The following is a 72089-nucleotide window of genomic DNA, read 5'->3' on the forward strand; positions in this document are numbered from 1 at the left end:
AAGTATCAAATATAGTAATAATCATCTTGCAGAAAGAGACCCCTGGGATTGTTAAATGATGACATTTTATATTGTTTGACTATTGTTCTGGATGCATTGATGTGTAACATTTAACATTGCAGGTAGTGAAGGTGAAGCACATTTGAACTTTTTTCTATAATGTTTGGTAGTTTAATCTCTAGCAATGCATCATATTTTGACCTCTTTTGTTTGTAAAAATCTTAATTTGCAGAAGTAGCTAAGTGTCAAATGAATGAAAAAAACAAAATATTTGTCTCTGATATGTAGTGTAGTAGGCCTGCACGATTCGAGGAAAAATATGAATCGCGATTTTTCACACAGTATCACAGGATGTAGCAGGGTATAACAGGGCATCATAGGATGTAGCAGGACGTAGCAGGGCACTGCAGAGCGTAGCAGGTGTAACAGGGCATAGCAGGGCGTGCAGCAGGACCACGGCCAAGGAAACATGCTGGACAAAAAAGAATACATATGGACTCCGGGGAATAAGCTCCCCAGATCAGGTTAGTAACAAGCATTTCTGGAACATGTGTCAAAGGAATTCCCCCGCAGTCTAAAACTATAACAGCAACAATTAAGAGAGACAGGTTAAGGAGAGGAGCCTGGTCAGGCTAGAACTCTCCCCAACCGATTTGGGCTGTACTGGCCTGTCTCCCTCTACTTTGATTGTATCGGACGCTGCAACTCCTCACTCCCTAACTATAAGCTTTGTCAAAGAGGAGAGTTTTAAGTTTACTCTTAAATGTGGTGACGCTGTCTGCCCCCCGGACCCAGACTGGGTGCTGGTTCCACAGGAGAGGAACCTGATAGCTAAAGGCTCTGGCTCCCATTCTACTTTTAGAGACTCTAGGAACCACAAGTAACTCTGCATTCTGGGAGCGCAGTTCTTCAGTGGGGCAAACAGACAGCAGCCTAAACGCCGCAGCAACCCCAGGTACAGCAAAGGAAGGACAGTCACAGCTAAAATCTTGTGTTAACCAGACAGTGCCTCTCCCAGCCGTTCTCTCTGCAAATGAGTCTCCCTACAGTGGGAGCGGAGCAACCGAATGGCCGGCTGCTGCTCGTTAGCTAACGTTAGCTTTCTAAATTTTCTAAAGAGCGTGTGAATTCAACATTAAGTTGTTTACATTTAATATTTTAGAGGCTGTGGACGTTGTTTACTTCATTAATGTGTTTACTGTGGTTAATGGACTGAGGATGGGAGTAGGATTCGGCATTCGGTTTCGGATTCGGCAGAATCTTAACCAGTGGATTCGGTATTCGGCCGAACCCCAAAAATCTGGATTTGGTTACATCCCTAAGTAGTACATGTACTTGGCTGCATTCAGTTCACTTGGAAGTCTACCTACGTTACTTTACAATTTGGGGGACAATATGTAGGCTCCAACATTTTATTTGCAATAGAATAAACTGCACACATTTATAAATAGTATTGAACTCTGCTGAGACACCATGGAGACCTCTAATGTGCTGAAAAGATTAAGGCGCCACATAAAAAAGTCTCTCTGAGAGCTTCCTCTTCTCTGTCCCACACTGTGGCATTGCACCCTTTTCAGTCATAAATATCTTTGAATATACAGTAAGGAATGCCTTTTTATAAATTAGTATGCGTTTGTATGCAGTTTTTGTGTGCGCACTAAGGACAAAAGTCAAGACGTTAACTTTAAGATTGGTAGCAACAATATGAATTATTTGTATTAAAATGATGATGACCGTACATTATGTTGAAAGCAATGCTTGATATGATGCAAGCATGTTCTGTTAAGAGAAATTCGTAAATGTTTGGACAAATATGGAACTTGCGGTAAATATCATTGGCTCAGAACAGAGTATTGCTATAATTAATTAGAATTTAAATAAGTATATAAAAAAGAAAAATGCCGATAAAGCACACCATCAAGCTTCTGCTTCAGAAATATGAAAATAGAGCAATGGTTAGTGATTTGAAAACTTTGAGGCCAGGTTGATAAAACAGCTTAGAGATACATTACATGCAGGAATAAGCAGAACAACAGGAGTCTATAATGTGACATTGCTGTTAAAGCAGGCTAAACAGCTGACTTTAGCTTTTTAGCAAAAACATATTGACTTCATGAAATATGCTTCCAAATGCTACATTCTTATATCTTTCCATGAATTGACAGATGCCTTTTGAACATAGAGCCTTGGCTGGGAGCTTCACCAAATTACTCATCTGGCCGATGCCATTGCAGTGAATTAAAATCAGGATCAGTCAGACACTTGAAGAGGGCCCAAGAGTTTGAGCCTTGTCATTGTTTTCCATTTCTGCTGATGCACCCCCTGTCATATTTCCCTCTAGTGACTGCGTGGTCTAGTCCCGCTGACACTTTCCTTTAGTGTAATCTTTCCCTAACCAGTAAGTAGTCGCTCATATTTTCCCTTTTGGGGGAAAATGAAGAAAGGTGAGTGTATTTCTCAGATGTAATCCCCACGTGTATTTGACTCTAGACAAAGAGAGAAACTATTTTCATTTTCACCCTTAACAGCCCATATTCCTTCAGGACAACAGTGAGTTATGCAGTGGTATTGCGGCGAGTGGAAAGCCCATCCAGTGCAATTTATGTATAAGATCTTTTACAAGGAAGGTGTAGTTGTCACACCACTTAGAGCCTGAAGCAAATGTTATTTTTTTATTTCTCTTTTGTTTCCGAAAACAGACGTGCCTACAAGCGCACATGCAAAACGAAAGAGAAAGCACCCTAAAGGTTGCAGAAGTGAACTTATGACTGAAGGGTTGCTCGGTCAATCCTTGGACAGGCAGAATAAATTAGACTGGGGAAGAGAAACCCCCTCTAGGATGCCCGTAAGCAAGGCACGTAACCCCCACTTGCTCCGATGGGGTCACTCAGTGGATAAAACTTTGTTGTACTGGGCAGCTTCCAGCAGGTAGATGTGTGAACCGGTGTTAGTGTGGAGCAGGATATTCCTGGAAACCAGCATTTGTATTCAGCAAATCTAACCTGTATCCATTAAAAAAACTCATACCAAGAGTCATGGATCTTTATGCTGCTCTTCTATGTTCTCTTTTGACAGAGGATTGGAATTGAACTGCTACTTCTCAGATACATATGCTATTTACATACACTCCTCTTAAGACTTCGTAGTTGGTTCCACATGGGTTCTTAAAGGAAGCACATTAGACTAAGAATAAAACAAATATGATTTTATGGGGATTTTGAAGGATTTCCATTTAAAGCACATCGTAATGAATAACATGGAAATAAAAGGGAAATTTCAACATACAGAATGTAAGACATTGTAGTCTTTATGAGCGTGCCAGCTAATAATGTTTGTGACCATATATGATATCATACGGTGGCGCCTTTTCAGATTTGTTCTATTGCCAGTAAATTGGAGACCTCGTAAACCTCAAAATAAAACCTATTCTGCACAGAAACTGTTGGGCAAACATTTGTTTTGGTAACAAAGCAACTCCAGGAGGTATTTTGTTCAACTGTAGATCCAAGCTTTAGTTTAGTCGGGTTATAAACCTAGGTTTGAGAGGTTCGATCTTTCTGATTGAACTGTAGCAGATCATATAGTTATGTATAAATTATTTCCCATGGTGAACTGGATGAAGAACATCGATTAATTGGTGTTAAGACTAATTATATGTTTCCTTAAATATGTACTACATCACTAATAGATTACCTTCACGACAACAAAGAGCAACAATACTTGGCGTGGATGGCATATGACTTTCTCTGGCAGATAGTACAATGACAGAGATAAGTGAATTAGTGGACGTATAATGCTCTTCAGGGAGCTAATTAGATAAGAAGTTGTGATGTATGGCTGCTGGAAGGATGCGTGTCAACCCACTCATGTTCAATGTATAGACTGCAGATTTGTATTGATCGTATGCTTTGTCTTGTGCCTCAGGCATCAGCACGCTACAGTGTAAGCTGTGAGCCTTGACTTTGTCTAGTGAGTTGAGAAGATAAGGGTTGTGATAAATCTGCCCGAGAATAAGCTGTCACAGAGGTGGGAACATGGGAATATTTAACGCAAACATAAAATATGGCTTGTCTGTTGTTTTATCGTCGAGGGTATAAGAAATGGCAGGGTTTTAAAATACTCTCACCTCCTTATTTTTGCACTTTTCTATCTCTGCAGCCCTGGCATGCACAGAAGCTTACAGCCCTGCTCATCTTTGTTAGGGCCACGGAGTGGACAAAAAGAAGGGAAAAGAAGAGATGCTTTGCACGGAATGGTGAACCAGCACCTTATCGCCACTCAGTAATATGCAGAGGTGTAAAACATTTGGCTAGCTTATTTAGATGAAATGATTTAGTCCTGGCTGTGCAGAGTTAGCGAGGGCTGAATCAAGTAGTGTGTTGGGGATGAGGAGGAAGGAGGTGAAAATTGGTTTCCCCTATCTTACGGCGCACATAGAGGCCCAGCCTGAATTCCTCTCTCTCAACAGACTCCCCTCTGACGATAACTTGCCCTGATAATGGATATATGCACCCAGATTTATTTTCTATTTCTTACCACAACTGCTTTTCTAGGAAACGTTTTTTTAATGCATGAGCTTTATGGCTGCTTTCAGCTGTGACATTCAGAAAGAAGAGCTCCAGTGCCACAGCAAGGCGGGGAACATTTGCCATGCAAAATATAGAGGAGGAGGATGCTCTTTTGGTGGCTGTAACTTTTACTGTAACTTACAAGAAGGCTCTAATGCAAGCTCAGATACATAGGAAGGAAAACTTTATCCACTCTGTTGATTTGTTTGCCTCAGTTGTCTGCCCACTGAGATATTATCCCACATAGGGAACATTATATGAAAGTCATATAAAACACAAGAGTCTCTCTGTTGTTAAAGTGGATTTTGTCAATCTTTTATTAAAGTTGTTGTGGAATTAAAATTCATCTATATAAAACTTCAAGTCTGAGGAAGCATGTGAGAAAGTACAGTAAGTGACTCATAGGAATGTCTATAACACCACAACCCCTCATTTGACCCTATCTCCCCCTTCCCCTCTAATCTTTAAAAAGCTGTGGCTCCATCTGTCATATGACATGTGACCCCGCTACATGCGTGGTAGGGTGTTTCAGTGTCCCAGAAACCAGCCCAGCCTCTGTCCGGGGAACAATGAGGTTCCTTCACTGCCTCCGACTCAGGACTGTGGTGGCCCCAGGCTATACATCACATGGAATCCCTCATGAATGGTGCATGTGTGTGTCTGAGTGTGTTTGTGTGTATGCATATGTGCGTGTTGGTGTGGTGATGATGGGACTGTATATTCCCCCAATTATTCAACACTGCTCTAAGCTGTTCACCCCATAGAGATCAGTGGCTGCCTGGTTCCGGTCCATATCTTCACAGTAGGAAGCGTGTGTGTGTGTGTGTGTGTGTGTGTGTGTCTGTCTGTGTGTGTGTCTGTGTGTGTGTGTCTGTGTCCAGTTATTAATAGGCCAGCCTCTGGGATGATATTCATAACCAGAGCAGGGCAGAGGGGATTTAAATGAACACACTGGGTAGATTGGACTGATTAATATCTTAGAGGAGCATGTCCTTTGATCTTGTGTTTACTTTGTGATTAGGAACACAGCCATGGAGCCATGTCTGTCCTATAGACAAAGAAGGACATTATTAATTAGTATTGGTCATGAGTAATGCATCTATTGTTCTGTCATGATGCTAGCTATATTTTTGTAGAGTACTCTTTTCACTGTAAAAAAATAGGTTTCCAGTATTTTCATAAGACAAGACAAATCACCAGTCACACATATATATATATATAAATCTATTTTATATTTCTGGAATCAAGATTAATTATCTTGCTGGCATCACACTGATCTTAAAACAACAGACACAGCTGTTGTTTCAGGATAGAGACACAAATATGTATTGTGAAACAAAAGGGATCTGTACTGTAATTAACTCACCATATTGGCAAAACAGTTTTTTTTTTATTTTATGAAATATCATAAAGGTATATAGAGTGTTGACAGCTCAGCGTGAAACCAAACGAGTTGTTAAGACAGGTGTCTTTTGCAGTGCAAGCGAGGGTCAGTTTGTCACTTGCCGTTTTATACATGAGCGCACACACACCATTCCATTATTAATGTATCTTTTCTACAGTCTTAACTTGGCCTCCTACTATTATCAAACAGGCTCTTGTACTCTGGTTAGCCTATTCTATGTGCCAGTTGCGTATTAGCTATATCTCTAAAGTGCATGTGACCCTGAGCTGACCTGATTTTGAATGTAAAGACTAACCGTGAAGTCACTAACCCAGACAGCGAATATCTTTCGGCTGCCATTCATACTATTGTGTCTAAATCTCCGTATGACCTCCTACTGACACATTGTGATCACTTCATTGTACACTGTATTTTAGCATAAGACTGTCCCAATATAGTATCATCAAAATACCAGTATTTCCAATACAGCATATTTGACTCATCATATGGGAAACAGTATATCAGATATGATCAAATCACACAATGTAGGAACATGGACGTGTTGCATATAAAAAAAAGTCACTGGCCATGTATGAAATTATGATTTGGTAATATTAAATATTACAATTTTTTTTTATTGGTTTACACATATACAAATATGACATATAATATACACATAATCAATAAAAGAGGTGATGGAGAGATGCAAAAAACCCTCAGAGGGGCTTAATCTGGGCACTCTCCAGTGCATAGTTTGCATTATCTATATAAAAATAGAAAGAAAAACTAAAATCTTCGAATTGGTGATCCCATGACCTTTCCACTGGCGCTACCAGCAGGTTGACACGTTTTGGCTTTTAGTTATATATATCAACAGCTATTGGATGGATTGCCATGAAATGTGTTACAAATATCCATATAGTGCCCAGAGGATGAATCTGAGTTTGATGATCCTGTGACTTTTCTTCTAGTGCCACCATGAAGTTGCCATTTGTCGTTCAGTAGTAGTTTAAGTAAAATGTCTCAACAGTATTGAATGGATTGCCATGAAATTTAGCACAGACATTCATGTTCCGCTCAGGATGAATTAAAATCACTTTGGTGACTTTTATATATGTGTGTAGAATATATTTCTAAAACAGCCATATTATCCTCTTAGTAATCAAATGTTGGTTTGTTTTCTTAAAACTGTATATTTGACTCATTTAGACTTTGTCACTTTAAAACGAAAAAACAAAAAAAAACAATTTCATGTCAGAGCTTTCTATTCTGCACCTGGGTGTCTGCATCAGGGCTTCACAAGAAGGAATCCTTTCTTCTTCGTGTGTGTGTGTGTGTGTGTGTGTGTGTGTGTGTGTGTGTGTGTGTGTGTGTGTGTGGGGGTGTGGAGGGGGTGTGGAGAGGGTGTGGAGAGGTCACTGCCTAAATTGAATAATTCACAGGAAGAACTCTATCTTGCCAGAAAACATAGAGACATAAAGAAAAAAATTGGAAGTCACTGACTTGGAAAACCAGTCAAATTGTCAACGAACCCTGAAGCTAAAAAGAAAGGCCAACAAGTATTTGCTAATTAGATGAAGGCTTTCTCCATCATTCTTCATGGTGTGAATGATAACAACGCACAGGTTTGTATTTAGATTTTCAATTCCTTAGGCTTTTCCAAATGCCATCCCTAATTTTTGACGAGGATCTGGCCTTGAAGGCCCTGGTAATATGAAGCACAAACAATCAATTCCGGCCAATCTCTTGAGGCTTTAATGGACTTGGAAAGAATATTAAGAGGTTTTGTCTGCAGAGAAGCTTTCTGCCACAGCAGTCGTCCCTCAGCTAATTTGTGTTTGTGTGCCAAGGGAGGCCACACACTGGGACTCCTGTAACAGGCTCTCAGTCCTACTTTCTTAGGAGCTGCTGCCAGGCCAACACACACACACACACACACACACACACACACACACACACACACACACACACACACACACACACACACATGCAAATATGTGCTTACACACAGACACAGAAAGACTAAACAGGCTTCATTCTGCAGTAAATCAATCCGTTTTCAGTCAATCACATACATTTTAACAACATAAATTTGACTTTGAATGCCTTTCTGTTTTGGTATTAATGTTGGGCATCTGTGACAAGCACAAGCTTGTCAATAATGCTTATTATCTGCTGTGTGAGGTTGCATGTGTTTGTGCAAGTGAGACAGAGAGAGAAAATGACAGGGTGGCATTTTGGGATGCCAGACTGAATTTGGGGTAACCATGAGAATGTGGGACCAGTGCCCAATCCCTGTGTGGCGGTCCAGTTGTAAATCTGCCTGTTGTTGCCACACATTGCTAATGAACCTAAACACCACCCTAAGTGTCACCACATCTTAGCTTTACCTCGCTGTTTTGCATAAGAAAAATCAGCACTAAGAAATCTAATTAAAATAGGCTATTGTGGACCCCCTATTGTAGTTATTAGGTTTTCTGGAGAGCGCCTGTCTTTGTTGTGTGAGATGAGAGGGTAGGCTTAAGATTCTGACTTAATACTAGCCTGACATTTGTGTTTTTGTTTTTTTCCTTCTTCCCCTGTTCTTCTCTCTCTGTCAGTATTAATTTTCCCTCTCAGCTTGAGTGCAGGGACGAGACCACAGGCTACCTCAGAGAGAAGCTTTTCTCCCCATATATGTATTTTTTTGCCATATAATGACAAAGAATAAGCCCTTTTGCCATTATTTTATTTTACATTTTTCTCCTTGCCCTTGTATCCTGTACCTCTATTCGGCTTTCTCTTTCTTGATTTCCAATTTTCACAGCTGCATTTTCTTCTCCATTTTTTCCCTGCTGCTCACTCATTCCATTCTCCTTTTGCGTTCCTCAATCTTCTTCTTTCTTACGCCTGCATTTCATTCCCTCCTAATGTATTTCTCATTTTGTTCTCAATTCTCATCATTCACCATCTGCCTGTCAATTTGCGTTCACCTCACCCCTGTCTCCATCCCTTTGTTGAAAGGCAACGTTTCAGCGTTCCAATTTAGCAGTATTCCAGATTTTATTCTCTTCTGTTTTCAATATGCACTCACCCAAAGTGTATAACACAGTATATAACTATTTGATTTTACCCACCTGAACCTTCCTCTCTAAGTGGCTGCTTAGCTGACTGCCAATTTAGAGTTTAACCTCAGGAGAGGAGGGCTTGTGCCAGAGAGGCAGATGGTCAGAGGCGAAGGCAAAAGATGCTGGGAAATTCATCCTTTAACCTCTATTGCCCACTCTGTCATTCTGTCTGTCCTCTCTCTTTATTTCTGCGGTTGAATGAGTGAATGAGAGTGACTGACAAAGAGAAAGAGAGAGGGGAGTGTGGATGATATGTGGGTGTGTTTGCAGGGTGGCAGCAGCAGCCCGTGTGCTCACAGCCTACTTCACAACCTACCTGCATATTTCAAAGCCCTCATGCAATATTGGTTCTCAGTCTTCTGCCGTTGTCTGTTGCCGCTCTCACCAATTTTCTGCCTCATTGTCATTCATGTGCAATCTGTTTGTTTGGCCAATCTCCTCATATTCACACCATCTCTGCCGAGCAACTTCATGTCCGTGTGTCACTGAGTGTATTTCATCCTATCTTTTGTATAATCCGCATTGCCTTGGTGATTCACTAGTCTATCAGAAATTCTTTATGACGCATTTACAAGCTCAAGGCTTTCACAGCTTCTTGAGGTGTAAAACTGTACAATACTGGAACAATGAAACCTTACAAGAGGTCTTACAGTTGCACAATTGCTTTCTTTGCTTTGCCCCAGTTGAATGATGCCTTTATGAAAGTATTTAATTTGGTGAAAATCACCTGTACTCTTGCTTCATGGAAATATTTAGTGAGGTGATCTTTACCAAAACCTAAACAACTGATTTACAGTATTTTTGCTATTTCGATTGCATATGACCCAGCAGGAAACCTATTTATTGTACACCAAGCGTATGCTGCCATACTGTTTCTATTTAGCATATGCAATATGAATTTATCTCTCTAAGCTTATTGCCCTGTTTTGTTTTTTTTGCTTAACAGCAGCAGGTATTTTAAAGTAATATATGTGAACCTTTAAATGTTTGTGTTTTTTTTTTAAAGTTGGGCGATACATAAGACTTTAAAATGGCACTGAACAAATATTAAGCTAATGTACAGTATAGCACAAAGAACAAATTGGTTTGCAACCGGTTCCTGATATTCTTAATGTAGCTTATGTGTGAAAGTGGTACACTTTCATAATGAAAAACAAGCACAGGAACATTTTTTTCTTATTTAGAGTCTGAGTGCAAAATGGCTAATTCGTAGATATTATTTAGTTTTTTCTAATACAATGAAAAAATACCATATTTAAAGGTCCAGAAGGGATTTGTCATACTTCTTTTCAAATAAAAGTGAGACACAATATCACCCTTCTGGTAAGCATACTATTAAATATCTGGATCTTCATACTATACTTATTTACTGCTTATTTTAAATGCTGCAGTAGTTCTGCCATGCTTTGATGCTTACGTCAGAGTTTGTATGGTTTCCAATGGTAACCGGGCAGGATAAGAGGATGAAAGGCTCATTATAACCCCACTGAGTGAAAATTAGCCCCTCTCTCTCAATAGTGCACTGGCCTCTTCTTTAGTAGACATTACAGTTGTCATGATAATAGACCTCTTCTCTGCGAGTGGAGAGGACATTTTCAGCTCTATAGGTCTTATTCAGGCTAAGACTGCTCATTGTGCAGTGTGCATGTGTGTGTTTGTCTAGTTCATGTCACTGCATGTGTGTATCTGGGTGGGAGTAACTGCTTCTTTAATGATAAAGCGTGAATCGCATATACTTGTAATTAAAATGCGAAGCTAACTCTGACTCGGGAATTATGAATTGATCCCTCATCTCCTGCATGGGCTGTTTTCATCATAACCCTGACCTCTTCAAACAGAACATCTGTTGTGATGGTTTGTGTTGTGTACGATCAGGCTATATTGTGTTCTACTCTGGAAAATGAAAGAGTACATTATATGTTGGATTCTGTGGCTCACAAACAGTCGTCAGAACCAACCTTTCCATCTCAGTTGGGGTTGGAACATCCAAATCAATCACATGTTGATCATAATATGATTTTTTTTTCTGGACAGGGGCAAAAATATACTCATAATGTTCAATAGCTACCCATTCACACTCACTCTAAATCACTCTCATTACTGTGAATAATTATGGTGTGAACACTGAATCATTTTCTGCCCAAAAATCCCACTTAAGAACAGACTATTGCTCAGTATAGTGTTTAATTATTTTCATTATTAGAATCCTAGAATCCTGTAAATTAATGCTATGCAAATCCGACAAAATAAGCCCCTGCAAAATATTACCTCAAACTAATAATTTATGGTTTGCAAATATAAATGTTTTGAGACATTGTGAAAGAATTCAGGCCTGCTCGGGACTGAGAGTCATTCATTGGCCACGGCCTGGAATGGAAGAAAATGTTCACTTTCCGAGGCAAGTTAAATTCCTTTATCATTCAGGCGGAGAGTCATTCTGGCTGTCTTCTGGTAAGTTGATAAGTAAAACATTGAATGTCAGTTTTTGCAAGAAACATCCATCTTTAAACAGCTTTTATTATTGTTCAATGCTTGTTTCTTGCCGTCCTTGTACTCCACACTGATCCTTTTTGTCCGTCAATTCGTACTGATAGGCTAACTGTTTTTTGTTCACTGTCTTTTTTTTTAAGTCAGAAATCTACGGCTGCAACTATTATACATAACGATTATTTTCATAGTCGATTAATCTGTTGATTATTTTCTCGATTATTCGATTAGTTGTTTGATCTATAAAAAATGTTCATCAGTGTTTCCCAAAAAGCCCAAGATGACGTCCTCAAATGTCTTGTTTTGTCCACAACTCAAAGATATTCAGATTACTGTCATAGAGGAGAGAATAAACTAGAAATTATTCACATTTAAGAAGCTGGAATCAAAGAATTTTGACTTTTGTCTTTAAAAAATTACTCAAACCGACCAATCGATTATCAAAATAGTTGGCAATTAATTTAAGAGATGACAACTAATCGATTAATCGATTAATCTTTGCAGCTCTACAGAAATCATAGTTAACCCAACTATAGCACCTGTATGACATGCTCCATATGTAACCAAACAGCTGCTTCCGACTGTCCAACTGCAGTGAATTGTCCCCTTATTTAGCAGGAGTACATTACGAAGTGAATTCCTTATTGTTATTGTAGTTTTTTATTTATTATATTTTTGAAAAAGTAGCTCACATGATAAGATAGGCTGACCCTGCAGTAATTTATGGATTATAAATCTTTAGAAAATGCCCAAATCTTCCAAAATAGCAGAAACGCATATATTATAGGCAATGATCTATTAACAAAGAGTACAGGGAATACACACTTGAATGAGCATCAGTCATTTTAAGAAATAGATGTTTCAAAACACTGCACCCAGGCACCGCAGATTTAGCTTTTAGAGGATCACCAATCCATTTAAGTAATCATACATTTTGAATTTTAATCAAATATTACAATCTTGCTCTGGGATGTTTGAGCTTTTGAACTAAACCACCATAGAAAAGTCTTAATTGCATTAATCTTTAATTGCTGTTTGAAGTAAAAAAAACTACAGTTAAACATTAAAGCAATCAAAATCACATTGTTATTGCTATATCATTAAATAAACAAACATGCTATACTTATGGTTGCTTGAGTTACTTTATAGTGTATATATATATATATATATATATTATTAACATTATTATTGCACATCCAATCTCAACACCATCAAGAGCCTGACACACAAACCCGATTATCGGCCGTCGGACAGTCTGGCGAGATCAGTGACTCGAGGCTGTTCGGTGTGTTCCGTGACATCGTCAGTCAGAGGAGGCGTCGGCCTTCATTTGGCCAATGACCAATCTGATTGGTGGAGTGCTAACCCGGAAATGACGAGCGGGATGAGCATGACTAGAGTCTTTCAAAATCTGACGAAAATCTTTTAAACTGACCTTTGTCGATCTGAAATGATATCTCGCTTAAAATGTTTTCAGAAGCACATTTCGGTGAATTAATTTTGTAAAATATGAAATCGTATTCTGAACGAACTGCCATGATGTCTGGCTTTGAAATTCCGGAGAAGCCAGACCCACGTGACGCGTTTCGTCCAATCAGCTGCCGGTTTTCATTTTTTGGGCGACAATACAGATTAGCGCCACCTGCTGTTACGGAGATGTATTCAATTCTCTTGACTGGCTTTTCTGCTGAAGGTCGGTCGTCGGGTTGGTGTGTCAGAGCCTTTACATCTCATTGGGTCTAATACTGTGTCTCTATTTTAATGGTGCAGTCACTGAGACCAGTGCAAAGTGCAAGGCCACGTGAACAAGGTCAATGAGTCTATTTTCGCTCAAATAGGCCGTTGCACGACATGGTGGGGTTGTAGAGTGTAAGTTGGAGGGGTGTGGTCATTAATCATTGTGTCCTCACCCATTTACATGACTGGCTGTGATGCGGTTATATTTGTAGAGGTGTGAGAGTGCAACAAAAAGTGCATTCTTTTTAGTGTTACATCAAATAGACACTTTTTGCCAAAATACCAACATCTACAATGGGCACCAAAATACCAAATAGTCAGACAGTGTGCATTTTCAAGGGCAGGAACACAAACTTTAACCAACTTAATGCAGCTTTGACTTTTCTTTGCACTGCCACAGAAATAGACACCATAGACTCCACCAGCACTAAAAAAACTTACTTTGGCTGACTTTGTCTTTGCAGGTTTGGAGTTTCTGTGCTTGTGCTTGTTTGTGTGCCATTTCTATAACTGTAAATAACTTGCAATTACTGTACAGTATTTTGTTTTTCTACATACCTCTTGTTGCAGCTATGTACTGTAAGTGCAGACCAAAGTGTGACAGTTGTTGACAGATAGTTGCAATTAGAATTCCTGTTACACAAATCCTAAGAACCTCCATTGGTTTGGTTAGGGGCATGGCCAAAACAGCAACTGGTACAGAGGAAATTAAGGGATGTCTGTTTGTGTTGTTATGCAGTAGCTCATCTATAGTATCAGGTCAGTCTGTTAGGTTCACTTGTATGCTGCACTACACAGAGTCAGGCAAATGCTTGGCAAGGACACTGCATAAAATTTAGATTTTGCTTTATTATTGTACTGTAATAAACACATAAACAAGTTGATACATAGACCAAGAGATACACATTCATGCATCAAGTCTCAAGAAACACAACATAATTTCCATCATGCACCATTCTACTTTCTAAATTGCAGTGAATCTGAGCTCTTTGCAGACTTTTCTTTACATTGTTGTTTACCATTCTTTTGTGTTTTTGACCAGCTGCGATTGAGCTTTTCTTTTAAGCAATTTAAAACGTACAGCTTGTTTGCTAGGAACATTATTCATATTACAGTCAGTCCAACTGAATTGACTTCAGAAAATCCCACCACAATTATACTTAATTCATAATTAATGCGGAGCAGACTGGGGACCTAATTTACACTTGCACATTGTCAGTTTCCCTGCATGTGCTTGTCATTCTGCATAACAGTAAACATGGCTTGCTTTGGAAAGAGGGTGGCATCTCACCATTACCTAGGCTCTGGGGAGCTGTGCACTGTGGCACACAATTGTGCCATTAGATGATAAAAACAAAGGAAATGATCTGACTTTCCAGTCGCTCCAAACAAGAGCAGGTGTGCGCAGCTGTGTTAACAACAGGGAGTAACCTCTTATTGTGTTGTAGGCAGCATTGTTTATTATTGAACACCCTCAGAAATATGACTGACACCTTCTCTTTGAGTTGATGGAAGTGAAAACAAAGACTGTTCTTCTGCAAGTCAGATCCTTGGAGCTTGTAATTATAACAAGACCTGAATACATCCATACATGTGTATACATGTATGCGAGTTTGTGTTTATGAGCAGACATCTGTTCACACATGAATGGGATCTCACGTTGTGTATCTATGTTTTTGAGAGAGAGGGAGAATGGGCGTCTTTGACAGTCTTTAGGAGTGTCATACTGAGATAGAATGGCTTGTGATCTTTGTTGTTTGTGCTGTGGTGCTGAATTGCGTTGAGCTGCTGTATATAGTGGTATTTCTGATAGGGTTTGACATGCTGCAGCCGATGTGCACAGACAGAGGCTGCTTTTGAAAACCAAAGAGTATTAGTCCAATCACAGCACTGCCAGTCAGACTGACATCCTGCATGTGTTATTCTCCTTTAATCAAGTTTGAACATTCACTCATATCCTGTCCATGAACCATCTCTGTTGGATCAGACTGATCTGCGTGTCCCCTCTCACAGGTTATGTACAGTATGTGTGCTCCATAACTCAGGTGCGGTCATAGTAGAGTTAGGAATGAACTACTGGTATTGAATTGCAGTATGTTCCAAAGTTATAAGAAATGGAGATTTATAAAGAAAAAGTGCTTTTCAACTTCAGGTATTATTTTCTCACAACAAAGTTCTGATCTACCCTGCTTCCATCTCAGACTATGCATTAGTCAATACATGTGCACAGTGTTTGCAATATGGCATACTGGAACTGGCACTTACAAGTGTAACTTAGCTTTACAAACAGCATCGTTATAAAGTATAATACTCATTGTGGGAGAATAATTTCATGGTTTGAAATCTAAAGGCCTTTAGACCATCATAAACGACAAGACATTTACTGGAGCATAGTACAGTATATAAACAATGTTTTTATAGTCATAATGCTAAATCAAGTAAAAACAAGTATACAGCAAACAACAGAATAGAGAATATTTATATAGTTTTCTTTATTTGACATTTTAAGCAAAATAGCCAATCATATATGATCATGCCAAAGTATTGAAAAAGTCAACAGTGACTTCAAGCACGTGACAATGAGAACACACGAGTGCGGATCGGGCCGCATTTTTCTGTCCATGCCCGGCCCGCGACCGACAGAGCAGTAGCCGAACCTGGCCCAAGCCCGACAGGCATTAAGATATATATATATATATATGTTCGGGTATCCATCCTCTAACACACACACACACACACACACACACACACACACACACACACACACACACACACACACACACACTCCGGTTTCAAGGTATACCTAACATTTTCTGTCATACCATTCCTAAGGTATGAGCTGTTTTTTATGAGTCTTAAAGGACAGAAAGTGCAGTTTAGAAATTCCTTTCCCTGCCAGTGTGCAGTGTGTGCTGAAGGTTATCATACCGTCAAAATCTTATACTGGCGCACGCACGCACGCACGCACGCATGCACGCACGCACGCACGCACGCACGCACGCACACAGAGGCATTCACACCCCTACCCTACACACTACGTGAACTGCAGTGTTTTTTTTCACACGGAAAGTTTTAAATTTCTATTTGTAACAGTCTGTTTGGTTCTAATCAGAGGTTAGAGGCAGAGTCGTTTTAATTTCATTACCACTCGTGGTTATTTTTAGCTCAGAACGCTTGTGATCCTTCTTGTGCATTGTAAGAGATTGACAAGTCCTATTATTCACACAGCCGCTCATCCTCTGAGCCTGTACTTTTCAAAGCAACCTTTCCTGCTACTCATCACACACATTTTTAAGGCTGCATATAAAGGTATCCAGTTGTTAGGATTTTACAAGCGAGTCTGTCTTCTGTGATTTTATTTAGAGGATGATCTCACCCAGAAGCAAATTAAAAAAGAGAGTGCGTAATTAAAGCAGATTACATTTCGGTTTTATTCATTAATTAACTATGGCTTAATTATAGGCTATGTTATCAGCTACATACATTTTTTGTGGATAAATGATCCTCTAATGATCTAAGTATTTTTTTTATTAATGCTTTAAAAGAACTTTGTTCTTGGACTTAATATCTGTATAGCAATATCTATATTAATAATATTATCAATATGTAATTTTTAATGCTAGCTTTATAGTATATTGATTTTGAATACCAACAATATTCTCACTCTATTTCTCAACATCACAGAAGTCTTGCCAAAGCATCTCTGTGAAAATGTTGGCATAGAACTCGTGAGAATAAGACAATTGAACAACCACAGTAATGCCGGCGCTCTGTAAACATTTAAATGTGTCCTGAGTGATTCCAGTTGATATGGCAAATTACAAGCACTAATGTAAACATGAAAACCCGGCTTTCGAATTTATTAGATTCCCAAGCAAATTGACTTTCTTTGGTATGTGTGTATGAGTGTGGTTCTGTCTGTGTAAGTCCCATGTTTGCGCTTTTGTTAATTAATTTTGTCTCCATGCAGGACCACCAAGTACAGACACGAGGGAGTCACAAGTTGGAACACACATGCGAAGGGAAGACGCGTTAGCGGAAGAGATCAGTGAGAAGGAGGGGGGCTGGGACAAGAGGTGACCAGGGTGTCATCGATTGCTACAGGGATGGAGAGATGTGGCCCTCGCTGTGAGGCGAGTCAAGACGAGGCAAAGCTGCGTGCCGCAGGCCCTTTTTGTGCCTGATGACTCGCAGCTGATGTCTTATCTTGGCCAGTCAACACTGAGGATTGAGTGTGTGCACAGGGAAAAAAGAGAGGTGGGGAAAGGGAGGGGTGACAAAATATAAAAAAATAAATCAGTTATCTGGCTTGTGATACAACAGATGCTACAGATTTGCAGCAGAGCTTCAATTTCACCTCCGGTATTTCTCAACATTAAAATTTAAGTTTATAAAGAGAGCGTGGCATGAAATGTTTGAGAGCACTTAAATGCTTTTAATTTGTCAGCATTTGTAGTTGGATCAAGTGTAAGATTCTAACATATGTTCACCACACCAGCTAGTCACAACTTAGGTTGTTGGTATGTATAAATAAATATGGATCTTAGTTAATATTTTGTGTAGCAGCTGATGGGGCCATTTTTTTCATTCTCATTAACTTATTTGTTGCTAATTCATCATCTTACCAACAATCGCGGGTGAAGTCCTAAAGAATTCACAGCCTCTGATCTATTCAATCTTTATTATTCCACCACATTTTCTGTCATTCAAGTCCTTTCACATTTTTTGACGTAAAAACTCAATTAGGAAATTGCTATTACTTTTACCATTCATGAATACATATTCCAAATTCAATGTAATGGATGGAATGTTCAGAATTCTCATACTTTTTCCATGCATTTTTGACTGCATTCAAACTTTATGATGTTCCACATCTTTCATACACTCATTTTCAACTTTTAAATCCCATTAAAACTTTTTTTTACGTTTTTCAACATTCTTTGAAGCTTAGTAAAAATGACTTTCGATTTTTACATCAGTATATTTGGGACGAAATGTCTGACCAACTGAACCAGTCCTATCTAGTAAAGGCCTACATCCTTACCACTACTGTTTCCACAAGTCTGTCCATGGTTGGAAGGTAAGTAGATGGCCAGTTTCCATTGTAGTGCTATAAAAGAGCCTATATTATGTATACTTACCAAAGCATACTTGAAAAACTCAGTGAAAACTGATTCCAACTTCTGAAATGTGTATAAGGACATAAACAAGTCCTTAATTACAGTAACTGTAGTTAATCATGTCCCGCCGTGGACAAAAGCTGTCGAGAGAAGTAGCCTATACTCCCACACCAGTTAAAGGTAACGGGCATTGGCACTAACTGCCTTGACACTTATTAACAAGTAAGAGGAAAAAGTTGCCTCAGGAGCTCAATAATGAGTGAGCAGTCATTTCCATTCTGACCTTTTCCTGCTAGACTGTCATGGTGGTTATTTGCTTGCACGCTGGCAGAGTAACATTTTTGCATTATCTTTAATGTCATTGGTTTTAATGTCAAACCATCATTCTGAGGAACGTGCCAAAGATGGGATTGATGACATCAGTCTGAATTATTGATGATTTCTTGACAATATTGTAATGAACCTAAAACATGAACTAGAACGATTTAAAATATGTGCTTTTAAAATAAATTTGCTGAAGAAATATAACGTGTGTTATACCAAATATATGTTAAAAAGTAGCCTTATGTCTATTCTAAAGTAATTTTTTTACAGCTAATGTGTTCTTATTGAGAGAGTCTCGTGAATGTAGCATACTAGGAAACTGGCCATCCCTATGACTTAAGAGGCAGCTTTTATCTTGGTAAACTGTCAACCTTTAAGATCGATATGAGCCACTCACTATCTCTACTTACAGAGCATTGTGGTAGAAGAAGATAAAGGAGTAGGAAGTAGTCCTCAAAATTTAAGTCTTCTTGAAATACTGTAAGAGTGGCTTTGTAGATGATGGATGATGCCCAGCTAACCGTAACAACTGAGGAATGGTCCTATAGTTCTGGCGCAGTCATTGTTTAATGTTTGAGTTTTGTTTCAACAAAAGGAGATAGATCATCTTTTGTGGCATTGGGCTCTGGGTTTATTATTCTTTGATTATCATCAAAGCCCTTATGCTATTGATAAGGAAATTGGGGCCAACATGAGGACCAACAGAGGACTTCTTGAGGTGGTTTATCTGGTGGACAACTCATGTCTGTAAAACTTGCGAAATGTCTTGGCCCTGTACTAACAACTGCCCCATGTGACTCTACACCTGGCCATGTATGCGACAACACAATACACAGAATTGGCACCTCTTTAACTCTCCTGCATTGTCCTTATTTTGCAAAGCGCTCATAAAAAACAAGATCAAATTACAGTAAGCTGGCATATGCAGATACCAAGTACTATAGGTAAATGCAAGGGCATGATCAGATTGTTCATTGTCTGTATTGCATATCCAGATTACACTTTTATAGTAGGTGTATATAAAGTCATAATCCATTCAGCCCCTAGGTCAGAAATACAGTCAGTCAACGCTAGTGCATGCTGAGCGTGTAAGCATGAGCACTGAAGCAAACAATGCCAGGGACACATGGATATTTTTTGTTTTGTCATAATGTAACGGTAGGTTGACCAACAAGCTAATCTCCCAAAACTCAGTGTAGTCCATTAAGCAAAGCCTTTTATCCATGGCTGGCAAGACTCTCCAAATAAAAATACATGAACATACATACACAGGTAGTGACTGGTTTGTTTTTATTTGATTGGTTGCATATAAGACGTGTGCACATGTATTCAAAATGTAACAACAATTTATAAGGAATGCATGCATGAATGGATCCAATATATTGCGGCATACCATTCTTGATTCACTGGGACTAAAACACAATTTTAAAAGTTTGCTACATTTCCCTATTTTTGTCTTTTTTTTACATAATTTGCATGTGTCACTGACAGTTCTAAAAAATGTTAACCATAGAATGACAACAACCAATGATCTAATTTAAGGACATGAGGTGGTTTCTCGTTACCACATCTTTCTTTGCAGCTGTAAAACCAGAAAAAAAATAGCTTGACAGTTAAGTTAAAAGGAATCATTCCGTAGTATAACATAGTGTCTGGTGGTGATCATAACAGATAGGGACGGAATTTACCTAAACATCATACTTCTGGACTTTGCCAAAACATATGAATAAAGGTAATGAGTGATTTTTGTGACATGACAGAAGGGGATTGGATGTATTTTTACTGATTTGCTTTTTTCTTTTCAATTCTGTACTCAAATCTATTTCCATGTGATGTTTATTATATTTCTATACACAAAACATACATCTGGATGAGTACTTGGTACTATTTCTGTCATCAAATGCCTTTGAAGAGGTTCACTACATGGACCTGGACATAACAGGATATAAGAAAAAGATGACCCAGGCAAATTAGAATAATCTTTTAAATCTTAGAGAGGCTTCAGTCTGTTATCATTTATATTGGACATGGTGTGAATCCTTTGATTTGTCTACTTAAGGAGGTAAATTGATTCCTCCCTCCTCCCTCCCCCCCATTGTAGAGAGATTATTTTTGAACAATGGTTCATCTTAATTCCAGTCCGTTTGCAGATATCTTCTGGATATAATGTGCAGTGATTGGTTCAAAGCGACAAATGTGAGACTGTTTGCTTTTGGCACATTTGGGCCTCCGCTGAACCAGTTTCTTAAAGGGCGGCGCATAAAGGCATTATAAAAGCATCCAAAACAAATAAAGATGGAAAAAATAAATGAGATTAAGCAAGCGGAAACAATGCTGTGCATGAGTGATTGTGTATGGGAGCAGAATTTTCACAGACACAGTGTATTTTACTGCAGTAAATATGACACAAAACAACTAATATTCAATTTTACATAAAAAGTATTCTTGACCATGTCATTGTTTTTCCAAAACATAAACCATGAATGGATTATCTTCATCTTGTCTCTTAGCTTTACTTCATGTGCAGCATGAATAATTAATTTAATAAGTAATGCATGATAAGACTAGACAAAAAACATGAAAATTAATATAACTGCAAATACAATCCATTTTACATAATATAACAATGGTTCCTTGGTAACCTGGAGGTGTCATTTCAGCCAGTAATAATGAAATATTAAACAATATTAGAAAGTAGAAACTGGTTGGATCAGTATTTTGGGATGTAGGTTGCAATGCTGACAAGGAAATTACATCTGTGGCTCTTTTGGCAGCAGCGCCATCACAACAGCTCTCTGGCTTGCATATTGTGGTATTTCCATTTGATTGACGGGCGTGTCATAACCAGAGACGTACTGGGCAGACCCCCAACTGCCATTGCTTCTCCTGTCAGTGTGGTTGGTTTGAAGCTGTCTACATGGATTGTCTGGCCAACATGGAGAACATGGTGAATTAGAGAAGTTGACATGGTAAATCAGTGGAGTTGGCTCTGCAATGCACTGCTGTGTGCCATGCGTTTTATCCCACAGTGGCTGGTTTACAGGCTATGAGTCGTGCTTATCAACCAGCAGATGCCACTGAAGGTATGTGCATGTGTGCATATTGGTGTTTTAGGATTTGAAGTTCCCTGTTTAGTGTTCACAAAGATCAAAAGCAAGTATTGGGCAAATAATTATGAATTAAAAGCCAAAACAAAGCTAGGTCCTCATTCACCTGCCATCATTCTAAATGTATATTTAATGTTACAGTATTTTACAGTGTGTGACCTGAATTTTGGCTATAATGCATGAAAAAAAACATGGAGAGTTACATTAAGTTGTACTTCTTGCTACACATTTTGTCATTTCTCGTTGTAATTTTGTCAAATTTCTCATTTTTAGAATCTTATATCGTGACACATATTAACAACATAAATCTCCAACCATATTCATTGCTGCATTGTGCAGTGGTGCAAGATGTTTTCAGATATATATTACTTACTAGGTAAAATAGGAAACTAGCACAAAAAGTCCTGCTTTCAAATTCTCTCTTAGGTACATAAATATTTCCCACAGAAAATACATCAAGTATCAGAAGTAAAAGTATTCTTTCGGCACTAGAATGACCCCTTTCATTGTGATATTATAATATTATTACTGATGCATTACTGTGTATGCCACATTTTATGTTGTAAATGACAGAAGTAAAACTCATTTTGATTTACTTAATATACTGTTTGGTAGTTTAATCTATAACAAAGCATCATATGTTATGCACAATGGGTTGAACATACCCTATTTCCTTCTGAAATGTGGAGTATAAAGTAACATAGCATGGGAATAGTCAAGTAAAGTACAAGTACCTCAAAACAAAGTACTTGAGTAAATGTACTTAGTTCTGTTACACAGGCTGTGACAGTTAATGTTTAGAAATTCTTCTGGCTACAATTATAATACAAATTTGAGATCCCATTTAGCTGTCGTAGATCTGTTTCCCTGAGGGTATGACTGACATAGACCACATTATGATGTGCACAACATAAAAAAGATGAAAGGAAATTGGGGGAAATTCAACCTCAGTACAATTTGCTGGAGGTAATGCATTCTCAAAAACTTGTTCATACTGCAAAAGGGTTGAAATAGCACATGTATGGTTGATTAAAAATAAAAGATATTTGGGAATGTTTTTCCTTTTTTTTGAAATTCCTATCAACTATTGCACAAGATAAGCTGTGAAAAAAGGCAGACAAGTGAACATCATTTAAATTGCTTCAGTCACCTGTAGTTCAGTCCCCTCGAGATACGTTTTGGGTACCATGGATACTGTGTGAATTGCCATAATGCTATTAGCAAGAAACAGAGATATACAGTACTGTGTGTGTATGTGTGTGTGTGTGTGTTTTATCAGACAGGGAAAAAGATAGTAACGCACATTCTCAGAGATAGCAAGGTGCAGTGACACAGCAGACAGAGAGTTATCAAGGCAGAGAGAAAACTGTAACATTTTGATTAAGCCCATCACATTGGGCTCAGACCACGCAGACTACAGACATCCGTGCTTGGCCGTCTGTCAGTGGTCAGAGTTGCTCACTCCCTCCCTGACCTCCTTATAGCCAGGAGCTCTAATCACTGTAAAACCGATTCATTAAAATCTGCTGTTAGTGAGAGGACACACACGCGGGTGAGTAAATGGACCATAGCCAATTATGTGATTCCCTGCCAGTTAGAAAGAGATTTAGTCATTAAGTATCTCTGAGGAGGGTGACAGTGATCACTACAGCAGATCTGGACATTATTATAGGGTTTGGAAGTGTGTGTGTGTGTGTGTGTGTGTGTGTGTGTGTGTGTGTGTGTGTGTGTGTGTGTGTGTGTCCTCCCCTTGTAAGTACGTGGTTGACTCTGTATGGCTTGCGCACACTCAGCCGGAGTGATAAAACCTGAAAACTTGCAGAGAAATCACTGAAAAATGAAATGTAAGTATAAAGAATCAAATTTTCAACAGCATAAAAGGCTCCAAGCTGAAACAAATGTGAACACAAAGTTCTCTACATTAGGTGGAGATATTTTTCAAATGGTAGCCTAACTCTGAAGAATAGAGTTGTGATACAAACAGTAATCACAACTGACACGTTATCTTAAAATTCTGAATGTAGTTTAAGGCAGCAAGTGGCTTCTGTTTGTGTTACTGCTAAATGAGCATCCCTATGGAAATGCTTTCTATTTGCTGTGTTTGATTCTGCAATATGATAAGACAGGCAAAGGACTAAATTAGAGGCATGTGGGCAGATTCAACCCCCTTGAGAAACCAAGGAGAAAATTCAATCGGGACTTGGTTTGGCTCACCGGATGTACAGTGCCAGTACAAAGCCTGATGCGCCAGATGTCATTCTTCCGCTATCTCCCCTATTTATTTTGCAAGGGCAACATCGCTGCATCCTTAAGCCTAAAATGATAGTGATTGGCTTAAAGAAATGCAAACAACCCAGAGCATTTTCTTCCCCTGTAGCAGAATCCTAAGTAGCCAGACCTTACTCAAGCGCTGACACGGAGCAATGAGAGACTACATGTTTATTAGCTTGCAGTCATCTTCTTCCCGGTCTTTGTGGACTCATTGCAGCATATGTTGGCATTACATTACCACCACCTGTGAACAGTGGAAAAGTGTGACATCTTTGGTAGGACTGTGTAGTGTTGCACGTGAAAATGACAATTAAAACAGGGACCCATTCGTAGAAAAATAGCTTCATTGCGCTATTAGCAGTTCCTTAGGGAACCTTTAATGAAGGTGCAATGCATAATCGCTGCATTGGAGTGTGGCTCCAACATTTTAGTGATTACTTTTATTTAGAGTATTGTGGCCAAGGGGCAGATGAGCCCAGAAATTTGCCAACCCTAGTGAATTTAGAGATAGTTTTTTTTTTTTATGAATCATTGTGCTCTCTTTTCTGCACACTGCTATTATGCACTGTGACAAACTGTTACAAGATACAAACTGTATTCTCTCCTGGAGTCACAATGGATGTTTTAAGTGTAAGAACCAATTCATTTTTTTGTAGGAAAATACATTTTCCTAACTACTTAACTGGTTCAGAAATGGATAAGGTAGCAGATACAAGTGTTCTATGGAGAATTAAAGCACATCAGAGGCAACACTTTGGCAAATAAGTAAGTGTAAACCACTTTGCCAACCTTGTGTGCATTCCCATTTCCTTTAGGGCCCGTTGCTGTGATGTTAATCCAGGTTTAGCCTATTTTTTATTTTCTGTTGGGCAGGTAGGCCTAATCTCAGTTAGGGTAAGTGGAATCATTTTTAGGTTATGTACAATTTTTTATGTGTCTTAAAATGATATATTGTCTCCGGATTCTACCTATTATTTTCCTCTGCATTATTATGGAACATAATTTAAGTTTTTGAGTGTTCAAAGGTGCGTCATGTTCCATGTTCCATGTCACATTACTGACATGTTTTTAAAGGTTTATGAAATAGTAGTACAATTAGATGATTGGCAGCCTCTTTCAGCTTTCTGCGTCGCATTTCACATCCCTGCGCTCCAGGGTTGGATTTCATGGATAATATGCCGTACACACAAAGAAAACTGCTTTATGGCATAGAACAGAAGGAGAGCCAGAGACCTGCAGCTTTTAGAATTTATTGCAAAAGCAGATTGTGGAACAAGTGAATGGTTGATGGCAAAATCACATCCAACCTTCCATCTAACAGCCCCTTTTAAAGTCCAACTGAACTTAATTTCTTCCCAAAGGCCTGGAAAACTTGGATCTGTGATTTCTTTCACTTTTATTTTTGTTGTTACCTTAAGGGCATACACAATTTGTCTAAAGTGTGAAGTAGAATCAATACTGCAATATCAAGTGAACCTCTGTTAAACATCCAACTGTATTTTCCCCGACCAGCAATTCTGGGTGTTCACTGTGTGGAGCTGAAAAGAGATCAAGCTTTTGAAAGATGTTGTGGATCACATTCAAACTATAAGCAAGTTATGATGAACAAAGTATGTTTCTAAAGTACTGTTTTCTTTTCTACTAAGACTACTTCAGAAAGCTGCATGATATCTCTGCGCCAAAGTAGCAGTGCTTTGACTGTGCTTCCACCCAATATAGTCCCAAATCAATATCTACCTAGGAAATTGTCTAGTCTTAATCGGCATTGCTATTTGTACTCGTTGTGAATACACAATCACAAGAAGTAATTAGGTTGGTTTCTTTTGTTGTTAGCTCACTTTTACTCACGACATGCTAACCGGCAACAAAGGATTCCATACTACGCTAAGCTAAGCTAGTGGAGGCGCTACCGGACTAAGACAGTGCATGCACTGAGACAAAAATGTGTTTGCCCACCTATATAAATACAGAGGAGATGGTGAATAACCCTATTTCAACAAACGGTGGCGTATTCCTTTAATACATGTTTTACCATTATTAGAATCGTTTACCCTAACAGTGGTAATCCTGTGCTCAATGCAGTCATCTACAGGACTGCTGACCTACTAAATCTCTAACTTTGATTTTCCCCTTGTATACCCCTGGATCCTCAAAAGCCTGCACATTTAGTTGCAAACCTTGGTGACACTAACAGGAACCATTGAGTTAGCTGAACAAACCCCATCAGCCTGGAGGTAATCTATCTGGACCATTAGCTTTGTTGTCACACTTGACTTCATCTAATTCCCTGACATCAGAGATTGACCAGAGCAGATAACATCGGAAGTCTTTGTGTTATTAATTGTGGATTACCTTATATGGCCATACTATTGACTCATTTGAATCCACTCTAATATTATTTCTTATCACATTGTGATTTATTACTGGGTGGTTTTGGCCCTCGGCTTTAAGTAGATTTTTTTTTAGGTTCACGGTTGATTTACATATTCATGAGGAGAAGGTTCACTGCAACCCACAGATGAAGCTGTCAGATGCTCCCTTTGATACAATAAAGTGTTTTAATTACAGTAAATTAGGTATTTTTTGACATTCAAACCTTGGAGGATGGTGAACAAGATACTTACCCATGGTATATAACATCCTTCAACATCAAAGTAGCTTCAAAGGTTAGAAAATGACTTTGCATCATATACTAGTTCCCCCTTATATCCTCTTCTGCTTCATCATTGTCGTCGTTGTTGAATTCCAGCTCTGCCTTTCTGTTAATATGGCATTTGTTTATGTTACTGTACTCTATTTTGCATTAAAATAAGATATAGTGGATATAGAATGAAGTATATACTTAGAGCTGTTATATAGCATGTGTTAGGATCTTGCACCTGCAATACAATTACTAAAATAGTTCAAATTTAACCATCTATTTTTTAGTAAACTTTAACAAATACCATGCTAAAAGTCTCTAGTCTTTAGTAAAAATGTTGTCATGCATTGCCAGGCCTATTTCCACAGCACTGTGAAGTAAGTTATGACTACACCACAAATGTATTCTGTTAAAGGAGGAAAAACGCTCTGGGTTGCCTCTCTGGTGCCATGTAATACGATAGAAACAGTCCGTTTTGCATTTTGCGGCACTGATTCATGGTTGTTACACAGAAACTACCAGAAGCATTTCCATGTAATCTCTACACCTCTGTTATTCTAATATCAACATGTAATACAATAGAAACGGGCAGTTTTGCATTTTGCAGCACTGATTCATGGTTATTACACAGAAACTATGTGTTTCCAGGTAAGAAGTCACAAGATTAAACATATAATTTGGAAAGTATTACCTTGAAACAAAAATCTTTGGAACATAAAGGGTGGATGAATTTCAGCATTATAATATGGTAATTACCAATTTTAAATTCCAAGAAGTTTTATCTAATTTGCAAGGTATTACGCAGATAGTAGCCTATAATACAGTGAAAACATCAACATATATTACCCCATTATTATCATGTTATTACAATATTAATGTAACTATATTACCATTACCCAGATATACATATGGTTATCGAACCCTTTCCTACTTATTACATTGGTAATTGCATGTTATTACATCTGTTACCTTCTTATCACCTTATTACCCCAGTATTACATCTTATTACTGTGATGTGTTACCTAGTTATTACTTTGGTAATTACATGTTATTACCTATATAATTACCTCTTTATTATCACACTGTTACCCCACTATTACCATCTTATTACCGAGCCGTAATTTGAAGTGCTACCAACATAAGTTTCATCCATAGCAATCTCGCCAATCAGTCTCGAAACGTCACAGTGTTATCCTGGCAATGTACCTCCATTGATCCAGACTAGTAAAAATCAGTCCATAACCTTAAGCTACAGTTGGCGTTCAGAGGTTTCCTGTTCCAGTTATTTCTATTTAAATATGCACGCAAACCACCTTTAAATTTGATATTAAGGGTCTTTCACAATGTGCATTCTACATTAAAGGTGCAACAGAACAACTTCATAGATGTTTACCCAACAACTTGAGATGCAGTGGATATTTACATTGTGGATGTTGAGCTAAAGAAAAGGGACGGTTTTCCTCCTCAAATGATTTACTGTAACTATTACACCTTCAGATGCAGGTGCAGTCTTTAGAGAGTTTACATCACATCACCAAGGATAATGAATTCCTGAGTGTCTCATTTGAGTACACAAACTCAAGCACAAAGTCCATCTCAAATTGTAAGAATGCTTTTCTGTGTGTGTGTTGACTTTGTTTAGAAGTTGTATCCAAGACATCTTGGCAAGACCATTCAGAGCAATGTAAATTGGTTCAGTCTGCAATTCAAAATGCAGCTTGGAAAAACGCTACATCACCTCGATATTCTTCTAACTTTACCTTGATGTCCACACAGAAAACATATTGCATACAAACCCAAAATGACAATAATGTTTCCAATCTTAGTTACTACTTTTGCGAAACTTTCTCAAGGCACGGAAAGTAATAAGACAGACTTACAGGTAGATTAATCAGAAAAATACAGACAATATATTTTATGAAGACTAACCAACATAAAAATAAAGCTATAAACGATCAATTGATTTTACCAAAGTGGTGGGGCTCTTTTTCAATTCAAGATATTAAGGAAGAATAAATACTATCATCTGCACAGATAAACATCATTTTACCTGACACTAGGCAAGACAAGAACTGCATGAATGGGTTTTTTGTTATAATTGTTGTACCTACTGAAAAGGGTTTTTACAGCTTGATGATGAACTCTTGACAACTCCTGTTTAGTTGATATACTTAGCTTGTGGACTCTTTTACAAAAGAAGAACATGTTTATTTTGTCTACAGAATGTACAGAAAACTACGTAATCTACAGAAATGTGATGTTTTGATCAGAGTGTGAAATTAAACTACTTCACTCTGTTCCCCACCAGACCCACTCCAACTCATGCATCCACCTTAACAAAAAGAAAAATGTATATTCAGGAACTATGTAAAGGAAAATATTTAGTGTTTATATTACTACCATAGGGATTCTCATTTTCTCAACAAAAAAAAAACATTCCACATGTGAACATCAGGACTTCTAGGTTGCTCTGTTGTTAAATCTACTACCTGCGTCAACAAATAAAAGAAGGCCTCCATCTTTTACGCCCAACATACAAGTTCCACAATTTTTAAAAAGTGCTGACAAATTTGGGAATTTTCTCACTCCGTCAGCTGTAACACTCACCAACATTTAAACATAAACATTCTCAAACAGCATTCAACATGCTGACAAACACACATCTATATATCTTTCCAACCAATTGATGAAATTTTAATCGACTACTGTATCAGTGTCTTATCGTGAGGCTTTTGTTTGAGCCATGTGGGTACCCGCCTTACATTTGGCACTCAAATGTGACTACTAGTGTCTGATAAGAAAAAACCACAGAACAAAACAACTGCTTTCAGGAGCCAATTTCACAGTTATATTATTACTATTTCATGATTTGATAAAGTTATTCTTTGAGAGGAAGGCAGAGGAAAACATTAACAGTGGCACGTTTTGGCAGAGAGTCAGAGGTTTCAGTTTTTGGGAACAAATAAGTGGACATTCAAATGAGTTCAGGGACTGCAGTAATGGCTACTTCTGTTTATTTAGGCTAGAGGACTGTAAAGGACATGTGGAACATTTTATCCATCCAATAATACACACATTACATTATATCACAGGGGCAATCACAAGCACAGCTGGCCACTGTGCATGTCCGATTAGCTGTTAACGCGACAGAACAACTTGCAGAACATTGTGGAACAATATGGTTCCTAGGCAGATTACAGTCTATTCCAGGTGTACTTAAAATGTTCTCTGAAGCTTGTCATTATAAAATCAGTAATAAATAAGTACAGGCAATATTATGTAAAGACATTTTCAAGAAGTTGCATGCAACTATCAATGGAGTCGTTTATGTTTTATCAGTTTAGCTTTTTATTTAAAAGCCTGTTGTAGCTGCACATACAGTTAAGGCTGTGCTGGCCCTTACTTCCAACTGGATTAAAGTGGTTTGAACCGACAATGCCATCCTTGGCGCCCTGCACTCTTGCTAGTGTTGCTAAAAATGTCCAAAAGTTGGCACAGAAAAAGAGAAGTTGCCATTCAGTTTACATCTGTGTCCTACCTTAAGGCTGTACAGGATTCAATCTTGTGAGTCAGTATTTTCCAAGAATGTAAGAATCCCCATCTTTAAGAAAGTAATGTAATGCACCCAGTGCAAGTGGTTAGATTATAATGTCTCTCATTCTATATAGTTTATACGGTTGCTTTGTCACCCATGTACTCAAAAATTGGATACCATGGACGTAGGCTGCTTTAAATTCTTCCAACTATCCCACCATTCATTGTCCAGTGTTAGATTGTATAGGATGAGGAAGAGTGGGTGAAGGTGGACTTATGCCTTGTAAATTGGACATATATGAGTGAAAGCATTGCTCGGCCTCAAGGGGTACTGCTCAGTTGACTTAAACGCAGCACTTTTACTGCAACAGCTTCTTCAATTTGCTGAGCTCTTTTGAAGCGGAGCAGTACTTTCAGAATGAACAAAGAACATTTGACTAGATGGGAAACAAAGACAGAAGCAGACAGATCGAGACATACAGGAGGAGACGGGCAGAAAATGTCTGTGTTGTGTAAGGATAGTCGTGGAGCTGTATAAAAAAGCTGTCACACGCTTCTCTGACAATGAAACAGTGTTATGTTTCTATCAATCACACACTGAGTGAATTTTATAAGATCACCTTTTTGTTTATATTGAACTTTAGCTATTTGATTTTTAAAGGATGTAGTAGGTTTGGTTTTCAATAAATGTACATATTTTTGTTTAAAAAAATAAAGAGAAGGTTTGAGCTGTTTTTTTTAACACTGACAATGACTGTTAGTGCCCCAAAAGAGCAGATACTATTTGAAATGTTTATTTAGCCAATAATAAATAAATGATTTCCATAGACAGAAACCCAGCAAATAAAGAGAACTTAAAGTTAATTACTCAATGTTTTTGCACTTAAAACGTTTCTTTGCATGTGGTAGGAAATACCAGTCAAAGGAGTAAAAAAGGAATAATTTAAAAACACATAGGCAATATAAGGCCATAAAACAGTTTAAACAACACCTAGAGAGTGTATCTATTCAAGAAGATACTGTTCTCTCAAGAGGAACGAGCAAGAACTACTGTCTGCAAAAGTAAATAATGGTCAGAAAAGAGCACAACAGACTGACCACTAGAAACCCAACTGATCTCGGGGAAAAGTCCTGCTCTGCAACAACTTTCTTCTCCTTTTGTACATGGCTCCTTTGGGAGAACTCCCTTGGTAACACTATTCTGAGGCCAGAAGCCCAGCCAAGACCCCCAGTTAGGTGAAGTTCTACGCTTGAGAGATGAAAGGCGCACTTACAGAATAGATGAAGGGCGAAGAATAAAAATAAGAAAGAAAAACTTTTCTCATCGAACTTGAATGTTACATATTATTTTTGGTTGTTAATAGGTGAAAAACAGCTTTTAAAACATAAAGTGTTTGTTCAGTCAGGTTACAATTATTATCTCATTTCAGCATCTTAGAACAGAAGTTCCAGCTGTGCAGAAATAGCAGAGAGTTGCTTTGTTAATGCATTCGCTGCGTTCTCTGGACGACCTGCAGCATTCTGCCTTCTCGTCCTAGCACTCCCAATTTATAAAATCTGCTCATTAGAATTCCACCTCAAGTCCTGCTGAATTCCTTGAAGCCATTAGCAGTTGTTGAGAATGGTTTGGGCTGGCCTCAGCATCGACTGTAATGATGAGGACAGGGTGCCAGGGAGAATCAATGCTTCTCCGTGGCTCAAGAGTGAAACTGTAACAGCAAGACTGGGCCCATTGAGTGCCGGACGGCCGTTTTTTTCAACCACTTAATTGATCAAGGTTTTATTTATCTTGTCACAAGACTTTAACCTAATTTGTTTTCCATTCGCTCACAAAGCACCTTCATTGAATAACCATGTTAACAATCCACAGTATTACATTTCTTTTTTCCCCCTCTCTGAACACACTTTAGACATTGTCTCTGTGTTCATTTACATGTAACAGGGGCACTTTTAAACTCATGTAGTTAATTATCATATCAAACATAATTTCTTTATTAATGTTTGTGGGCACACACACATTCACCGAGTCGGCTTTTCATTAGAGAATATTCTTTTTGTATGTGTTTTAATGCAGCAGAGGGAGTGGATGGCGGAGGGCTGAGATTAATTCCTCTCCCTTTGTTCTTTCTGAACAAGGCAGAGGTGCATCATGCACACCCTCTTAACTCTGCAACTGTGCAAAGATGTCCTTGTAATTGGGTGATATTTTTTACTGAAATACCCGCCGCATGCACTCCATTACATTTCTGTCATAAAATACCCTCCTCACTGTCATTAACTTAAATGGAATGTCAATACTTAGTGTGTGGAATGGGAAGCGTGGAAATGAGCTTAACACTGCAACCCATAAACATAAAGTTTAATGCCGCCACCAAAGGAAGGGCCAATCACAGCATAGCTTTGCAAATCAAAGAATAATAATCACAGATTTTCTCGCCCAGCCATCTCAACAGCTTAATATAAATAAGTTAGTAGCACCCTCTTGTGAGCTTTCATTTTCTAATCCTCACCAATTTCCTTTCCTCCATTCCATTTTGCTTTGCACACTTTGCCTTTCCTTGCATCCAAACTACACAATCCTCCACCCCCACCCCTGTTGTGCATTCCTTTCAATTTGTTTTAGGCCAAAATGTAAAAAAAAACAAAAAAAAACTAAACAACTAAATCTAATTATTTGGTATAAAGTAGGGATTGGATTGAGGCATAAGAGACAATGCTGCTCAGCTGATCTCCATCTGATGTCACGAGGAAGATTCCCCACACAGGACCACTTTATGGGCCCATTTTGTATTACCCTATGACTGTAAGTCAGCAGGCTGCTTAAAAGGAGACAGCCGTGCCAGCACAGTGCGATTATTGCCTTCATATATTAACCCATATTGGGCAATTTCAAGAGACAAGTCAGATGATGCTGTGATAGATTTTACTGTGCTGTAAGTGTTAACTATTAACACTATTATAAGTGTAATATGGTCAATGTTGTATATCATCTGTTCAGACGACTGCACTCAGTTTGTTCTCCATGCAACCGTTATAATTGCCATCCTCCCATCCATTTCATGAGAAAAAAAAGTGTTTTTAGTAATTAAAATGAAATAATCATGTTAATATAGTGATGTGATGAGTTAAACAAATAAATGGCTAAGTAAATAGATAATGATCAAAGAGCTGAGATGAGTCATTCACATAACACACCATGTATTGTTTTTCCCTCTGGAGTCTTACCACTAGTCACGAGATAAACATCATGTTCTTTTCTTAGCAGTACACACACACACACACACACACACACACACACACACACACACACACACACAAAGACACACACACACACACACACACACACACACACACACACACACACACACACACACACACACACACACACTCACACACTAGTTGAGAAACAAATGTCTTGTGATGTAAATGAAGAGTGCATACACTGGTATCTCTAAGGTAATTAAACAGAAGTAAAGGTCTACTGTGACTGGGAGGGCTTGTCAGGGGTGGACTAATGGTAAAGCTGATTAAAGTGTGTTTTATCCCCCTAATTAAACTCATCTTCTCAGCCCACAGTATACAGACACGTTCAACAGAGTAGGTTTACAGGCCCGCTGAGACTTGCATCAGTATGTTGTTGTTCTTACCTTTACGTGTTGGTCATAAAAGTTCATTTTCTTCACGGTTACCAATGTGATCCAAAGCAACGTTCACTGTTTGTAATACAGATGCAGTTTTTAACTGAACAGCTGTTGTACAATATGCTTTTTCTCCAAAGCAACTTAGCAGTGAGCGCATTCTCATCAACAATTGTAAGTGCATCCCTCCCGAACACACAGCTAACAACAGTCAATCCAGTGCTACAGTAGAAATGCTTAGAGTTTTGAGAAGATACAGTACTCATCGGACACAGAGGTGATATAAGTCAATTTGCCATGAACAACCAGGGCTTTAACTTCATGATGACACATGCCACATGCTTATGAAGTGTTTTCCTACTCGTGCTTATTTGGTATTTTTGTGACTCACTATGAACTTGACTGTGTTCTATCTCAAAGGTAGGTGCAGTACGGAGGACGGTGGCTCAGTTTTTAGAACTGCAATTTCACAGCAAAGGGGTTCTGGGTTTGAACCACTGTGCATTTCATGTGTTCCTCTTTCCTACTGCATTCCAATGGCTAGAAGTTACGCTAAACTGCAAACTCTAAATTGCCCATGGACTGAATAACATTGTCTGTTGATGTGTGCTAGCCCTGTAACATAATGGTATTTGAGCTTGTATTGTTCAGCTAATCACACCTATACTTGTAACAGTTAACCAAAAATGTAAGATGTCTTTTTAGTGTATTAATATGTGTTTGTGGCATTGTGAATGACTGTCATCCAGTAAAAATTGTGCATAAGGATGTGTGAAATGAGAACAGTCCATGCAAGTGTCAGCGCCCTCTGAAGATGTCAGGGAATGCCCCCTCCTATCCCTGCTGTCCACCATGGTCCTGAGTGGCTCTTTTTCTAATAATGTTCTTGAATTGAACAATGGTTTCTCTGGGAAATGAACAACACAGTAGGCAAATGTGCTACTGTATATCCTCCCACACAAATGTAAGGTGCCATATACTCATCTCATGAAGCTGCATCTCCTACAGAAGAAAATCAGTTTCTTTTTGGGTGCTCTTATGTCCAGACTGTTGTAATGTAACTGGTCATGACGGATGCCAGTCCCACCCACACCATCTGAAAATGTATTCATCAAACACCTATTCCACTGCAGCATAGATTTGAAACATGCCTCTAGCCACACAATTACCAAAAGTCAGTGGCCACAGGCTGTTCTGGGACTTCATTATGATGTTGCTGATTTAATTTCAGTCTCTTTTTGTTCTCCATTTGTAATGCAACTGTCCCCTCAACGGCACTGTACATTTCTGGAGTACTTTTAATGTAGGACTCTCCGTCAGTCATGCCACCCTCAGCAGTGCCTTCATCCTCTACTGCTTCAATTAAATTGGAAACCAAATCAATTTTACCCCCAAAAGACCATTTAGCAGTTTGTCTTGGACAGAGATTTGTTTTATTACACTTGGTTGCTTATTAATTCAAAATAAGACCAAATATCAATTTGAATATTAAAAAGTAGAAACCTTTCTTTGCGCTATCATAACTTTAATTATCTGTTTCTCTTTCGCTGCAACCTTTCGTTCCAAAATGTTCTACATTTGCCATTTCAGCTAATGGAAAGTGTACTAAGACATCATGTCACTGCCAGCACTCAATCAATCTCAATCACCTGTTTTATGCATGCACCTTATTTTTGTTGTCAGCCTTGACAGGATCAAACACTGCAACCAAGGATTTACCAGGATAACTCTGACATTGTGGACAGAAAAATTATCAATTATAATGTCGCCAACTCTTACTTCCCCTCTCTCTGGCTAGGTACTAATAAATAATCTCACATTCTGAGCAGTTTTTGGAGGACTGCCATTAATTAGATTGACAGACAAGTGGAATATATTAAGAAGATGCATACTGAGATAGAGTGTTGCTCTACCCCTCTTTCACCTATTTTCCTCAGCTTTTGCCAATAATTGGTATAGTTTGTGAGAGAAACTGTTGTCTTAACACATATTAGGGATATAATGTTAGAATTGTAACACTTACAGTTAAAGTAACAACAGCAATGAATCAACACAACTTTTACCAGTGTAATTAACAGCAACCTGAATAGGACACAAGGCTTAAAAATATAGTCACAAATTTTTATCATGGCATTACAATTATATCTTCGAAATCTAAAAAGGTTCGCGAGTTGGTTGTTTCTAACCAAAAATCTTAACAAAACTAACTGCTATTCTATAATTTTCATAACCAAAAAAGTATGGTATAGTTCTACAGTAGACGGCATTTTCAGTTTTACCATGCTTGCCATCACACACATAATAAACTGTATAAATATTGCACTAATGGCCATTGTCGCATTAACACACTACTCCTACTCTTCATCGATGTTTGCCGATGACAATGTTCCAACCAAGCATGATAAAAAGAAATGTTTATTATTTAGTATAATATTTTTTTGTGAAGATTATACTATTGTATATGGCTGTATAGTATGTTACCATCCATTCATTTCTGTATGGTCCATTTCTCCTATACGCAACAGTTAACTGAGCCTGTATGTACATAGACAAATTAAATAATCTTCTTCATATTGTAAAATGTGTAAGTGTTGTGATGGGTTGGTATCTGATTATTTCTTTAAGTTTGTGTGTGTGAGTCAGACGATGGAAACAGTTTCATGCCAATGACAGCAGACAGTCTGACAGACTGACTGGCATGTTGCCATTCAACATAGCTGAGCCTAACAGAGCATCAGTAAAAGTCTCCACCTGTGCTGCATAGCTAAATAAAGCTGCAAGCAGTTAATATATTGGTAGCCAAGTTGAGTATTTTTAGGAGACAGAAAACTATCTTAAGTAAGCAAGTTTGGCAAAAAATATGGCCTTTGCTGATAAGAAGCACACGTCGGATGCTATACAGTGCTGCCGCCTAGATAACCCATTCCCTCCTTTCTCTCTGCTTTTAGTCTGTGTTGTTGTTGGTCATCTGGAAATCAGTTAAAGACAGTGATTTATGCATGGGTCTTCATGCAGCATAGCCTCATTACACACAGCCATTTTGAGAATCAGCAGATAATTACAGTATACATCATAGACCTCATGGGGCACAGCAGATTCAGTCTATTCCACTGGCCTGTCATTTAGGCCAAAGGGCCTCAGGAAAAGAAAACTGGATTCTAACCTCATTTGGAATATGATTTGCTCTTTATTTTACAGGAAATCTCATTGGAAATTTGTTGTGAAATGTTGAATTGGCAATTTTTTAATTACTCTACTGTGACTAGTCATCATAGAAAATGGATTAACTGCTAATGGTATATTTTCATTAAATGAAAAGACAGTAAAAACAGTACATAGTCAATCTCATTTGAGGGCAGTCAAATAGGTCTAATAAAAATGATGACTAAATGAATGAAGTCTTCGCCCACAACTATTTGTTGCTAAGCTAAACAACTAATTCTAACAGACTTTTTTTTTTTTCAATTTTCCATGAAGGGAACATTAACTCGTGCCCGAACTGAACTGAACCCTGAATATCTGGACCTCCGTCCGCGAGCTGAGCTGAACCCTGAATATTGGACCCCTTGCACCCCTTTAGTGAGTACTGATGGTCCCATTTCTCACTAAACGATCACCATAGATTCACAAGAACACAAGTCATTACTTATAATATACTCAAAATATGTTGTACAGTAATTTTACTTCACCATCCCATGCAATGGCATGCTAAGCTCAGTTATGATTTATTAGATGCAGTATCATTTTCTCATCCATGACTTCATCTGATTCTGTATGAGACACTGCGCTAAAACAGACTCTGCTTTCTTCATATCTTTTCCTTCTTCTCTACAATGTTTAAGTATATTTAGCTTCTTAGTTACTGTGACATATTGCACTTACAACATCATTAAATTCAGGGCCTAATGTGATGCTAATATCCATGCCATTTTTACTTGAGTAATACATATTTGTCTCATTACCTCAATGCTTAGAAAACACAGTGCTTGATAGTCATCTGGGGGTTGGAGGAGGTTTGCTTGTGTTGCTTTGCTTACACACTGGTGAATCTTAATGATGTCAGTTTTTCTTACTCTCTGGTAGTAACTACAGCATATCAACATGGGGAGGGTTTCTTGTAAACCAGTAGTCTCACCGTATTCTGCCTCCACTGCAGTGCCAGGTTCATTTAGTTCTGCCCTTTCATTATGCAGAAGTAATTTTCTGTCTGTACATTTTCTAATCATGTATTATACACAGTGGTAGTTAGAGATTCTTTTGTAGAAGCTGCTCTATCTACTGTGTATTTGTTTCTATCTATATATATATTCTTCATGATCTCTGCATTGTGAGCGTGGAATATTCCACTGGAAAACTTGAGCCTGGAGGTTTCTTCGTCTGAGTTCAAGGTCTTTGCTCAGGCATTAGTGAATCCATAGAGTTATTGATTTGAGTTGTTGTCAATAGAGCCGCTTTATGTCAGCCATGTGTGTGTCTCTTCGTTTTCCGCATATTTAATATTGCTGCTGCCCTTTTGTTATTAATGTGTGAACTTGATGTTATGTGATGTGATTGTGATATGCAGAACAAATAACAGCTAAACTCTAGCTTAACCATGCAAAAACTATATACATATATAAATATGCAAACATTAGTGCATTTGACATTGTGTGAGGGCATGATGGACTCGATATATTTGTATGTCTATATATATATATATATATATATATATATTATAAAGACTAAAGGAGAGAAAACAGTTCATAACATGTTTTGTCTTGTAGTTATATTCTCATTAGTTGTAGTCTCAGATTTCCCTACATTAAAAATTCATCACCTGTTGTGCTCCCTTGGGTCCACCATCAGCAATTGTGGTAAAGCTAACAAGACAGAGGTATAGACACAATGTAAACAGGGAAGGGAGGTCCCTCCTACCCAAAATCCCTTGGGCTGTGATCAACAGACTGAGAGAAAGACTCCAATGTGCGTGCGTTATGGGAGTAGAAAGCTGAAACTTATTTCTCGTATGTGCTTGGTGAGCTGCTTACTTTGAAATAAATGGACTGCCACGTTTGAATACTTCATCCCTTCTTTAATACATCCATGGCTGCAAGCACAAGATGCCTTTTGACCTCTGCCTGCCATATTCTTTTGCCCCTCCAAACAACCACACATACTCTCTCCTCAGGCCATGTTTAACTATGTTAAATTTGCAACTTACAGTATACTGGGCACAAAGTGAAAGCAAGCACTGCACAACATCCTACTGTGATGGTCCACTGCCAGTCTGACCTACAATAGAGTGCGGATCGGGCCGCATTTTTCTGTCCGAGGCCGGCCTGCGTCCGACAGAGCAGTAACCGAACCTGACCCGAGCCCGACGGGCATTAAGACATTTATGTCCCAGCTCGACCCGAGCCGAACACAGTTCAAATTAAATTTTTTTCTAATGACACATGTATGTTTGTTTGTGTGGAAAGCCCGCTTTTATTAAGCAACAGTAGGAAGGCATTCGGAAATGTCAACAGATGAGCGCATCAGCGCACATGGGGCTACAAGCGCACATCAACACAGGCGTGCACAATAAGCTGTTTTAAATTTAAAATGTCCAATGCCTTATCGTGCTGATGTGACTGAGCCCGACCCGAACCCGAACATAATTTCTAAATATCTGTCCGAAAATATCCCTTTGTTTAAAATTGGATTCTCACATTTACCAGTCCAGTGGTAACACAGCACCTTGTTATTTGTGCAAGTAGGGTTTCTCTCATTAGATCAGAATTAATTTTAAGTTCCATTTACAAATGTGACTTTTATCTTTGAGGCATCTTTCTTTTTATGAACCTAAGACATATTCCCTAAACATGAATGGTTGACGGACCTATAATATGATATATGGGACAGTGTATGCTTTGTGTCTCCCTTCAGCTTACAAAGTCAATATTTGGACTTTAGCCTGATTTAATGAAGAGAATTTCTCAGAGATCTCTCCTGAGCGGTATTCGACGGGAGATCTCTCTGGCTTCGTTAAAGCTCTGTGCTGTTTGCTTATTGGGCCTCACCGGACTGAAGAAGCTCAACGACAAACGCATGCACGCACTCACATGCTCACACAACATCAACACAGAGGAGGCCCCTTTCTTCCAGCCCAAGAGGGAATGATGACTCTCATTATCGCCTCAAAGCAATATGGCCACAGTGCCCCTACTCAGCAGCCCTATTAAGTTACCAGACAGCTTCATTGTATTGGTGTTCGATAATTTCCTTGCCTCTGTCATTCGTAGGGCATCAGGGAGTTGCTGTATGGTAAGGGAGGGTTTGGGAAAGTGGCAAGAGCTAACGTGAAAAGGCACAGCTGGCTGAAATGATTCCCTCCCACGGTTGGTGGATCTCTGGGCGGACTGTTAAGTCGTCCTTGGCCACACAGACACCTTCCCTTCGTTTGTTTTTTAATTTTATGCAAAAATCATGTGGATTGGAATGCATGCTTGAGTTTATCATGTGAACTAGTAACAACACACAACAAATTGCATCCTCAACAGTAGTTGTTTTGCGGCAGGATAAATGCATTAAGAAACTGGGAAAAGTCACCTTGTAGTCTATATGACCCACTGATTTATTGGGAGTTTTTCACTCTGTGGTCCCCAGACTCATAGAGATCAATATATGTACTGCCATGTATATTTATTACCGGTGTCTGGAACACTGGCGTTTCCAAATGTATTACAATATTGGCGTGCAGGGAATCCAAAACAATCAAAGCTATATGCCCTCGAGGGTTTTCTGTATGCCACTAAAATTAACTGTGATACATGACGTCCCTTTTTTAATTCACAATATCAAATAAGATTACATGACAATTTAAAAAGATATTCATTTAGCTTAAGCTCTATCTTTTTAGTGTTAAAAAGTAAGACGTGACGAATAACAAGTGAACGACTTTTGGTTTAACAAGCCACTGGTAACTAAGCGTTATCGTATTCTAGCTTTATAGCATCCTGTAGCATCTTGTTTTGTCAAGTTGCTATTTCATCAACATTGTGTTATGCTGGAAATTCAGCCTAACAACAATTACACCATGTCAGGACTGTAAAGCAGGTATTTTAGTTTGGAAAATGTTTGAGAAACGTCTGAACAAAGATTAGTGGAGTTGAGAGCGGCAGGATTACAATCTGAGCTAACAGCGGAGAGATCAACTTTCTGAGATGTACGTTGTTCACGGTGCTTGTAAATTTCATCAGCTTTAATTACAGACCTTTCAATGGCAATTTCAATTGAACATTAGATAATGTCACTGGAAAATTGCGGGTGGTAAAAAGGAAGGGGAAGGATATGCCCACCACCACTAGACACTTTGTGTAGATTTAGTTAATCATTGCTCTGTAGGAGATGAAATGGCATGTATGTGGTTTTACCTTTCTTGAGTAATTATGGATAGGTTTTAGAAAATTGTGACCTAAAGTGACACATTATTTCACAATCACTTCCAGTATTCAGTAATGTTGCAGTTTTAGCGAGCTTCTACCATACCAAGGTGACCTTAGCCATGTTGTCAAAAACAATCCTTGCAGGTGTCACTGTGGAGGCTGAAGATGAGCCAATGACAAATACAGTTATGTTTTATAGGCACAGGGTAAATGCATTACTTTATAAAATGTACTTATTGACCCAGCCGGAAAATCATTAATAAATCAATTAGCTAAAATGCTACAGACACTTGCAGCTACTGTGTTAATGTTGACAGTATTTGGACTTTTGTAAGAGACTGTGATGGAGTGCTAAATCATATTTGGGTATGAGCTGAGATGACACAGGATATGTTAGGGAGTTTGGAAATCCAATAGTCAGTAATACTACATCCTGAGATACAATTTGTAAAACAACTCTACAATACAACCCTGTATATTCTTCTTCTCGGATCAATTTCCAGATTTATATTAACGTCATAACTTTTCCATTGATGTTCTATTTTTGACATAAATGTGCAACCTGAAGACTCTAACTACGATTCTGTGTTTTAAAAGTTTGGCCCAATGTGGGCATTATCATGTAATAAAAATGTAACTGAATGTGATACCAATATGATGTTGTCAGTTTGAAATAAGAGCAGCTTATGTATTATGGAATTGTTTTCTACTGTTTAACTTTAAATTAGAGGTCAACTTTTAAAATGCTAAAAGGCCAAATTTGCTACATCACACATCTAATTGTGGCACCAAATGTATTATGCATCTTGCTACTACCATGGGGTGCCTGTATTAGTCATAGAGCCCAGTTTGACATGTTTCCTTGCTATTTGGTTAGCATTTACTTTGTTTTCAAAGGTCACCTTTCCACAATAAGTGCTACTATTTAGAAAACCAAATGACTCTACTACAACTTTAGAACTGTGGATTCTTTGCATTTTCTATTAACAAGAACTCTCTCCCTGAACCCTTACCCTGAATACAACCTTGCAGCACAGTATGCAACAAGCCTATGTTGACACTTTGTATACCCTTCAGCGAATCAAGTAAAAAAAAAAATCACCATTCTAGACCACAGTAGTCTTTGTACAGGAATGTTATTTTCTCCAACAAAGGTTTTTTTGTTCAGATTTTGGAAACTGTTGCATGTCACATGTTCTGTTGACAGGAAAACTTTAAGGTGAGATTCAAGTGATCCTAAGAGAGGTGCAGTTGTCATTGTGTGTGTTTTCCTGAAAACTATGTCTCAATCAGCTACAGCAGAGAAATGCTCCGTGGACTGCAGAGTGGAAAAATGTGATAAAACCAGAGAGAAGAGGAAAGGCCAGGGGTGATATTACTTTAAATGAAATCGGTTCTGCTCAATTCTAAAACTCCCAATGAAATTGCCTCTATACATTACTATACTTAGTCAGCCTTTCTGTTTCTTGTGCGTTGGTGCTCTATTCTTGATGAGAAACGCTATAATAATTTATTGTTATGGTAAGGCTCAAGCTAGCTAAAGGACTTGAAATCATGCCAAGAGGTTTTGCCTTGGGAGAGCAAAATGTGTTTACATTCAGCAATTACTAAATAATACAAGCTGGCTCAACAGTAGGTAGTATTTTTAGTTGTCGTTTCCTTTTTTTCCAGAACTGCAGCGCAAACACAATAAAACACACACGCACTTTCCTTTTCATTGCTTGCCGTACTCCTCTTATCCTAACCCTGATCATCTATGCTGCTTCTTATATTACATGGATTCTTCCAGTTGTCCGACACACACAGAGCAATCAATGAAATCCATGAGGGCGGATTCATACACACTCTAGCTTAACAGATTTATGTATTGTGGTGGTTACTGTGAAATAATATTTCATTAGGGGCCAATAAGACAGCAGATAATGTCATAGATAAAATGAAGGCTTGCAAAAATGTTCAGTCTAAGCATTATCATAACATTAATATATATATTTTAAATTAATGGTATCAACAACTACATTCATCTTTTCTTCACAGAGTGGAAACTTAGCTTCCTGCCTAAAATCATAAGGCAGCAGTGAAGTCAGGAGTAACTGCAATGACCTGGATTAAGCCGGAGTGGCTTTGTATGACACACTACTTACTCTTCTTTCTGTTCGACTTTCTCTGAAGGTCAGTTTGGCCATTAGCTAGATCAGCCCAATGCTGCGTGCCCCACCTCTCCACTCCAATTCTTCTCATCTCCCCTCTCCTCACTTCTCCTCCCCTCTCCATGGTCTGAAGAGAGATGTGATGGGGCTAAAATTATCTTCACACAAACCAAAGCTAAGATGTTAAAAGAGAACTCCTGCCAGCTTGGTAGCTGACCGCCGACTGTAATCAACTTCACCTTTGCAAGGTGTCTGTCAAAATAACATTTACCCATTTCTCCTCTACCCTTTCCTCCATCCTTCTTTCTTTTTATCCTTCTCCTCAACTCAATCCTCCCTTCCTCTGTTTTATTAACAACGGAGCTGGTGGCTTGTGATAACTGGTCACTCCTCCAGGCGTTGAAAGGCAAGGACACTCTATTATCCTAGCTAGATGGATGGGTTGAAATATTGCCTGCAAGTGGTAGAGCCTGCCAAATCCTCCAGTCTTAAAACCCCTTTGTCTCTGACAAGGAGGAACATTAGTGAGAGGGCCAGGTTCTTGGAGAGGGATACGCTTCTCTGAATATGACATGGATAGAGTAAGGTGGACACAGAAGTGCATATGTGTGAAAAGGAATCTCTATATTAAAGCATAGCTCTATATATAAGAAGAATGTATGAAAAACTTCCATTGCTTTGAGTAGCTACTGTTTTGTATTACTCGCTCTGTCCTCCCTTTTCCTCCACTGTGGGCGTGTGCATGTTAATGACAAAAAGAGAGAGAAAGAGAGAATACTTTGTATACATTAAAATGATTAACATGGTGCAGGTAGACAGCCGGTCAGCCAGACAGCAGGGTCACATATTAATTAGTGTCCTAATTATCAGTGACCTTTACCGCGCAACAGTTGCATGCTTTTTACCCTCTGTGTCTCTGCCAATTCATTTAGGAATATGTAGCCTATTTGCAACTGGGAAGTGTCAGTAGTTCATGCATCTTAAAATAAGCTTTGAGGAACGGTGGTTGTATTTTAGTGTAGCTGTGCTTCTACAGTATACATCTTAATTATTTGGCAGTGTGACTGTTAGTCTTTATAGCGATAATAAGAGATAGCAAAAATGCTATCTCTCATAAAAAGTGCTCCCTTTGGGTTATTGAGTAAGTTTGAAAATGTGTTTTTAACTTTTCAAAATCAAGTCAGTACAGCCTTTCGACACAGTGGACACATGAACAAAGAAGATGCAGATGCAGGAACCAAACATAGACAACGTACAAGTCACGATTATAAACATGTGGTTAATTTTGGGAAACAGTCGCAGTTGGGTTGGGTTTAGGCACAGAAACTACTTGGTTATATTCAGGCACCATAACTACTTAGTTAAGTTTGGAAAAATATTGTGGTTTGGATTAAAATCTGATATTACTTCACTTCTGGTTACGCACATGACGCAAAACGTGATGTGGCTCCATTTGTTCCGTAAAAAGGAACTTTCCGTTTACTTAAATTTTACACACAAACACCGGTATCGTGGATGAAAGTGTTTGTCATCCACCACCCCAACCACCCTCCATATGCAGAATTTGGCGCTCTTTTACTTCGTCACCTTACTTTCTGCTTTTCTCCCGTCATAATTATTACGGCCACTAGAGGGCAGAGCCATTATAAACGTAAATATGAGTAATTGCTGGTTGAACAAATTACTTATGTGGCCTTTTATCAGGGTCTCAAAGCATCTGACTGTGACTAAGCTGTATGTAGTCTTCTATTTTAGCTATATTATATTGTCCTTATATTAGTCAAGTTATCATATAGAGTGGTAGATGTTTGTTTTTGTCCAAGTAACCATTTAGATATATAATAGGGTTTCAAAAACATTGAAGTACATGAGCCATTTACTGCAAAGGAAACAAACAATGTCAAACAAACCTATGGATGAGTTCAATTATCTTTATACTGTATAAAGTAGGCTACATACCAAGGAGAGAATGGACCAAGCCACTAAAGACTCTTAGCTACGCATTTGCCACACATTTTGTACATGAACAGTTATGCACAAGTACAAAATGTGAGCGGAAGTTTTATTTACAATAGTCCTGTGGAGGAAAAGTAAGAATTTACTGAAATGAGACTTTACTGGTTCTGAATCAGCCTCCCCTTAAGCACAAGATTCACATACTATGTCCATCTGGCATCTCTCACAGAAATGTTGAGCTATGAAGTTTATTACTGCCTCAAGGACTTCTTTTTACACGGCATGCTCATTGTCCATGCTTTTTTAATTGAATTAAGGAGCACTCAGTGTGGCATCTCTGTTATTGTTATCTTGTAGGTGTGCAGGGTTATTAAAGAGGGACGCATGTTAAGTCATTTGTTATCCCTGGCATTCTAATAAACATGTTGGCTTTGGGCAAGGCCCGTAGGTTGTCTGTGCAGTTCAGATTGATACCCCTGCCATATCTAGAGCTATACACCTCATTATCCTAACAGGATGCTTAAGAGGAGATGAATCTAGGAGAGAGTGTGGAGGACAAAGCACACAAGAGGAAAACTGCTCCACATGTTAGTGTTTTTTTATATTTTATAGAAAAGAGTCAGGAATGCAATTTAAACCATGTATGCGCATAGAAGATCCTGTGTAAACATATAAAGAAAACATTGGAAATGATGTTGTTTCGCCACTGTCAAAAGGGAATAAAAACACATACAACAAAGACATTTAACCTCATTGCCCAAATTATTATTCCCTACTGAGATCCACACTTAGTTTGCTAACTTTTTTTTTCCACCTCAAGCTCTGGACCTTGACACATATAACCCCATGAGTTTTGTGTCAGGGAATGCTTGATTTTACTAATTGGTACCAACGCTTTTAATTGGAGCTATGGAAACAAGAAATGGAGAATCAGTGTGTACTCTCTTGGGAAATATGTGTTCAACTTAATTTTCAACTTTTACTCATTGTTTTTTTTTTTTTTAACTATCTAACAGCAGAAAGGACATTGGTGTGTTGTCACAACAAAATGCCCAGTAGAGAAATACAATATGAAAAACAAACATATTACAAACATCTGTACATATTTAGAGTAAGATATTCAGGGGGCATATTGTCATAATTGTGACACAAGGATTATCATAAAGATGCACAATGGTTTTTAGACAGTTCACAGTAAAGATGCACTGATTCCACTTTTCCCCTCTAATACTGACCCTGACTTTGGGTATCGGCCAACACTGAATAAGATCCTAATCTGAAACCGGTGCTCTTTATTTCCCAAAAGGTAAAATCTATTAACCTTTCTATGTGGAACTGATTAAGATACTGTATTTGTAAGGTCTTGTGATGCTTTAACTACATTACACGTCACACGTAATAAAATGTATTGTGTCCATGCAAAATTTCTAAATGACCTACAGAAAGTAAAACTAACTGTTATTGAATGTGCTATTGTGCTATCTAGTGAGCTCTATCTCCTTGATGTATAGATGGATAAAAGAAAAGCTAGATGGGTAGAAAGATGGATAGATGGATAGGGACACAGACACACATAAGCACATAGATCTAACATGCCTGGAAAATTGAAAACAAAATATCTTCCATTGAATTTTTCCTCCAACTGTGATCAGTTAATCTCTTTCAGCCACTTTACCTCTTCTCAGGGGCCAAACAGTCATCCCCTCAAATGCTCAAATTATTTTCCATTGTCAGCAACATTAGCAGCTTTAAACTCCCTGTCACTTTGCAACAGACCCATGCTGTGCACCTTGGGAAATACAGTACGTACAATTTATCATGGGAAATCATCATCAAAAACAAACAGAGTAAGCATAGACGCATCAACTGTAAAATAACAGAATTGGAGGAACATCCCTTTCTCACTTCTGCAACAGTTCTTGTTCTTTGGTGTTTGAGTTGCTCACTCTAACCCAATATGTTGTCACACTGACAACCAAACAACATTTTTATTTATTTATCTATTTTTTTTGTGATGCGAATTGGTTTCAGAGGGACTAACTGTCAACTTTCACATATCACAGCTTGGTAGAAAACACAAATCTCCAACATTTTTTAGGAAAAGGACTTTTTTATTTAGTTTGGTCACAATGTACTTTTAAGATGTTCCACAAGGGTTTCATGAGAATAAGAGGTTGGAAAATTTTGCAAACCCACGAGGTTGGGTTCACGAGACAAGATTTTAAAACTATTTTAAAGAAAACTTCAATGAAGAAATATGACTGGAAAAACAGTCTTTTATTCAATCTAAAGTCACAAAATGAAAGAATAGCACTGTGAAAGGTCTTGCCACAAACTCACATGACTGACTTCTCTCCTTTATAACTAATGAGAAATATTGTCATGTTTTAACATTGTGAGATCTCGTCACACCTCTACTTGACAGTGATACGCCTTTTTGGAATCAAAGATACCGCAAAATGGATTGAATTCAACTATGCTGATATACTATACTGAGTGTTCAGCTTTTTCTCAAAAATAAGATAGTTGTAAACTCTATATTGTATTTTTATTTTTTATTTATTCATCTTAATGGTGTCCATGTGATTAATTGTCCTCATCAAAAACCTCACAGTGACCAAATTCTGTCTCGTAGACAGCAGATGCTGCGGCAGCTTTTGATCTGTTGCCCAGTACTGAGAACGCATGCAGTTCAAGTCTGGGTACTAACAAAATGTCTTGATTTGTAGTACAACATACCCACGTGAATCCAGCGGTGTAGTCGACATGCTGGAATGTGTCCAGAGTGTGTTGGAGGATTTTCAGATGTTTGACATGTAAAATGGGACCAGGACCATTTGTGAGATATCAACAAGAACTGTTGGCTGAGAAACAGCAACACAGGAAAAGGACAAAAGAATACAAACTAAAAAAGAAGTTTAATGGCTTTTCAATGCTGCAGAAATCTCCGTGATTTCAAATGACTCAAAACTGATGAGGGTACTTGCAGGGCCGTTTGAAGGAATTTGGGGGCCCCAAGCAAAACTGACATGGAGGCCCCCCCAACCCCCCGCCCCGCACGCACGCAAAGCCTACAGGAACCACAGCATAGCCATAAAGTTTAAGTTCACCCACACTTTATATAAATAAAAAAAGGTTTACAGTGCATAAACTGCTGTTGCATAAACTGTGCATAGATAAAAAATGTTTAAAGTGCAAATACTCGTGTTGCATATACTGTGCATAAATAAAAAATAAAAAAGTTTTTATTAATATAATCCATCTGTCGAGGTACAGAATGCATCACTGAGTGTCTGACACCTAGAAAATTGACAGGCACTACTGTATATTAAAATTTCTGAAATGTCCATGGGCAAAAGTGACTGGTATTTACACAGTTTGGTGGGAATTCAATAGTGATTTTTTTTTTTTGAATTTTTTTTCTAACAATATGACAGCACACACTTATCAGTTTAAACTCTGGGCTGTGCAGGATATCAGCTATAATTATAGAGATTGTGGTGGTGGTACCTTGTGCTATAGAGGAAACATCAGCACTGAGAAGTGATGCATCTGTTGATGTTGAGGATGAAGTTGATGGTGTAGCTGGAAAAATAATTGAAAGAAAAATCTGAAATTACCTGTGAAGTACGTTTTACCATTTCACTGTTAGCATATTGAAAGAGGTCACTATTAACAGCTCAGCTCAGTGAGAGAAATTCACTCTACCTTCATCAGTGGAGGTATCCTTAGGAAGAGCCTGAGGGCTGAGAAATTTAAGCAAAGCACCTTGAGGGAGAAAGAAAAGATGGTAACACTTTATAATAACAATCATTAATAGATGGTAAATTGATAGTTAATTAATCTTTAGTTAATTGTCATTTAACTGTTAGCAAACAATCTTTTTACTTTTAACAAACAATGAAATTATAATTAAATGTTTACTAATTATTGGTAGTGCTGTAATTAACAGTTTATTGTAACACGCATTATATCTATCATATAATATATTAGGTATCGGGTAATGATTAAACATTTTTTGTAAACCTTTAAGAAACCATTTTTAAAACATTACATAGATAGACGGAGCAGATATTCCTAACACTTTGTTAAGGGTTACTAATGCTTAAAAACATCCCAAGCTAATGTTTGATGCACGGAATTTATAGTGTGGTTTTCCTAACCCCCATTTGGTAAATAGATTATCATGGTGGAATAGTTAGTATAGCATGCTTTATTATGTTATGCCACTTTCATCAAAACCTATTACAAAGCTATAGCAATGTCTGGAACAGATCTGCGTCTTCCTCATCCCGTTAAAAAACATATTACAGTTGTATGTAACCATATTCCGTCCGTTCGAAAAAAAAGTTGCACTAACTATTCGTTACAAGCAGCATTTGCCGTCAGGCAGGTTACAGGTAACGTTAGCTAACATAAACATATTTCTGCTAGCCTACCGGCTGCAAAATTACACCAAGACAAGTAGAGCTATTTTATCCAGTGTAATTTATCACTTACCACTATCTTGTTTTTTCTTATAATCCGCATTGTTCCTCTTCAATCTGAGGTTCGACTATCGGCCGAACCCTCCTTTCCAGCACCTTGGAGTAGACTTTACCAAGGAGGCTGAGAAGTGTGACACCCCTGTAATTGGCACACACCCTCTGGTCCAGACCAGACCACCCCGGTCTGCCACTCCTTTGGCACTGTCCCAGACTTCCACGCAATGTTGAAGAGGCGTGTCAACCAGGACAGCCCCTCCACACCCAGAGCCTTGAGCATTTCTGGACGGATCTCATCAATCCCAGGGGCTTTGCCACTGAGGAGTTGTTTGACTACATCAGTGACTTCCACCTGGGAATTGACAATGATCCCCCATCATCCTCCAGCTCTGCCTCTAACATAGAGGGCGTATTAGTCAGATTCAGGAGTTCCTCAAAGGCCTCCTTCCACCGCCCTATTACCTCCTCAGTTGAGGTCAACAGTGTCCCATCCTTACTGTACACAGCTTGGATGGTTCCCCGCTTCCCCCTCCTGAGGTGGCGAACAGTTTTCCAGAAGCACCTTGGTGCCGACCGAAAGTCCTTCTCCATGTCTTCTCCAAACTTCTCCCACAACCGCTGCTTTGCCTCTTTCACGGCAGAGGCTGCAGCCCTTCGGGCCCTTCGGGCCCTTCGGTACCCTGCAACCGCCTCCGGAGTCCTCTGGGATAACATATCCCGGAAAGACTCCTTCAGTCGGACAGCTTCCCTGACCACCGGTGTCCACCACGGTGTTCGTGGGTTACCGCTCCTTGAGGCACCTAAGACCCTAAGACCACAGCTCCTCGCCGCAGCTTCAGGAATGGAAACTTTGAACATTGTCCACTCGGGTTCAATGCCCCCAGCCTCCACAGGGATGCACGAAAAGCTCTGCCGGAGGTGTGAGTTGAAAGTCTGTCGGACAGGGGCCTCCTCCAGACGTTCCCAATTTACCCGCACTACCCGTTTGGGCTTACCAGGTCTGTCCAGAGTCTTCCCCCACCCCCTGACCCAACTCACCACCAGATCGTGATCAGTTGACAGCTCCGCCCCTCTCTTCACCTGAGTGTCCAAAACATACGGCCTCAGATCAGATGAAACGATTATAAAATCGATCATTGACCTTTGGCCTAGGGTGCTCTGGTACCAAGTACACTTATGAGCATCCCTATGTTCGAACATGGTGTTTGTTATAGACAATCCATGACTAGCACAGAAGTCCAACAACAAACAACCACTCTGGTTTAGATCAGGGAGGCCGTTCCTCCCAATCACGCCTCTCCATGTGTCTCCATCATTGCCCACGTGCGCGTTGAAGTCCCCCAGCAGAACAATGGAGTCCCCCACTGGAGCCCCATGCAGGACTCCAGTCAAGGTCTCCAAGAAGGCCGAATACTCCGAACTCCTGTTTGGTGCATATGCACAAACAACAGTCAGAGTTTTCCCCCCCACAACCCACAGGCGTAGGGAGGCGACCCTCTCATCGGGGTAAACTCCAACGCAGCGGTGCTCAGCCGAGGTTTTGTGACTATCACCACACCCGCCCGGCGCCTCACACCCTGGGCAACTCCGGAGAAGAAAAGAGTCCAACCCCTATCCAGGAGTATGGTTCCAGAACCGAGACTGTGCGTAGAGGTAAGCCCCACCAGATCTAACCAGTAGCGCTCCACCTCCCGCACCAGTTCCGGCTCCTTCCCCCACAGAGAGGTGACATTCCACGTCCCCAGAGCCAGCGTCTGCTGCCCGGGTCTGGTCCGTCGAGGCCCCTGACCTTCACTGCCTCCCGTGTAGCAGCGCACCCGACCCCAGCGGTTCCTCCCACACGTGGTGGGCCCATGGGATGGAGAAGGAGTTGCCACGTTGCTTCTTCGGGCTGTGCCCGACCGGGCTCCGTGGCAAACCCAGCCACCAGGCACTCGCTGACGAGCCCGCCATCTGGGCCTGGCTCCAGAAGGGGGCCCCCATTTTAAGCAGTGAATGGCACTTAATTAGTAAAATAATTGGTAATCAAATATTGCCTTGTATTGTAGCTATCAGCTAAATCAGGCAAGCAGCATAATCAGGCTGAAATATGAGACTTGTGCTTGACCAGATGTATGCTCTAATCTGCTGAGTATATAATTTATTTATTTGAATGGTGGACCATAGAAATGGTCATTATTATTTAACTGCAGAATTGCATTCTTCTCTTGTTGCCTTTCATAATAAAGGAAGACACGGTGAGTATTATGATCCTATAGATACAGCATTCAGTTCACCAATTTCACATTAGGCCCTGGTGTACAATAGTTGCAGTTTCTCTTTGCTAAGTGCATATTTAATGTCCGCTGTACTGCATCCTGAAACACATTGAAATGCAGTCAAACATGTAATGGGTCTTGTCTTGCATGACTCTGTGCAAGGGAATTGATAAACATAATATGTGCAATAATAATAATAATAATAATAATAATAATAATAATAATACACTAAGGTGCTTTTGAATCTTCATTAATGATGCTTCCAAGTGTATTTAAAACCAATGAGTAGATTTGGTTTGGTGGGATTTCACACTAGAGCTGTCAATCTTCTTCTATAACACCATTCAAATTTCTTTTTTTTTATATTCAAATAATATTGTAATACTCAATGCTCAAATGCAGCCTATTATTAACATGTACTACACTACTCAGGCTTATGCATTGCCAATGCCACTATAAGCATGTGGTTGTTGTTACACGTTTTGTCCACTAGAGGGACTTCTAACATTAGCCTCGCCTTGAAGGGGACGTACGTCATGGCGCATTGCACACACCTTTGTTCACTTTCATATTCCACTACAAGCACACAGCGACAAACACAAATCAACAGAGAACTCTGTAATGAAACATTATCTAACAAGTGTAGTGAAGCGGCTCTGTTGTAAAAGCTAACGGTGCTCGGTTAGCACAATGACAGCATGTTGGAAAGCACAGCCAAAATGATTTGTCATAAACCAAGTAACAATAGTGTTAGCCACAATGCTAACGGCATTAAGCCAAACGGTGCTGTCACTACTATTTTAGTGATTTATAAGCAACCTGTTTCCAGCAGATTATCACGTAACTGAGAATACAGCTGTTAGAAGGTAAACTATGAAGTCAAAGTTAACTCTGTCAGCTGTAGGGCAGCTAACATAAACTTTAACTGTCTCCATGAAGCTCCCAGCGAAGCTAATGTTACTATAACTTACGACACAGTTAGGAAACAACAATGAGCTAACTAGTGTTAACATAAGCACTTTGGCTTGGTGGACGTCGATTTTAAAGTCATGTTAAAACAATGTTTTCTTTATATGTTTCTTGTCCTCCCGATTTCCAGCCGCATCCTGTCACTCCTTCCTGCACTAATGTTATTCGGTATGTAACGTTAGCTTAGACCTCACAATGCCTTGTGTTTCTCACTCCTGCTAATTTATTGTTCATAAGACGTGACATGACTGACACATGCGGGTAGGCCAAGGTGAGAAGAGGGAGATTTGCTAACATTAGCCAACATATTTATAAAAAAGTCACATTTGAATAGTAATTTCAGCATTCAAATAGAATTAATTTTTTTTTACTATTCGATTTATATTTGACTTTCGGTATTCGTTCCAATAGCACTATTTGACATCATTTAGAATTTTATACAAACCTTTTTTTTTCTGTTTCTTCGTTAAAGCCAAACTAATCTCATTCATTTTGCACTGTAGCAGACCACATTTGGCTTTGCTCCATATAATTCTTTATTTTATTCATTCAGAATTGCGAAATCCCATTTTGTAATGCACCACTATTTGTACAATTGAAATGATGGATGATGACTTTTGACAAATCCAAAACAAACAATTAGGTCAAGAAACAAATCTTAAATTAAAATCCACTTTCTACTCCAACTGCCAATGCATTGTGGGTTAGTCTTTTTATTTGTCAAGCAAAATGTACTGGTTTAGAGTCATCACCCTTCTTTTCCCCAATAGTCACTAGACATTAAGTTCAGTAAAAACAGTTCATTTAAATTCCCAAATATGCCCCTGAACAACATCTGAGGCAGAGATAATACAATATTAATAAGCATTGATAGACACTGTCAGGAATTCCCTGGACTTGCTTGTGTTATTGTTAGTTTGTAGTTTAGGAATATGCAGCATGTTTAACATAGCCAGCTCTTAACAAATGGAGACACAGAGCAGTGGTGATTTTGATCAATGGTTTACCTGTGGGGTAGGACTCTATTTGAGGATATAACTAAGGAATTAGACTAATCTTGTGTTTATATGGTTGTTGTGTGAAATGTCATTTCAACATCTCATCACATTTATTAAATCAGGGCCCTTTTCCATATACATTCACATTAACATGGATCCACATGAATAAGCTCACAACTGTCATTAATCCTTGGCCGATCAAAGGCCCCTGAGACCTGCCAAACAAAATCAACTAGAAATTTGAACAGAGTTCTGTGATGAATATTAAATGAAAAGGGTAAAGTATTAAGCTAAGGTGCGTGAGGTTAAATTAATAAATAAATGGGCTCATATATATTTATAAACATAGAAATAAAAAGTTGAATCTCCTGTGGTCAGCCTCCATAGACCTAGCGGTCTTTGAAGGCATCATTAGCTGGTTTTATCAGCACATTGACCCTAAAACTAGTACCTGAGGGGCCTGACTGTAGTGGTGCAGGCGTGAGCATATGAGTCTTGGTTGGATGAAATAAGACTTTGAAGTGGATTTTCTATTTGAAGGATTATACATCAGGGATTTTGATTCATGCCCATTTTTTGTCCTCGAGGCTATGTGCTTGTGTGGGTGGAAAGAGGTATCGTTCACAAAATTATCAATGTATTTATTTCTTCAACTAAAACAATGATATTTAGTTAACCAGTGAACAGCTTGGCAGTTGGTGCATTTGAATTGGCTTCATCTTTAATGGCAACTGTTGTGAATAATACACTGCTAAAGGACATTTTCAAGATTCATGTTCATAATATTGATTTCTTTAATCTTTTACACAAGTAAACCAAAGATTTCAGGTCACAAGATTACAAGGATGCCTGAAACGCTGAGAAACGTTTTTATTATAGTCTGCAAAGCCGGTAAACCAAAGCAATTGTCTCTTACTTCCAGTTTTTTCTTTGTTTGATTGTACAGTAAATTGGAAGTATAAATACCTTACAAGAAAGATGATTATTTCAATACAGATGAAAATATCATAACAATCATTTCATATGGATTTTCCTAATCCTAGTGTATGTTGTCATGACCTAGTTTAGTATTGAAATTTACTGTATACCCTTTACTTGGTAATCCTAGTAGGCACCCTTTCAGCTTGAATGGCCTATTTTAAGAATTTGTTGTTTTTGTTTGGAAACAGTCCTCTAAACCATGCCATCAGGACAAACAAGTATGCTGAAGAGAATCCACTGCAATTTTAAAATTTCATTATAAAATAGAAATCCCCCCCCCCCCCCCCAATTAAGACAAAAAACAATACTGGTTCAAATATACTAACTTTGTAAAGACTGTGAATAGTAGCCACATGCTTGAGGGGAGATAGACTTTCTCATATGGCAACACCTTAATTTCCCTGAATAATTTCCATGACAATGGGGTCTTTGTATGGCTGTGTATTGTTTTGGTTTACACAAATAGTTAAGGGGTTATTGTTTCCAATATGTTAATGCTGTTTTTTCCTGCAGGAATACTGTCTTTGAAGTAATCTCTTTGAGTGTGTTTGGTTCAAGTACCATTCTCAGGGGAGGGGGTTGAACTTCTAAAATGTAATTTTCATTTTACCACCCTTGAATTGTCTTAGTATGGCAGTTCTAACCTTGAGACGTCAAAACAGATGAATCTGCGCAGATTGTATTCTGATTAGATTATCTGCTTAATCTGTAACACATTGTGTGAATTTTATACACACAAAACTGTGTGTATAAAATTGTCCTATGTTGGGGACATAAGAAATCTCTGATTGCCAAAGACTACATGTACATCACTCATTAGACTGCAAGCAACACTGTTAATCACTAATATCAACATTAGGACCTGGGATAACAATTACATTTAATGTTGATGATGTTTGAATTACAGTTATCAAGTCAAGTAGAACTTTATTTGTCCTCAGAGGGGAAATTGGATGTGCAGCAGCAGTGACAACAGTAATAACACAAGATAAACTTAAATACAACATATAATATAACTTAGTATGATATAAAATTAATATAAGTTATTTCGCTACAAAAAAAGCAAGATAAGGACACAAGGAAGTGGGATGCAGTAAGGGAGAATAATTAAACTTTACTTGATTTGCTAATTATTTCATTATTTTGACATTTTACAACATAACAATAACAATAATCAGTATTTTATTATTATTAACTGTATTTTAACATTAGAGCACACGTGCCTTTCTGCTCTTTTTGACCTAGTATATTAGTAGTACTCGTGAATTAATGTTTGGGTGAGGCTGAATGTGTGTGAGTGTGTGTGTGTGTGTGTGTGTGTGTGTGTGTGTGTGTGTGTGTGTGTGTGTGTGTGTGTGTGTGTGTGTGTGTGAGTGTGCATGCATACAGTATGTGTGGAAGTGTAACTGCATCTTTGCATCTTGGCAAAAAAAAATAAGTTTGAGTGTGTGTTGTCAATGACTGAGAGTGTGATTTTGTTACCGTTCTGCAGGCTGTAGCAGACGCTCTAGCATACAATCCCTGCTTTTTACCTTTGATTAAGGTTCTCTGCAGTATAATTTGACACTCGCCGCTGTACCACTCAAATCTGAAGCGTTCACAAAAATAAGTCTTTTGATCGTAGATATGGCAGCTATTAGGGTTTGAAATCCTTGTATCTAGCAGTAATTCATAGAAGTAATGAAAAAGGTTTGATTTGTTATATTTAGATATTTCCAAACTGTCTTTTTGGATGCAACAAAATAAATAATATGGTTCCTTCTCATAATTTTAGTGCAAAATACCAGTTTATCATTTGTTGGTGATAGTTGAATGAATGTAGTATAGCAAGAAGATTGGATGGGGTCTGATACATACGCTTGATGAATTGATGGGATAGATTTTAAATTCCAACCATAATCCGGTTTGAGTGGATTTGGGAACAACCTCAAAATCTTGTATAGATTGTTCAGTCGATGTTATTCAAAACACTGAAATACTATTACAGTGCCATTTCATTTTATCACCCACTACTGGCAGCACGAGAGGAAAGGACACAAGAAAAACTATGCACTGTTGAAATCACTATGAGAGGAATTGAAGGCAAATACTTTTGTTGTCACTACTAACTTTGATGGTAGAAAGTATAACATTTCAGGACTGTGAGCCCACTTGAATTTTAAGGATTACAATTTTCATTGTTTTAACAAAGCCCTTGAACTCCTATTTGTAGGTAGACATTTTGGGACTATACTATTTTCCCGAGGCTTTCGCACGTGTAAAGTGTCCAACTGTACCTCATTCGATCTTCCATCCAATGCAAGGTTGTGCCTTACAACTTCACAGCGATTGTTCTTTATTGATTAGATGAGTGCTTTTGTGATGAATGCAGTTTGTGACAAAATGCATTCCCAAGGTGCCAATTCTAATGACTTTGTCTAAAGCTGTTTGTCTAACTGAAGTCAATCCAGCTTCATGGAGAGATTCCATCCTTCAAAACACTCTATATCACTATACTCTATACACTCTATATATACTGAAAAAAGGCAAAGGAAAGATACAATTGTGCACTTCTTACCTTAAGGTAGGAAAGCTATTTGAAAGTGAATTTGTCATTTTACCTATCAGGGCTGTCGTGCACATCCGAGTAGCAGTCAGTGGACTCATAAAAGAGTCTACTTCTCCTCTTGTTAAAGGAACACGCCGACTTATTGGGACTTTAGCTTATTCACCGTATCCTTCTGTAACTTCTGCTACTTGGGCGGAGTGATTTGCTTGCAGCACCTGAGAAGCACCGTGGTGAGGAGCAGAGAGGAGCAGTGCTTTGCCTTTAGTTCCCAGTATGTATACGGTTAGAAGATGGCTGTGTCTCATGTGACATTGTTATTTGTAAGCTAAAGTCCCAATAAGTCAGCGTGTTCCTTTAACCAAATTGATGTCGCTGTGACTATACATATCACAACATGTAAATAGGAAAATGTTGGAATTGTTTTGTCACTTATTGGGAGCAGTAGGCCAGTTGGAGCCGGTTACCTTCAGGATCTGTGCTAAGCGAGGCCAGACAGAGTTACAACACGCACGGAGATGAGAAGGGTATGTATGGACTTATCTAACTCTGGAGGATACGGTGAATAAGCTAAAGTCCCAATAAGTCAGCGTGTTCCTTTAACCAAATTGATGTCCAAATGTTATAATGTTTTTAATGAATGCTTAGTCCAGAGTAGAGTTTAGAGCTATTTCATCTGATGGAGACTGAGCTTTCAGCAGCATGCTGGAGTCAGCCTGATGCTATACATTTCTAATCACGTGCACGTACACACATGAGGTAGTGCAACACAACTAATCATTGCATCGATCTGTCTGTCAGCTAAGCTGTGGCAGTGTGGTTAAGATGGTGAGCATACAAGCAAGTGATGATGTGTCAAAGGCTTGTTGAAGAAATGATAGTTTTAATTTACAGTAGTTTATAAGTGGGTACAGTATCAATGACAATAGCTGCTTACTGAAAAGTTTCGGGAACTTTATGGAGGTACTGTTCAGCATTTTATCAAGTCTTTCATTCAGTGATACTCTGGTCCACACTGGGAGAATATCTTTCTGTAGTCTGTGGGTAGTCTCTTTGGAACAAAACCATAGTAAAAAAAAAAAAACTTGGATGTACTGCAAGAATAGTAAGAGACTTTTTCCATTCATGGTTTCTCTCTCTATATTTCTACCCATCTACACTATGAGACGATTGCATGTGCAAGTTATTCTATTTTTCTGCTTACAACATTGTGTTTGAGTGCCATGCTAATAGGAACTCGGGTATAACCACCTTGGGTAGGGCGTTTTTTACTGAATGCTGGGCTTTAACACCCATCCCAACTTACTTTTTTTATGTTACATTTGGTATAGAAAGAAGGTAGTTATAAGATTATCTGATAATTTACAATGCATATACAAACCTAAGCAGATTGACAGGAAGGTGAAGTAGAAATATCTTTTAATGACATTATCGATTATAATTTCGAAAAACATCCATACCTAGAATAAAATAATACATTATTTTTTGCCCTGGGTTGACATCATCATCATCTTGCAAAATTGACTTTTGTCTAAACATTTCTTTTGTGATGTGTGATGCTTCATAAAGTTTAAAACTGAATTATGAAAGACTTTGGAAGACTAGGCATCTCAGAAATTAAATAAATAATTTTTCCTTTTTCATGAAAGTGAGAATGTCACCTTAATCCCAGATATCAATTTTATATTTTGAGTGCAGCTGTGGAAGGATTTGCCGGATAAAATAAGTGATCTACATTGATGACACCCATCTACTAATCCAGCCAAAATAGTCCATGTTTTTCCATAATAAGATGTTTAAACAATCAGATAACTCTCATTCATCTCAGACTAATGGCATCACTGTCTGTTGCTTTCAATGTCTTTGTAGCTCGAGCTGTGAGATTCCAACATATGTCTCATTTAAGGTGCACTTGAGCTATATTTAATTCATTCAGGCATATTGTTAGTTGGATGTGTTTAGTTAAGAGATACATTTGATTGTGTCTGTATTTCTGTGGGACTGCAGGAATTAATAATTGTCAGTGTTTCAATTATTTTAGTTAAATGGGGCAGAATTAAACATACAGGCCTTACGCAAAAAGGTTTTCTCCAATTTAACGTCAATAAGAAATATGACAGTTCGTGACAGGTTGTGATTTTCCAACACAAGCAATAAGACAAAAAAGAGGAGGTAGAGTAGGTACGTGTGCAATGAGTTAAAATATACAAAACGCTAGTAAGGTGGGTTTTGTGTTGTGTGGGTTTGTCACTACAAATGTGTCCTTTCACATTACACATAGCTATTTGATCAATATTTGATATAACAATGTTGAATAGTTTATCTTTACAGGACCTGCATGAAGTTTTTTGACCACAAGTAGCACTTTAGAGATAAGTTTTGATGAAATGGTCCCTATATTGCATCACATGTCTTACCAGTGCACGCATAAACATCCAAGCCTCAGCGGTGATGTGATACATGTTTCCATTTGGCAGTAGATTGGTGGCTGTAATGTGTCAGTAAAAGGCAACAGTGCACGAGTGCAAAAGAAAAAAGAAAAAAGATCACAAACTGTTATAAACAAAACTGTTCCAAATTAATCCAAACATTTGAAAAGAAGACTTCTTATGAGGTAAAAAATGCATTTAGCATGTTTTTTTGGGTTGAAGCACAATTACATTGTAAATGTAATGAGTATTTATCGTGATTTTGCCATCCACTCTAAGTCTTTTTTTACCCTCCCATTGATCAGATCAGTACCATACTAACAGATAATTCAATAAATAAATAAAAATAGACACAGTACAAAACGTGATTCTACAAGACAAGATTATTAAAAGACAAGCAATGCCTTTTACCAGTTCTGTGAATATGTGTGTGTTTGTGTGAGTGTGGGCATGTGTGTGCCTGCATGGGGAATGTTAGCACAACATGTCCAGTTCTTCCAGGCAAAGAGGGCAAAGGGGGTTCTGGAGGGATATGTTTGTTAAGAAGCCTAATAGCAGAGGGGGATGAAGCTGACCCCTTCTCCTGTTTGTTTTGAGACAGGGGCAGCATATCTCCTGCCAGAGGGCAGGATCTGAAAGCAGTTGCTTAGGTTACAGTATGAGTTAATTTCCTCACGATCTTAGTTGCCTCCTTCACTGTCCTCTGGTCATAGAGCCGCTGGAGGATTGAACACTGCAAATCCATTATAAGTTGGTGTTACATCGCTAAACTGTTCACATGCTACAACCTTGACATCCCCACTGAGATCACCTCTGTTAGACACCTAGTTGGCATATACAGATTGATCACTTTTGTGTTTTGTATTTTGGAAAAATGCTTGGATGTGGCCTCAAGCTACAACATATTACATACTTTTTAGCCCCCAGAGCCCCATTGTACGGCTTCAGACCCTGAGGCAGGGTCCTTGCTACTCCAAAGATGAGGCTGAAAACCTAAAGGCAATACTTTTATTTTTCACTGATGAGCCCCCAGGCTCCTACTTCTTCTACCATTGGCAACAATAACACACCATGTTGTATGCAGTCAGAATCATAATGTTCATTGCAACAGCCATTAGTTGTCTCGCTTCCCATTATTATGACCGAATGGGATTTCTTTGCTACTCACATTCATTTTTTCCAGGCAGTAAATAACAACAAATAGTGCTTAAATTGCCTAGTGTAAAATAGATGCAACAGAGCTTCAGGAGAGCCTGTCTGAAACCGCTAACTCCCTGTTAAACTGGTGACTGACCTCAGGTAGTTTACCTTCTCACCTTGCTACAGTAATGTAGAAGTGTACTCCATGTTTCAGTACACTGTGACATCACTGTTGGGTGTGGTTACACGTTCAACAAAAACCACTTAAACAACACCCTGTGATTACAGGTGAAACAGACAAACACTGCTGTGTTAAGTTACTCTTTAAAGAACATAGTTGCATGCATAACACAATGCTGATTGCAAAAACTATCAAAATACAGCCCAGTTTCTCTCCTGGTTTATAGACATCTCACTGTGAGCTCACTGTGATGTTTGTTGCACATTTGCAGTTTTGAGTCAGTGCTAGCATGGTTGCTCAGTTTGTATGATCTCCCTGTGTCCTGATGTATTTGTTTCTGTGAGGAATGTGTGCATTAGTTAAGAATATGTGTTAGCCCCTGCAGTACGTTGGCAACTTGTCCATGGTATTTGTGTGTATATTGCATGTTGGGCAGGCCTACTGTGCCTGTTAACTTTGGTTCATTAGACATTTTCATATTATTATATTCTTCTACTGCAAACATTATTGTTTTAATGATAATATTAGATCTACCAGCCCTCGCCTCTTCTATTAAGCATTTAGTGTAATTTGCCAACTCTTGACAACTTCTCAAATAATTAGAGGCTTGAAGTTCAGAGTACTTATTGCCTCAAGCTACCAATTAATCTTAAAAAAATCTTCATCAATATTTAAAAAATAGATGCTGCATTTCCTGAGAAGACTTGGTGGTTGAATGTGTATCTCTTTGTCTATTTATCTACTTCTTTATGTCTTTATTACAATAATAAAGCCAAATCTAAATTGAATGCATTGTCCTTGCCAAAAAGTAGCGGTTGCCTGACTCTGTGTACTGTAGCATACAAGCAAACCAAACAGATTCACCTAATACTATACATCAGCCACTGCATAACAATACAAACAGACATCCCTTGATTTATTTCTGTCTCAGCTGCTGTCTTGGCCATGACACTGACCAAACCCTTTGTGTAGTCTCGCTTTGCCAGACCTTCCTCCAAAGAGCACTGGAGGAGAGTCTGGCTACTCCACATAGCATTCGTGGATGGGAGGAAAACGTGCTCTGGTTTATTGGCATTTCTTTAAACCAATCAAAATCATCTTGGGCGGTGCTAAGCACTGAAGAAAAGCTGCGGTGCCGCTGCAAAATAGGCTCGGAAGGAACTTGTTTTAGTGGAATATGTTTACATTTAATAGTTGTTTTAGTCTTGCAACAGAAAACTCAGATTGGACAGATAGTCTAGCTAGCTGTCTGGATTTACCCTGCAGAGATCTGAGAAAAGGTTAACCATAGTCCTCATATGTCAACCAGAGTTTAAAATTCCAACACAAAGGAAGCCCAAGGCAACGGATATCCGGCTTAAATGAGTGAAATCCGGCGGATTTTCCGGCGGCAATGGAGCAATCCCGGAAGTGGAACGCCAAGGCTATATAGACTAGGATTTGTGTAACAGGGAAAGAGGAATCCTAATTGCAACTATCTGTCAACAAGTGTTTAATAGGCAAACTTTAGTCTGCACTTACATAGCTGCAACAAAAGGTATGTAGCACAACAGAGGTCATGGGTTATCAAGAATGCTTACGCTGTCAGTGAGGCTTTGAGTTGTGTTTAATGCCAAAATCTGAATTGTCCCACCTCATATTGACTAATTCATCTTTTGGAGCTTGAAGAAATTGGATTCAGGTGTTGTGTAAAAAAGTACAAAAGAAGCGCAAATAAGAATACTAACCTCACATAACTTTTTTAAGTACTGAATGATTGCTTTTCTTTCATGCCTAGTAACTCTCATTACATACCACCCAGGGGGTGAGAAATCAATTTGTGAAGCTTAAACACAAATGCATTTTCTTTTGCAGTCACTGTTAAATAAATAAATAAAAATAATAGAAATAATCTAAAGCACTCTATGTGTCATGTGGGCAGTAAATCAATCTGTTATATTTTATCTTCAGTGATTACTAAATAATATATTTAAACTCCTCAAGGTTGTCTTCTTACACATCTTCCTCCCTTTTATTTTTAACTGTGCTGTTTGTCCATTCAATACTCTGATATCCTAACTGTAATAAATGAGTCATGGAAATTCTGATTTGGGCCTAAAATCTAAATACAGGGAACAAACATGCATGGTGCCTCAGTATTTCCATTTCCAAAGTGCAGAGTTGAACATCTGATCACTATAGACTTTCTGCGTTATTGATTCTATCCATAACAGATGTGCTTCCTCACCCCATGTGTCGCCAAGCTACCCACACACCCACACCCACTCACACATACACATTATTGGAATAGCAAACATCCCTCTGCTGTCCACTTTCTGGGCTGTTTTTCAGGGTGTTAGCTCCTTAGTTAAAGTGGCTATTTGTAACTTTCAGTTTGTGTTAATTCTAGTGGCTACTTTGGACAAAAGCGATAGTGTTTTTACCACACCTGCTGTCAGAAAGGTCTTTTCTTTACGGTGCTGAATTGCCCACTGTATTACCCTTGTTAGCCCTACGGGGAGGTCAGATAGTTGCGATGAATGATTGGCTTGGACAGAAAATCATTCATTTACAATAAGAGAATAAGTTACAGATGCATCGTTGCATTTTAAGTTTTGCATACAGTAACTTAGCCTACTTTGGATGCCTTGTGAGATAAACCGGGTATCACTGTCACTGTGTCACGAGCCAAAGCAATAAGAAGTTGCTGTAGCAACCAACATAGTAATAACTTTGATTCATATAGCACATTTCATGAAACCCACGGACGCTTTACACAACGTTACAGAGGGACAAGGGAACAGAAAATAGTAAGCCAAAACAAACACGGATTAAAGTCAAACCTCTGCGCTAAATGGAAGGGGGACGTAGTTATATGTTGGCTACTGAAGTACAACCACATCGCACATTATAAAGTTATTTTATGAATGACATGGACATATTACATACCTGAGGGCCAATTCGGGTGGGTTTTGAATTATTTACAATCCTGTAATTGTTTCCATCTGTTGATAGCCCTCCTGAAGTTGACTCACGTTATCACCGTTGTCTTTCACTTTCCCTTTCCCTTTTAGCTTTTAAATGTTCTTCATTTAATTTCCTTCTCTTCTGTGATGGTCCTGCCCCAGTATCAGCCATAACCACAACAGATAACTTCTAAAATAAAATAAAAATACAATTAGGCCTATAAAAAGAAATCTCCTGCTTCCTTTTACCTGGCTCAAAAGGCTGGATACTAACACAGACTTTTTTGGTGTAACAAAGAAATCCGTGACTCATCAGAATGTGTTACTGTAGTGCCGTCTACCTGCCGCAAGTCATTCTGTGACTGCATGGGAAAAATCAAACCCGGGCAGAAGCCTTACTTAAAACTATATAATAATGGCATTCTTCTCACTGTTCATCTCGTTTGCTTTTACAGGTCATTTAAGACCATTGTATGAAAAATGACAGAGCTTCAGAAACATTAAAATGTTACATATAGCTTTCTAGAGAGTGGAGGTTCTGTGGTTTTGTGACTGGGGTTGGTTAGTAAGCACTGCAGCAGGAGAGCTGTTTGGCAATATCTCTACTATTGTGTCGTAATTTTAAACTTGCGGAAGGAAAATGCTGCAGTATAGGCATAACAATGGTAACCTACACCAACAAATCTCTATCATTATAGAATGAGTGAACTGTAGCTAATGACTAGCCTAGGCTAAAAATGTAATTATTATGGGTTGATGCAACAAGATATGCATCAGAGAAGAATAAATTAATAATGCAGTGTTGTGGCATTTTGGCTAAAAAGCATTCTCTAAATGTGGCCCCCCGGAATCCAACCTATGCCCTCACTCTTGGTCTAACCGATGATCCTAATTGATGGGTCAATATGTTTATGTCCTAGTCTGTGATTCATATCTACACTACAGGGCTTCTGAACTGAAACTGAAAACAGCCCTGATTAAGTTACCAAACATTGTGGGAATACGACTTACACATTTTCAAGAATTAGGTTACTTGTGGTGTGGTGTTCATTCATGACTTCAAAAGGATTATGTTCTCACAGCTGTTTCCTTGGGCACTGTTTTCTGTATGCATCAGTGTGTTGTTATGATCATGTTCTTGTCATGGAGGAATTCCATGGTAACTCATTTTTTTTGATAACCATATTTCTGGGATACATCTTGACAAAAGATTTTATCTTGAATATATTTGTTTACCATTTTCTCCTGATTGTCTAAGCTTGTGTTTCTGCTGGCGGTGATGTGCTGTTCTAGCATAGTACACAGGTGTTTCCTCTGAGCGTTTGTTATGGCTCTGTGGATTATGGTGCTGCTGTGGAGACTGTGTGTGCTGTAGCTTTTATTAAGGGGCGTGATCTCTGAGACCTGTTGGTTTTGTTTAATGAATACCATAAATTGAGTTGGGCTATATGAGACGTGTACCCTTATATCTCTCAGATGCTAAAATATACCTGAATCCAAAGAGTTTATGGTTCAGATAAATAATTCATTCACACAGACACACTGAACTTTGTCTTAAAACATCTCTCCTTCTTACTCCTTCTTTCTCTCTGTATCCCATTCCAATTCCGTCCCTCTTTTATATGTGCTAATTGTCTTATGTTCCCTTTCTACCTCCAACCTCCATTTCCTTCTTTCCTTTGTTCCTCTCCCTTATTTTCTCTGCTTTGTGCTGTCTACTCATTCACACTGACGGCTACATCTCTAATAACTATTGAAGGATGGTCACAGGTTTCTCTTTTCTTCTTGACTCGTATTTACCTCTGGGAGCTGGTTAGGCCTACCACATGAGAGATGAATAGAGGATCAAATGCAATAAAGTAATTCTCAGATTTTGTATTTCCCAACATTCTCACAAGAGAGGAGCAGGTATTTAGGGGAAAAAAGTCCCATTGAATTGCCCTTGTGTTGCTTGATATGTCGGGAGACTTAAAGGGTTTCAGAGTTTGTATTTCTGTATTATGCCATCAAACAACCATGTGCATGGATTTTAAAGACACATTTCAATGGAGAGGAAGTATCAGTTAGTTGAGAGGCATTGATGTACAGTATATTGATGTTTGAACACTGGCCATTTGAGAATACCAAAGATGTTCACTTCTTCTGATGTGCGGTTTTATGTAATAATGTGCAAGTCTGTGTGATGTTCAGTCACGGGAAAGGGTCTTAAAGTTTTTTTTTTTTAACAGTATCAATGTGCACAACACTGCTTGTGGCTATACAAGCTTAACACCAATCGACTTGTGTGTTTTCCTGTATCATTTATAGAAATTCTGTCTTTTGGTGTATGCTGATCTGTACTGTAGGTCAACCATCAAAATAGTTGTGAGTGGGAGAATGCCAAGCATATGGCACACATACAGTTTCAATTGTATCACAGTGAGCTGTTACATGTATTGAAGTTTCATTGATGGCATGTGTTAAGTAAATTTCACATGGATAGACATTGCATATGTATGATTAAAGTGTTTCAATGTGTGAGTCTAAACGCTTGTCATGCACAGCTGAGAAAGTTACTCTTTGTATGTGAACCTCAAGAATCTTTCTATAGAGGAACATCTGTCCCGCCACATGTCAAATAACATAATCAGGTATGTTACACATATGTCTCACAGTTTCAGAGGGTTACGTTATTGGAGGTTTTAACTAAAAAGGTGTAACATTTTGGCATATTGCGCTGAAGAGATTCAGAACCTTTCAACACATGTCTAACTCTGATGTAATTCTCTCTTGTCTCCTAGACAATCACTTTGTCATTGTTGATGACTACATTCATATATAATTTAATACAGGCCACATGCTACGTCTCATGTATTAACTCCTTTTGCAACCAGAGATCCACAGAACAGGCCAATCCAGTTTGGTCACTCTCAATATAGCCAGACCGATCTCCACAGGGCTGTAGAGTAAGGTCTGGCTACACCATACATACATTCTGGGATAAGAGAAAAAACACTAGGGGTTGTTTGCATTTCTTCAAACCAATCACGATTGTCTTGGGTGGCACTAAGCTCCGGACGCAGCAGCAGTAGCTCTGCAAAATAGTCTCGCGAAGGAACTTGTTTTGGTGAAGCATTTGCAGCCCGAAAACGACAAATAAAATATTAAATTAAGTTAACTGATCACACAATACAGCAACATGAACTTTTTAAATTAGCTGGATACATGGTTAAACGTAATTTGCTCTTACCAGTTAATTGCCGTTGTTGTACTTTGTTCACAGCAATCCCCACCAATCGCTCCCAAAACGTCCCAGTTAGAGAGTAAGTGCCGTAAACGTATTCTTTGTAAATCTTTACAATCATTCCCCAAAAGAACCGAGTAGACCTATGCCATTTTCAGAGTGTAGGTTGCTAGCTCTAAGTTTGTTGTAGTTTCCCAAAGCGAACAGAGTTCGAGAACGGCAACACACAGAGAGCGGAAGGCGAGGGACATTGGACGTCAGGCTTTATGCTGGAAATGTAATTCTGTTGATCCAGACTACTCTCAGTCTAGTCTAGCCTCAGAAGGCTAAGTTATAGGTTTTTTCTTTTCTTTACCTTTCCACAGCTTTAATTACCCTGTTTAAAAAGGATGAGGATGACAAAATGCTATTGACTTTCATTGTTCAAGTATGTTGAGTGTTTTAGAATGCAGGTGGAGTTATTACAATTTTACTTTTATGCTATTGAAGTGAAATAGATTATTAAGCATTTTATCTGTACACAGCCCTCATCCTTTTCTACCAGCTTAGTCAGAAGGGCTGCTAGTTCTTGTTCTATAATTCTTGCATTTTTATGAATAATGGAGGAGACTTTCAGAGCGAAGGTGCATCCTGCACTCCTGAAGCCCAAGGTTCCCAATTAGAAGCATGGATTGGTGCCAGAGCACATGTTTCTCCACTGCTTTTGTTGGCACTTTTGAGATATACCCTCCTGAAGAATTAATGAAACCAGCAAACAAAGCAGCGCTTGCCACAGATATTTCATGCTGCCTTCACAAATTTGACACTGTGCAGCAAGAGATTGTCACATAGCAGGCCAGTGCGCTGCTGTTTTTTTAAATGGCTGAGGGAGCAAAAACACATTGCCTTTGTAACCGTTTTGTTATGTGATAATGCTAAGTGAATTACTTCATAGTATGCCATAAACAGACATGATAATTGTACTGTAAGTTACAGGGCAAAGGTCACAGTCACCGCAGTTGAGTTTTGTAGAAGCAAAAGTCAGCAAATCACATCATCCTTTTTGTCAAAGCAGCTGAAATATGTTTTCATTCAACTGCAGCAATAGGACGAGACAAACTGTGTTCTATCATAATTTTATTGTCTCGGCTTCACATTGTAAACAGCCTTGGCCCGGCAAAATTTAGCTAGTATCCCTCAAAAATACTGTAGATTTAAACTGCTGGAGAGTTCAGCGGGGTCTTGTTCATTTTATATTTATAAAGGGAACATGGCCTGCTCCTCAAAGAAATAAAGCATGACTTCTTTTGCTTGCTAGTTGGTTTTCTTGTTTTTCAAGAATATAGACTCCCATGGAGCACAGTGGCTACCTCTAAGACACACTGTGACAAAACTTTGGGAAGAAATTGAGTTTTGGGCAAGTGTTCATGGTAACAGCTGCCAGAAAGTATCTTCTGTTTTGCGATTGACATACTTATGGCATTATATAATTTTTTTTTTTTCATTTTTTTCTGCATTGCATTTTCTTTTATTTTGTTTTTGCATATTATATGATGCCTCCTGTTGTTCAGCTCAGTAAAACAACATCACCATTAAAAGCATTTGTGTGTCTGAAGAAAATTAATTATTTACATCATTCATTAACAATTGAAAAAAGAAAACAAAATGACATACAAACCAACTTAGTTGCTGCAAATAGGTAAGCAATTAATACTTTTTAATGCTATTTCATTTGCAGAGTGTGGATTAATTTAGTTTTTCCAGTGAATTAGGTTTAAATTAGGCAACTATTACACATAATAGCCACGTAATAATAGACACATAATGTTGCTGGATAATGTGGATTTTCCAATAATCTTGTATTGCAAGTATGGTTAAGGTTTGGCTGCTGAAACCACTTCAAAGTTGGGAAAGATCATGCAGTCATGGTTAGAAAATAGATATTCCAGTGCGTACTGCTATAACAAGATGGATCCTGAAACCAGTACACCAGTGTTGGAGGCAAATACTTTCTCTATGCCCATCAAGTATCCCAACACACCATCATGACCTCCACATTTTTTTTTGGCAGAATTAAATGAATATTACTCTACTTGCTGCATTGGCTCTAAAGGTTGCTGGTTAAAGTTATTGCTGTTTGCAATTTTGCTTTATAATAAATATTTCTGACCTGTGTTACATTTCTCCCAATTGTAAATGCTCATCCAGAAATATTTGCATGACTGTAATTGGTAAGAGGCTGGGAATGTCAGACATGTACTCATATATGCACTGACTTACACTCACATAATTTCCATAAAGTCAATAAGACAATTAATATGCCCTTTGAGACACACAAATGGGTAGGGCGAGAAAACGCTGACACACAATGTCCTATCCTATACATGCTCTTTTAATCTAATTATAATGTAAGAAGTCATTGGGCACACTGTAAAACTTCTTTGCTGGTTGTTTACTATAGTAAAACGTGTTATGGAATCAGTCTCAAGATGGCCATCAGCATCTGCTTCTCATTGTTTCAATGACACTGATGATTGAATTAAAAGTGATGGGGAAATACAAACGTACACTGCTGATAATAAAATGCTAGACCTGCTATGTTGTTTGATCACATTTATCCCCCCCTTGACTTACAAATGATTTAGCGTGGACACTTAGCTATAAAGTCAGCCATCTTGACTCAGCAATGTATAGTGTGTGTGTTTTTAGCTGTGCTATGTTCAATATGCCTCTATCCATGTGAAGGCTGTCCAGTGTCCTTGGACCTCCAACAGTGGTCAGCTAATGTATCACAGGTGTCTCTCTTCCTCTGTTTCCCTCCCTCACCTTCTCTCTCTCTTTCTCTTTCAAAGGCCTGCGCTCACCCTGCAACCATGGCAAATAACTGCCGTCGCCTTTGTAGGTCGGGCGAATTACACAACGTGTCATGTTGGTCATGTAGCAGGTAGCAGGGCCCATGGGAGATTTAGGGGCTTTAATTACATTTCTCTTGCTGGCCATTGAGGAGAAAGGAATTAAATGGGACTGTTTTCTTAATCAGCTCTCGCTCGATGGGTAACCACCCTAGCTTTCCAAATGAAAAAGTGCACTGAAGCGTAAACTCTATGCTGCATCCAGTCATGCTTATGTGGTAAACAATTGTGTGTGTGTGTGTGTGTGTGTGTGTGTGTGTGTACTTGTGTGCAGTTTGTTTTGAGTTTTGAGGATGAACATTTATTGCCATTTCCATGGTCTGTTCATTGTAGGCTGTACTTTATCTGTAGAGTTGGATGAAAATATGTTTCTATTGATTGCTGTCCTTGGAAAGTGAGCAGATGCAGACGGTGGTGTTGAAATAGTCTCAGCATAAGGAACATGAACCTTTTGTGTGAGTGAATATATCTCATACTACAGGGCTAGGCAGGACTAAGAATGGCTTTAGGAAATGGAATGCATGATTCATTGGATGTATAAAGCTTATTACAGAAATACAATAGATAATTGTAACAGTGAGAAAGCCAAGCCAATAAAGAACTGTTTATCGCAGTTTCCCTTCGTTTTTCCCTCAGCTCTTTACTGTGTTTTTCTCAATATCTCGTATGCTGCCGCTGATCACAAGCGCACTTTCTGTATCTCATTGCTTTCCTCTTTTTACCTTGCTTTTTTTTCCATTTGATTCCTTTTTTCATTTCCATTTTCCATATTACTCTTTCCTTGGCTTCAGCATCCATTTTTTTTCTGGATGCACTCCGAGATGGTCGAGCTGCAGCTGTGAATTTACTGCCCCATCAGGTGCTTCTAATGTATAAAGTAGAGCATATAATGGTTATTGAACAGGAGAGAGTTATGGTGCGTGGTATTTATATCCTTGGCCCCTGAGTCCGATAACATGATATTGAGATTGAGCTGCCCGCCAAGTGCAAGGTGATTCAAGGAATACAGGACACTCCACACACACAGTAAAGAGCAGAACAGGGAGTGGGGATCCTATAAATGAAATAGGGCCAGTGTGGTATAAGATAAGAAGGTCCGGAGGTAAGGTAAGTCATTAATCCTGATGTGTCATGACATGGTTATATCAGAGGTCAAGAAATATGTGAAGGGTGAAGTCATGACCTTTAATCGGAGGCTGGTGTTGAGGTTAAATGTGATGAGGCTTGACCTTGTTCCCTAGATTAAAAAAGGCAAAGAAGCCAATAAAAGCTAAACCTATTGTGGGACTAAGCTAGCGATGGACATTTGTGTGTGTTGATGTGCACATGTGTATTCATTATATGTGTAGGTGTGTGCGTGTGTGTGTGTGTGTGTGTGTGTGTGTGTGTGTGTGTGTGTCTCAATAGCAGCTGAGGTGTGTTTGTAAACACAAGAGAGAAACCTGAGAGGCTGATGAGTCTGTGTACAGCGCTGACACTAAAAGAGGGGTGCCACAGTCGGATCAATAGCACCAAGTGTTGGGTAAGAGACACAAAAGAGAGCAATATATACAGAGCAACAAAGGGCATGAAGTAAAAAAAAACTGCTTTATACTGTATGATAAATGATTGTAGG

The sequence above is a fragment of the Perca flavescens genome, chromosome 1, assembly GCF_004354835.1.
Source record: "Perca flavescens isolate YP-PL-M2 chromosome 1, PFLA_1.0, whole genome shotgun sequence".
NCBI lineage: Eukaryota > Metazoa > Chordata > Actinopteri > Perciformes > Percidae > Perca > Perca flavescens.